Genomic DNA, 72089 nt, shown 5'->3' with positions numbered 1-72089 from the left:
ACGATTTTAAGTTTGTTTATATATGTAACAAGTTGTAACCTGCAAGCAATTCTACTTATACAAGTGATGATTTGAAAATAGATACGTTTAAGCAAGTCATCTTTTGAGAGTGGTTTGCATTGGTTTAAACAATTATTTTTCGGGTTCAAACGGTTTCTGATTAGAAAATATTTAATTTGGGTCAATAACAGTTTTAAACGTATTGGCTTCAGGTCAAGCTCGAACGCTATGGTTTGTTAGCGGGTTCAAACAGTTTGATTTGTTATTTCTTTGCGTTGGCTAAGATGGTTTAGGTCGATTTTCAATTTCAAGTACAAGTAATTGGTGCTTGGTTGGTCGGGTCGATAATGGGCAGTTGCATAGCTTAGTTTAAATATTGACAGTGTTATGAAAACTATGTCATAGACTTATAATCATACTCCTTAGTTTTATAATAATCGCAACCTTTGATTGACACACAAGTCAATGCACAACTTTGACTATTAATATTTATAATTACATACTATTAATAAGTATAAGACTTTAATTAATGAAAATATACATAAAGTCAAATCCAAAAATATTTTACATTGCAACATATGTTTTTTATGTATCAGTAAAAGTATAGTTGAAAGGTTTTTATATACACCCAAGTATACGGTGCACCCATGCATGAGTATTTTGTTCTCATTTATTTTATTTAATCATCAAATGAAGAACAAACACTTAACTTGGAGTTAGTTGGGTGCACGGTGCACCAGATGTATAAAAATTCTAAGTATAGTCAAGTAATCATAGGGATAGTACAGAAGTAAAATTATCGCAATTATTACGAAACAGATAAAGTATACGACTAATACAAGTATATAATTATGAGATATTTAGACGCTGAGATTAATTGTTTAATTTTGTGATATACTGTACATATGGAGAGAGAGAAAGTACGCTATGAGTACATCCGTGCATATATGTGGAACATTGTGTACGAGTAAGCAACAATTGTCGGCAAACCAATAAACAAGGATTATGTACAGCATCAATTCAACACCATTTGGCTCAATTTGATCTAGTAAAAGCAGCAATACACTATTTTCAACTTGTTTTTTTTTTTTTAAAAAGGAAACTTTAAACTTGATTTAGTAAACGCAACAGAACACTATTTTCAATTTTATCGAACACGCGGTCTGCTATGATGACTGACGAAAGCTCACTGATTAAAAAGCAACAGCAGTCAAATTTACAGCATTTCAGACTCATAAATTATAAAACTTGCTTTTAATTTCTACTTATATACAATGAACAATTTGTGGTGTTACACACTTGCACTGGACTTGAAGTTATGGCGTTGAGCATTTGGGTTGTAGTTACCTGGAACGTCATGATTCATTGATTTGTAGTGCATAGAATTATAGGAAATTTCTTACGATCCGTAGTATTAATCATAACAAACAAGATTATAGGATTTGTTGGATTCGTTACTAATTAATATTGGAAGTTTGTCTATAGAAATGTGGAGAAATCTAGTTCACTAATATAATTAGGGTAATGCTATATGTAGCCCTAAGGACTATATATAAGCATTAAATACACTTTTAAAAATTGTATAAAGTTAAAAATTCATGACAAAAATACGCGTAAATCAGTGTAATTAGTATATATTTTTATGATTTTTTAAATTTATACGATTTTCTAGTGTGTATTTAATGCTTATATGTAGCCCTAAGAGCTATGTATAATATTTTTCATATAACTAATATGCATTGGAGATTGAGGGTAAATGTGGGGGATTTGGTTAGATATGTTTCAAATTTTAATATTTTATCTGCTTTTTTTATTAATGTATCATTAGGTTACATCCCGTGTCATGCAAGGTGATCTATAGTTATAAATTATTAATTGATAAGTATTATAATCATAAATTATTAGTCAAGGAATAATAAAAGTATGCAATAGGTTGATCTGGTATTTGCATTTTTAAATTGTAACTTCTAATACACAACTAAAACAAAAGTAGACATAAAAAATCTAAGCAATCTACTGTCTTATTGCAAAACAGGTCACAAATTATTTTAAGAGTATAAATCTTGGTTTATAGTTGCCCATTTTTTTTTAGAAAAATTTGTGAAATCTCTTTATTTTAAATATAATAATTACTACATTAATATAGAATATGTATAAAAATATATATATTATTTTTGTAAATGATTTGTTTTCTTAATAAATAGATTTTTTTAATAAAAAAATAATAACTAAGGACACACTAGAAGATGACACGTGTCATTGCTGGTGTGTCTTTTAGTATATATTAGACTAGATAGATAGATTAGGTTCGTGCGATGCATAGATTAAAAAAATTATTGGAATGAAATAACTTATTTCTGTTATTTTTTTCTCCAGACATACTTATAAATTAGATCATAAAAACATATCTATCAGCATAAATTACATAAGTAACGAAATGTAAAAATGACAGCCGACCAATCCGATCTAATCAAACCATATGCATACGAATTTATATGTCATCCAAGAGTTCGAAATACAAATAAAAAATACTTATAATTTAAATAAATACAAACACCTTGAAATACAAAACAATGAAAACATTTACCGACAACATTAATTCATTTTTGTATAACAAACATCCATATTATTAGTACATGACTTCATAGTTAGGTTGCTTGCACAATTCTTAGTAAAAAGAAAAAAAACATACACATATACACAAAATAACACTAAAACCTTAAAAAGATAAAATAATTAAAAAAATAAAAATAAAATTCATAGTTACCTTAAAGGTTTTAGCTCAATATCAATTTATTTATTCCAACCAAAAAATAATTATTATTTATTTATTGACACAGTCAAAAGATTGAAATGAAAATGATTAAAAAAAAAAACCAAAAACATATATGACATTGTAAGTGCATTAGGCAAGAAATTTTTTTATGAGAAAGCGACACGTATACAGTTTGAGGAGATGATGATGGCAGCAATTTCCTATTTTAGTAATAGTTAATAGAATAGATTATTGATGATTATTGATTTGGAGTGTTGCGCTTGTAAATGAAACACCATAATTTTAAATATTTTTAATTTTTTGTGATGATTTTATATTTTTATTTGTATTTGATTTCTTCTTCTTCTTCTTTTTTTTTTTTTTTTTTTTTTTGAACAATATTTGTATTTGTTCTTGAGTACTCATATAAAATGAAAAGAAAACTAAAAATAAAACGTAAAAGCGATTGTGTGAATATTAAGAAGTTTAAATCGGGCAATTTTCTTATAAAAAAAGTAAAATAAAATTGAGTAGTATTTTATATGGGCGGGTCTAGGAGCCTACCTAGGGTGAAGGCCCACCCCATAAATCCTTAAGATTTTGTGTTTCAAAATGGCATTCTATCCTATCTTTTTTCATCCAAACATGAAATTTACATGGTACACAAAGGTGTACAAATTGTCATTCAAAAAAAAAAAAAAAGTCAGCTTCCTAAATTTATGCTCTTTAATTGAAGGATTTTTGTTATTTTCTTTCCAAAATTTTAGCTTCCCATATCCATAATTGTTCATAATTAGTTTTGGAAAAAATAGAGAATTTTTAAAGAGAAAATAAAATTTCAAGAGAAAGAAATAAATTTTTTAGAGAGATGATGGCTCATGGTGAATTTCGTCACGATCTATGATTGTCGATTTGCACTTGATGATCATCAGATTGATGTTTTTGACAAATGATATTTAATGTTAGTTTTTGTCACCAAATGAGAAGGTAGCTTTTAATTATTTTTTTCAATTTATATTTCATAATTTTGTTGTTGATGATGATGTTTTTAGATTATTATATTTGTTCATGGATCATTGTGAACGAATTCATCACTGCAAGAAAATGTAATTTTTTTTTTTTAATTTATTATTTGAGTTTTTATTTTATTTATTTTTTTATTTGTGTTATTTTTGGAGGTTGAAGATGAAGCTCTTTTGGATTGGCATGATTGTTCATTTATCAGAATTTTTTTTTTCCGGTTTTTTATATATCCAAATTCATTCCAATTAAAAAAATGAATGAACTTGGGTCTAAAGTATATGTCCTTTGCCCAACCAAAATAGTTGGGTAGCCATTATATTTCAAAATCATGATTATCCGTTACAAACTATGTTCTTTGGATTTTAACTATATGTTCTTTACGTTACAAACTATGTTAATCTAATTGCGTATTTTTTTCAAAAAAAAAATCATCTCATTATAGTGTATATATATTTATTTTTTGAAACCAGGATCATAAAGGTTGATGAAGACGATATACTTTTGGGATCTCTTCTATTGATGATTGATTTTCCGATAGATCTAAAGAACATTCGCTATATTAATAAAGAACATGATAATACTATTTAAAGAACATTATTTATATTTACCCAATATGTTAAAACAAAATTCAGAGAACATTTCACAATAAGTAATGAACATTGTGTGACAATAAAGGTACATTAAAATTACAATCAAAGAACATTGACATTAAAAATTCATATAATGAACATCATAATAAATACACATGACCAAGATGAATATTATAACAAAATATGTAATTGATTATTTAGAGATTTTTTTTAAAAAAGAAAGAGAACAAAATAAAATAAAAAAAATTGGAATTTGAAATTTGAAATTTTGAAAATAAATTTGAAATTTTTAAAATTTAAAATTCGAAAATGAAATATTGATAAAAATAATTTTAGAGAGAGAAATTATAGAAAACTGAATATTTTGAAATGATTTGACATTAAATACGTGGTAAAAATCAATTGGTAATTATCATTTACCTTTTTTAACAACTGTTTCACCAAAATTAGCACGTTCTTTATATTTCAATGTTGTGTTCTTTTATAAAGTGGTGATGTTCATTACAAATATAAGTTATGTTCCACCGCATTTTTTTAAAACTAGTTTTGATACGGGCGTACCAACCAACGATTGATACGGGAGATAGTATAAAGGATGGCCGAAAAAAGAGAGAGAGAGAGAGAGGGAGAATCGATTTTGAGAAAATATAACACTTTTGAAATGTTATAATCATTAATGACTTTGGGTGTGATTTGCTCACTTTTGAAAATATAGTTTTGAAAATTAGGTCATATTTTAAACATATACTTCCCTCGTTTCGTCGCAATATTAGAATGTACACAAAATTTTATGAAAATTATAAAGTGGAAACTCAGAGAGAACTTTTTTTTATTTTTATTTTTTATTTTATTACAAAGTTTAGTTAGCATGAGAGAAATATAATAAAAAGTAGTGTAAATGAGGTTGGTAAAAGAGGAATAATAATGTAATTGTAAAAATACGGTCTAGTGGGAGAGAAAAATATTACTTGTAAAATAATAGTGAGTCCATATTAAATAATAAGAAAGTGTTGCAGTTACTATAAAATAGACATAAAAGAAATTGTTGTGATTATCACGAAACAGATAGAGTAATATTCATGAAACAGATAGTGTAATATTTAATACGGAGTAAAATAAATTTCAATCCAGCAATTAAACAAAGGTTAATTATCAAAATTAAATTAAGATCGGTAAAAATAAGTTTTGGCAGTAAAATTTAATAATTTTGAAGAACATACATAAAGATGAATCAGTTGAGTATATTTTTAGGCCTTGTTCACTTCATCTTTTTCTTTTTCTTTTCTTTTTTTTCTTTTTTTTTTCTTTTCTGAACTCAACTTATTTCTATAGAACTAAAACTATTTTTACTGAATTGAAATCAATTTTACTAAAATGAAATTATTTTTATTGATTCTCTATTATATCTCTTCTTTGAAATTACTGATTTTTACTAAACTGAAATTATTTTTACTAAATATTTTTTTTAAGGTGAAGTGAATAGGGCCTTAGCTTCAATATGAAATTTACATACTACACCAGGGTGTACCATGCTCATGGTACACCCTGTTGGAAATAATAGTATTTTTTGACTTTTAATAAAATAAAAAAAATCAAAATAATTCTCTACATAATTTAAGGGATTTGTTAGTTATTTTCCACATTAATAGTTTTCAGAATTAGATTTTACATTTTTGGTGAGATATAATTACAATTTTGAAATACAGAGAGAATTATAGAGAGAAATTACAATGGCTTGGTAGCATAGTTTGAATTTCTACATGATTCCAATTGTAGATCTGTTGATAATACATATGACAATGAAGATTTTGATAATGTTGATGGTGAATTTGAGGATTTTGTAATCAAATGACGAGAAGATTCTTTTTACTTTTATTTTTTTCTTATTTAAATTTTATCATTATAGTTATGATTAAAGCTGGGCACGGGCCGGATTAGCCCACGGGCGGCACGGGAACGACCCGCTGGAGGCACGGTGGCCCAGCCATGGGCCGTGGGCGTGCCGCGGTCGCAATTTTTTTGGCACGAGCCCGCCTCAGGCCTGGTGTGCCGGCCCGTGGCACGACACGAAGGCACGGCCCGTGTGCCGGCCCGGCACGGCCCGTCGTGCAAACGGTCAAAAACAACCATAAACGGCTATTTTTGCAATATGGTTGTTGGAGCAACGGCCATAAACGACCATTTTTCCCCCAATTTCTTTCCCAAATTCCCTATAACTACCCAATTCCATTCACTTCCCAAATCACAAATTCTCAATCTTCCTCTCTTAATCTCTTATATTCTCTAATAATCCTTAATCTCTTATATTCTCTAATAATTCTCTTAAATTCTCTAAATATTATTTCTTAATATCGGAAAAAATTAAAAGTTCGTAATCGTAATTAGTGGAAAGCGTTGAAGCACGGTTGTAAGATCTAAACAAATCTTCAATTTATTATTGTTGTTATTGTTATTATTACAATTATTGTTAGTAATTATTATTGTTGTTATTGTTATTGTTATATTTGTTGTTATTAATTATTATTGTTGTTATTGTTATTGTTATAATTGTTGTTATTAATTATTTTTATTGTTATTATTATTGTTAAAATTGTTGTTATTAATTATTATTATTATTATTGTTAATTATGGCATCGAACAACCAATCATCTAGGGGGAAGGGCCGACTTACCCGTGCTAGTAGTTTTAGGGAATCACCTAATCCAATGAGCCCCCAAATTCCGAACCTGGCCATTCCAACCAATGACCCCAGTAACATCCCCCAAGGCTTTGAACAATTTAGGTACGATGGTACTTCCAGTTTTCAACCCTACAATATGCCCGGATATCCACAATTTCCACCACCACCACCAAACCAATTTGGGCAATTTCCACAATTCAGTCAATTCCCACCAAATTACTTTGATCAACAAAATTATTATTCTAGCCAAGGAAGCCAACAAACCGTAAATGTCTCCGGTTCTACTACTAACCAAGAAACCCCCAATTATACAAACACCCAATTCCCACACACACATGAGGAATGGTTAACTGAGAGTGAGCAAGTACTTGTCAAAAGCCGCAAAAGTGAGGTATGGCGTTATTTCCTCCTAAGTAGAGACCACACAAGAGCAAAATGTAAAACATGTGGTCATCAATTCTCAGCAAAATCCTCATCGGGGACGGGATACTTAGGTAGACACATGAAAAGTTGTGCAAAACCAGCTAGTGATCCAACCCAGCCAAAAATTTCCCAATTCCATCCACACGGCTTTACCTACAACTATGAGAGGGATAGGGATGAACTAGGAAAAATAATAGTACACGCCGAACAACCTTTTCTCTTCGCCGAAAGTGACCCATTTAACACTTACATTAACAAAGCATTACAACCCCAACATAAAAGAATCTCTAGGAAAACCGTTCGTTCCGCAGCCATGAAAAACTTCCTAGAGTACAAAATGCGGTTACAAGCCGAATTAAGTAACCTTAACTGTAGAGTGTCTTTGACTGCTGATTCTTGGGATAGTGGTTATAAATATCAGTATTTATGTGTGACTTTCCATTGGGTAGATGATCAATGGTTGTTACAAAAACGAATAATCCATTTCAAAATGCTGGAATACCCCCACACCGGTATTAACATTTCTCACCATTTAATGCAAGCAATAGATGAATACAACCTTCGAGATAAAATGATATCTTTGACAATGCAACTCAATGATATATACTGCTAATTATGTCAAACAAAACTTGACTGATGTAATATTAGATGGTGATGCACTTCATACTAGATGTGTTTGCCATGTTCTTAACTTGTGTGTACAAGATGGACTTAGAGCAATGGGTCCATACTATAACAAAATTAGAGAAGCTATTTTGTCTATTAATATCTCAAACATGAGATACCAAGAATGGAAGAGTTTTCTAAGACAACAAAAGATAAGGGCAATAAAAATCAAAACCGATTGCCCAACTAGGTGGAATTCCACCTATGACATGTTAACCAACGCAATTGAGTACAAGAATCCGTTGACAATGTTTTACAACCAAAAATTTCCAAACAATGCTATATATGAGGATGATTGGGCTAAATGTGAACGATATATGCAATTTTTACAGTTATTATATAATATGACGTATTGTTTTTCTTCTGTTTATAATCCTTGTGCTCAAAACTTTCCTTCAAATGCATGTTTACTCGCACAACTTTTCGCTGATCATCGCAACCAAAGTGATTATGATCAGTATGTTCCAGCAATGGAAATAAAGTGGCGTAAATATTATAGTGAAATTCCTTTGATTTATATTTTTGCTTCCATATTAGATCCTAGGAAAAAGTATAAGACTAATGCATGCTTCTTGACGATGATGTAGAAAACTATAAGACTAATGTGAAGGATCAGTTTTTTGGTTTATATAGAGTCTATGAAGCCAAATATGGCACCGTTCCTCGCTCAGGGCCTTCCCAACCATCCAAAAACGTAAGTAAGAAGGCCAAACATTTATTTTCACAAGCTACTAACTTGATTTCAAGGTTTTGAGGTGATTCATCAATAAGGAGAACGCAAAGCGATGTCTCGGAGTTGCAAATGTACCTGAGCTACGACTTCACCAAGGGCATGGACGACGATGAGATAAACAGCCTCGACCTCCTTGCATGGTGGAAACAACAAAGCACGAAGCATCCAACTTTGGCGGCAATGGCACGAGACATTCTTGCTATCCAAGTCTCCTCCGTTGCCTCCGAACGAGCTTTCAGCGTATCCGGGAGGGTTTTAGACGATAGAAGAACAAGTCTAAAACCCGAAACACTTGAAATGTGCGTGTGTTTCAAAGATTGGTTGGATGCGGAAAATCGGTCCCAAGACCGTTCTTACGACGACAACGGCAACGATGAAGGAACCTCCGCTTCTGACCGTTCGGGTTCGGCTAGTTCCCAATCTATGCAACTAGCCGATGACCTTGAAAACGAAGACGAAGACGAAGACGCACAAGATGAAGAAGAAGAACAGATAATTTTTGTATATTGTATGATTTTTATCATTATCAATATTATCATTTTACGATTTTTATCATTATCCAATTTTGGTTTAATACCCTTGTACGATTTTTATCATTATTATCATTGTACAATTTTTTCAAGTAATAATAATATGAAGTATGCATTATTCACATCCAAAGTCCAATTTGCCCTTTTTTTCGTTAAGTTATAATTCGTAATTTAATATAACAAAAATAAAATTATTATAATTAATAATTAATAATACAAAAATAAATGTAATAAATTATAAACATTAAACTATAAAGTAATAGTATAAACAAAATATATAAATTTAAATATTATATATAAAAAATAATAAAACATAAATATTACACTTAATTTATTTTAGAAAAATAATAATATAAGATTATAAGTTATAAACTATTAATAAATAAATAATAAATACATTATAATATATATATATATATATATATATATATATATATATATATATATAAAGGAGGAAGGCAACAGGCCAGCCCGGCACGAGCCCGAATGGCACGTGGGCCGTGCCGTGCCGTGGGCTGGTCTGTGACTTTGGGCGGCACGACTTCTCAGGCACGGTGGCCCGCCAGGCACGACCCGCCAAGCACAGCCCGGCACGATGCCCACCTTTAGTTATGATGTTGATGATAATGATAATGCACTTTTAAATTATTTAATTTCATAAGTTGTGGTTTTTATAATCAAAAGAGATTATATTTTTTGTTATTTAATTTCATAATTTATGGATATTTTAATAAAAGGAGTTTTTTTTTCTTAAAAAAATATTTTTGTATTATTTTCTGAGGTTGAAGATGATGTTCTTCTAATTATGATGAATGTTCTTTTTATCATTTATTTGATCTATATTCGTTTTGTTAATTATTATGGAATATGCTCTTTAAATCTGATTAATATGTTCTTTGAATCTAAATTATATGTTCTTTACAATGCGAACTATGTTCTTTCAGGTATAATGTTTTTTTTTTTTATTTGAATAATATGTTGTTCTATGTTCATTTTCTTTGTTTTAACTCTTATGTTCTTTTGGGTTTTAATTTCTAAGATGTTTTACTCCTTATATATATGTTCTGTTGTTACATCACTTATGTTCTTTATTTTATTCCTAATGTTCTTTGAGGTATTGAGTGATGCACATTTTTTTGGTATAGCATATGTCATTTTAAAATTAGTTTGTAAAGTCATTTTTACTTATTAGTATATTCATCTTAAATATTATTTATTAATTCTATGTTTTTCTTTATTAATTAACATTTAATAATTGTGTATTTTTTTAATTCATGATCATGAAGATTGACGACGATATTCTTTTTTGACATCATCTATTGATGATTGATTTGTAGATCCAAAGAACATTCATAATATTAATAAAGAACATGAAGAAACTATAATAACATTGTTTGAATTATCCCGTTTAAATTTAACTAGTATGGCGTAAGGACTAAATTTAAAGAAAATTTTCATTATAAGCAATGAACATTTTATGACAATGAAATTACATTACAATTACAATAAAAAAGACATGGACATTTAAAATATTTCACTAAAAGATCTAATAAAGATTATTATATGATATAAAGGTAGACATAAAGAATAAAAATAGTATTAATAATTTATTGTATGTTACAAACAAATATAAAGTATATCATGAATTCTAATAAAGAACATTATAAAATATGTAAAGAACACAATAATTACACATGACCATAATTACACAAAAATATAAGTATATAATGTATTCATGGCTACTCAAGTGGTTACACATGTTCTTTCAAACACAAATATTTTTAAAATTTGGTGAAAAAAATATGAATGATGCTTTTAGAAAAAAAATTTAAAGAGAGGGAATGAAATATGCTGTAGTATTTTGGATAATAAAATTTTGGAAATCATATTTGAACTTTGAAATTATCAAAAATAATTTTAGAGAAAGAAAATTATACTTAGAAACTGAATTTTTGTAAAAAGATAAGACAATAAAAGCGGGATAAATATCATTTAATAACTAATTTTCCTAGTTTAAAGGAAATTACTAATACATTCTCGTGTTCTTTCAGTTATAAGGCGATGTTCTTTGTCTTATAAACTAATGTTCTTTCCGCCTTTTTTTTACTTGTTTTGAAGCTTGCGTTTCATGTTCTTTTAGTTGCATTTTAAAACAGGTGTACCATGCGCATGGTACACCTGGGTGTAGGAACCACGCATTAGCTTCAATAAGGCTTTAGTGCCAATAAATTTTTAGTGAACAAATATATATAGTTCAATCAATATATATGTTTTTATTTTATCATTCAAATGTATACTTGTTTAAGTTGAATTTATTTATATTAAACCTTTGATATCATTTTAGAGTAATGATATATGTAGCCCTTAGAGTTATATATAAGCATTAAATATACTTCCTAAAATGGAATTAAGTTGGAATTTCATGACAAAATCACACGCAAATCGGTGTATTTATCTTCAATATTTCCTCTTTTAGCTTCTTATATATAGCCCTTACATTTTCCTATTATTAACAGTGTGTTTGCCAAAATTTAAAATGAACTTACTTGTATTAAATCTAATTAAACTTAGATCAGTATAAATTTTATCTTATGTTTACACATGATCAACTTTGATTAACCCTAAAACATATTTTGTAGTCTGTAGTTTGTATTTTTGTTTTTTGAAATGAAGATAACACTCCCTAAGTTGAAATGAATAGCTTTACATCTGATTAAATGAATGGGAAAAAAAAAACCAAAAAAAAAAGGTTGTACAACTAATACTAAGCATTCACACCATGCGTTGAACACGCGCAAAAGAATTAAATTTCAGCAGTATACAATTTTACTGAAGATGAAGGTTCAATGGGCACTCAAGAGGGGGGGGGGGTGAATTGAGTGTTAAGTAATCGTTGGCTAATTTTGCTTCTTTTCGGATTATGTGTGAGGAACCAGTTGTGCTGGTTCCCGTACGCAGCGGAATATAAATAAGCAATAAAGAAGACAACAAATTTAACGAAATAAAACAAAGCAATAAAGAACACAACAAATTTAACGAGGTTCAGCCAATTCAGGCCTACGTCCTCCTATCCTAAGTTCTTTATTAATCTACTCCGAAAAACAAAGACAAAGAACACTCTGCTGTTCCCTACTCCGGGAACCAGCAAACCCCACACTCTACTCCGAGTGTGCTCTCGACTTACACTCGTAAGCCCAATGTGTTTGAACTCACAAACACTCACCCAGCCTTTAACCCCTTTGTTAAAGACTCAATACAAGAATCAAGAACTCCCCTTTGATCTCACTTCTACGAAGCTAATTAAGAGAAAAAGTTTAAGTACTAGAATGCTCTTGTATATGACTTGATGAATGGGATTAGTGCTTAAGTATATGCTCTCAAATAATTGCTCTTTTAATTTCTGGAGAGGCACACGAAATATGTGAAATAAGATGAGTTTATATAAGCTTAGATTCCTAAAACCTAGTTTCCTTAAATCACACAATCTTAGAGAATAAGATATAATGTAATTTTAGGAAAGTTTTTATCTTATTTGATTTAATCACAAAGATAGAATCAATTAAGATAAATACTCCTAGTTTTTAGGTAACCAAGAATATTTCATCTTATTTCCAGCTGCACAAAATATTTTCAAGATAATCTTTTTGAAAAAATCTTTTTGTAAAATCTTTTTCCAAAACGGCAGCTCGAATACAGTGAACCTGGTTCCCCAACCTGGTTCCCTGAATTGAAACATGTTATGAAACCTGTTCCAACTTTGTACCAGATTTCATATCATACTTCAATATACTTTTAAGCACTTATATACCCAAACATGCAAGCATACTACGGAGCATATTACATGAAAACCTAGATAACATATTAAAGCATAAATCGTCTTTTCTTCATGTAATCTTCAAGACTTGAATCTTCCTTGAATACTTCTATTATGAGCAAATAATCTTTCTTCGAAATATCTTCGAAAGGCTTCTATGCTCCAAGTCTTGGAATCAACTCAACTACTGCACATGTAACATGGTTAATGCACAATAAAGAGTATGTGACTGCTTTACCACGTAGCAACCATGGAAACAGTACATACTGGTTTCCTACCAGTACATAACACTTTTATCATATAACTGTTCCCTGTATAAAGACAAGTTAGTTCAATAAGAAAACTCATGTAAGTAATAACTTGTCTGGGGAAACAGTGTTCTATGTTAGCTGGTTCCCCCAACTGTATCGAACACTTTCAAGGACCTGTTTCCCTTAGCTGTTTGTCATCATTCAAAACTATCAATCAAAACCTAAGGGACTCAACAAATTCCCCCTTTTTGATGATGACAAACTTTTGAAGTTCCTGAACCTGTGAACATGCTCAAAAAGAAAACCATCAAAAACTTCAAGGACTCAAGACTCTTTGGAACAAGTCAGTTAGGCCAACTGGTTCCCTAAACAGAAAATAGAAAATACGAAATAAAAAGACTCAAACTGACTCAATCTAAACTAGCTAAACCTTAGGCTTCAACTTCAGACTACTTCCCCCTTTTGGCATCATTAAAAAGTATCCACAAGTAAAAGCAATGTGCACAAGTTAATGTGCTTATCCATACAATGGCATCAACCACCATTCAAGCATTATGCTGCAAAAAGAGATTAGTCAAACAGTTCATACCATAGCAGAGTTAGTAGTTCATACAAGCCAACAAAGTTCAACCAAAGAAGCCCAAATCCATCCAAAAAGAAAGTTCATGGAATGGAGAGAAGTAGACAGACCAACAAAATCAGTTATTTTAGAATAAACATGAGGGTGAGGAAACAAGAACAGAAACAGCATCACTCCTCATCATCATTCTCGTTCCCTTCCTCCTCCTCAAACTTTGCAACATCTTCTGTATTATCATCTGATTCCTCTTCATCTTTGTCACCATGCTCTGCCAAAATCATTATATTACTAAGCATATTCTTGTGATTCCCCAATCTGTTTCAAAACCACTTCCTGACCTGCTGGTTCCTCTTTTTTTTTTTTTTTTTTTTTTTTTTTTTTTTTTTTTTTTATAAAGCATGAGAGATATGTACTGATTCAGAATGTTCTCCTTGTTGCATAACGAGTGCAAAACTAGCATCACATCAATCAAGCAAGGAGGTTCTTGCTGGTACCCTTTTTCTCTTGGTTCCTGGAACAGCGTCAATGGACTGTTCCTCCTGCACCTTCTCAGTGAACTTCTTTAATTGAGTTACTCTACTTCGTACCATGGTCTTAGCAATGGGTGTTTCCTCATAATAACCAACAATCTCTATTTCATCCTCTTCACTCTGAATTTTCTGAATTTCCTCCAACTTCGGGCTTAAGGACACTTATGCTTCCATCTGATGTTCCCCCTGAGACTGAGCTGGTTCCTTGAGTGAACAGTAACCAAATGAACAATGATGAATTTAAAGCATACGAGAGAGAGAAAGAGAATTTCGAGTGATGATGATTGATGATCTGCACAAAGGGTTAGTGTATATTTTTAACAATGAAGCACAAAGAGAGAAGAAGGAAAGAAAAGAGTTAGTTGAGCCAATAAAAAGCAACTGTAAAGGATATTTTTAAATTGAAATCAAAAATTTGGTAATTATCTTTTACCATAATTATCTCAACCAACTATAAATAAGGCATATGATATGTTTGCCTTTTATATGGAATTAAATAACTGAAATAAGATAAATTCCTTCCAAAAGGAAATATCTTATAGTAATCTTCCGAAAATAAAAGATATTATCGGATGACATATCAGAGCTGGTCTGCTGTTTCCCTTTGCTGGTACCTGTATAGAACCATGTCACGCTGTTTCTGGCAATTCAGCCTGATTTCACCTGTTTCTTACAACAATGATTCTCAATCCTTTTGAGATTTTGAACCATCTACACAACACTTGAAAGATATCAACATAAGTATGTACACACACTATACAAGAGAATACCATTCTAACCAATCATTGAAGGAAGTAATTGAAGCCAATACCTAAAATCTAACTAGACCTAAAAGGACTCTTAACCTACAAAAAGACTCTCTACACAAAGGCTTTGTGAAGATATCAGCAATTTGATCTTCACTTTTACAAAACAACATCTCCACCAATCCTTTTTCCACATTGTCTCTTAAAAAATGGTGTCTTATTTCAATGTGTTTTGTCTTGGAGTGTTGCACAGGATTCTTTGAAATATTGATTGCACTAGTGTTATCACAGAAAATAGGAACACTTTTATAAATAACACCAAAATCTTTCAGCTGGTTCCTTATCCACAGTAGCTGGGAACAGCATGAAGCTGCAGCTATATATTCAGACTCTGCCGTGGATAGGGCCACTGAATTTTGCTTTTTAGAACCCCATGAAATTAGACAAGAGCCAAGAAAGTGTGCCATACCTGATGTGCTCTTTCTATCAACTAAGAAACCAGCATAATCTGCATCTGTGTATCCAATAAGATCAATGGTACTGCCTTTGGGGTACCACAATCCCAGATTTGCTGTTCCTACAAGATACCTAAGTATCCTTCTAACAGCCTTCAAGTGAGATTCCTTTGGATTGCTTTGAAACCTAGCACACAAACCAACAGAAAACACAATGTCAGGTCTACTAGCTGTTAGGTAAAGAAGAGAACCTATCATTCCTCTATAAAGAGAAGCTTCAACATCTTTTCCCTTAAGATCAGCATCTAATTTTGTAGATGGGGGAACAGGTGTATCATAAGCTTTGCTGTTCTCCATGCCGAATTTTTTCAGCAACTCTTTTAAGTACTTTTGTTGATGGATCATTATTCCATCATCCATTTGCTTAATCTGCAGCCCTAGGAAGAATCCTAGTTCTCCCATCATGCTCATTTCAAATTCACTCTGCATAAGATTAGCAAATTCATCACATAAAACCTGATTAGTAGCACCAAATAAAATATCATCAACATAAATTTGTACTACAATCAAGTGTTTCCCCCTGGTTCTTATGAACAAGGTCTTGTCTACTGTTCCCCTCTTGTAATCATTTGCCATCAAGAAATTGGACAATCTTTCATACCAAGCCCTCGGAGCTTGTTTCAACCCATATAATGCTTTGTCCAACTTGTACACATGTTGGGGGAACAGTGCATCTTCAAAACCAGGTGGCTGCTCCACATATACTTCTTCCTTTAAATATCCATTGAGGAAGGCAGTCTTTACATCCATCTGAAACAGCTTAAAATTCATGTGAGCAGCATAAGCAATTAAAATCCTAATAGCCTCTAGCCTAGCTACTGGTGCAAACGTCTCATCATAGTCAATTCCTTCTTGTTGATTGTACCCTTGCACCACTAGCCTTGCTTTGTTTCTGACTATAGTACCAAGGTCATCTAACTTGTTTCTAAAGACCCATCTAGTGCCAATGACTGATCTTTCCTTGGGACGGGGAACCAGGTGCCAAACCTGGTTCCTCTGAAACTGATTTAACTCATCTTGCATAGCTAGTACCCAATCAGGATCAGTCAATGCCATTTTATAGTCAGTAGGCTCTACATTAGACAGGAAAGAATAGAAAGCACAAAAGTTTTGAAAAACATTTGTTCTCGTTTGAATCCCCTTATTTATATCACTGATTATTTGATCAGTGGGATGAGAAGATTGATATCTATAACTTTTAAAATTAAGACTGTTTTGTGCTTTCTCATTAAGTTGGGAACCAGCATGTTCATGGATCTCTCCTTCTTCTGAGGAGCCAGGAGGATTCACATTCATGCTGTTTCCTCTATCATTACTTACCTCAGGTTCAGGGGTGGTACCTTCTTCTGTTCCCCCTGAACTCATTACCTGTCTATTATTTGAGGAACCATCAGGACTTGGTTCCCCTTCAGAGTCCTCATTATCTTCATTTTCTTCTCTAGGCACTTCATCATTATCATCTGGTGGAGTATTTGGTAGGCCTAGATCTGCTTGCACTTCATCCGTGGGACCAGTATACTGGTTCCCCGTGAAATCCATCAATCCAATCACTTCATCAGGTTGTACCTGCGCAATCTCAGAAGACATGTTAAATTCATCAAAAATGACATGGACACTCTCCTCAACACGAAGAGTCCTTTTATTAAAGACTCTATATGCATTGCTGTGAGAAGAGTATCCAAGGAAGATTCCCTCATCACTTCTAGGATCAAATTTATCAAGCTGGTCCTTCCCATTATTATGCACATAACATTTACATCCAAAAATGCGAAAATATGTAATGTTGGGCTTTCGACCTTTAAGCAGTTCATAGGGAGTCTTATTTAACTTTGGTCTAATGAGACCTCTATTCAATATATAGCAAGCAGTGTCAACAGCTTCTCCCCAAAAACTCTTTGGGAGACCACTCTCAATGAGCATCGTCCTCGCCATCTCCTCAAGAGTTCTATTCTTCCTTTCTACAACACCATTATGTTGAGGTGTTCTAGGGGCTGAGAAGTTGTGATTAACTCCATGTTCCCTACAATAATCAATAAAGTTAGCATTTTCAAATTCAGTACCATGGTCTGATCTTACCGAGACCAGCTTGTGGGTGAGCTGGTTCTCCACTTGTTTCACCAATGTTACCCATTCTTCAAACGTTTCATCCTTTGTGTGTAACATCATTACCCAAGTGTACCTGGAATAATCATCAACCATAACGCAGACATATCTATGACCTCTTCGACTTTGTACTCTCATGGGACCACACAAATCAATGTGTACAAGTTCGAAGGGTCTGCTGGTACTCAAAACAGTTTTAGACTTAAAAGAATTTTTGACCTGTTTCCCCCTTACACATTCAGAACAAACTTTATCAGCTTCATACTTAATGTTAGGAAGGCCTACAACTAAGTCACGTGTTTTAAGTTTGTTTAGAAGTGTTAGGCTAGCATGTCCAAACCTCTTATGCCAAATCCATTGATTATTGTCAGAAACAGCTCTCAAACAGATGGACTTGTCTTGAGGGATTTTATCTAAGAAGGTAATGTAAACATCATGCTTCCTGGTTCCCTCACATACAAGTTCTCCTGTTTGTGAGTTAACTATGTGACATAGGTTGGCTTGAAACTCAACTATATTACCTTTGTCACATAATTGAGAAATACTCAAGAGATTATGTTGCAAGCCTTCAACATAATAAACATCATCTATTGCGTTAGAAAGTGTCTTACCAACCTTACCTAAACCAGTGATGGTTCCCTTGTTGTTATCCCCAAAGGTGACACTTCCTCCATCAAAGGCCACTAGTGAAAGGAATTGATCTTTATCCCCGGACATGTGTCTTGAGCAACCACTGTCCAAATACCAATAGGTGTCTCCCTTCACTCTAGCCTGCAAGAGCAAATCAAACATTAGTTTTAGGAACCCAAACATACTTGGGTCCCTTTTCAACAACATTAACATCTTGTTGATCCTTTCTTCTCCACACATATTTTACACCCTTGCTGTTCTTATTAGCACTAATTTTCTTAGCTGGACATTCATGTATCTTATGTCCATTTTTACCACAATGAAAACACACATGCATTTCTTTAGTCATGACATACTTGCCTCGTTGATATTCTTTGATCCAGGTGGTTTCTCTGGGAGACCAGTTAGTCCTGGTTCTCTGTCTAGTATAACCAAGACCAACTTTTCCTCTGTTTCCTCTTGATGAAGTCAGGTAATTTAAGGATTCTTGAGCATTCAATAATTTGTCCACATGTCTATGACTATCATTAAGTTCTTTTTCTCTGGTTTCAAGTGTTTTAGTTAACAATTCGTTTTTCTCTTTAAGAAAATCAAAGTTACTTTTTAAAGCTTCGAATTGTAGATTAAGCTTTGAAACCATAGAGTCAATAGACATGTCAACAACCACTGGTTGCTTGTCCTTTTTCAGTTGATTGATTTCCGCATGCAAATCACAAATATTACTTTCATACTTATCAATCGTATTACTGACATCTACACTGGTACCTGTAGGGGAAACAGTGAACTGTGCAGCTTTAAGTGAAGCAATTTCCTTGTGAGAGTTTTCCAGGTTGTAAGCCAATGTTTCAAAGGCCTTCAACAAGGAAGTTCTAGTACACGAATTTGCTTTACTTATAGCTACTGAAAAATCAAGAGTATCACTAGTGGTTGATAAGTCTCTAGGGAACCAGGAGGTCAGATCCTCTTCACCATCAATTGGTTCAAACGATCTTTCCTTTTCTAGTTCCACTTTACACTTGTCCAATTCAACCTCTAGTTCTGCTACTTGATTTTTTAGTTCATAACAGACTCCTTCTAGATGATCACAACTAGCAATAGCAATATTACATTCACCACGTTTTTCTTTTAATTCTCTTTTGCAAGTTATGTAAGTTTCACTTAGTTTATAGCATTCATCTAGTAAGGAATCAATACAAGCAAGCATATTTTCTCTATCATATTCATGCATATCTTCTCTAATTTGCTCTAAGCTTACCTTGCGTTCATGTAGTACATCCTTCTTTGCCATAAAGCATTTGTTGAATGTACTGGTTCCCCCTCTGGTTCCTGGACCAGTGCTGTTTTCCTTGATGTTTGTAAAGGCAGTTAGGCAAACATCTGAGTTGGATGATCCTTCTTCTTCATCTGACCCTGAGTCAGAGTCTCCCCACATGGAAGCTATCATGGCATTCTTGTATGCTTGTTTATCTCCGGATTTAGACTGTTTGTCATTCCACTTAGGACAATCTCGAATAAGATGTCCTTTTTCTCCACACTTGAAACATCCTGTAGAAGAAGAATTAGAGTTAGATTTTTTTATAGTTTTTAAAATGCTTACCTTTGAAATTCTTTCTTTGATCTCGAAGAGATCTCTCAAATCTTTTTGCAATCATGCTAATTTCATCTTCATCATCTTCTACTGTTCCCTTAAGCGCCATGCCTCTTGCTGGTTCCTTCTCAGACTTAGAGTCAATCAGCATCTCATGAGTCATAAGGGAACCAATCAGCTGTTCCAGAGACAAGGTAGACAGATCCTTTGCTTCATATACTGCTGTTACCTTGGCTGTCCATGCATCTGTTAAACTACGCAATAATTTTCTCACAAGATCCTCGTCAGATAAATTTTTACCAAGAGATCTAAGATCATTTACAATAGTCATAAACCTACGAAAGCAATCATTGATTTTTTCATTTTTATTCATGGCAAACAATTCATATTTAGACATGATTAAATCAATCTTAGACCGTTTTACCTCACTGGTTCCCTCAAACGCAAGTTCAAGGGTGTCCCATATCTCCTTAGCACTACTGCAGCCAGATATACGATTTGTTTCGGTCTCACCTATTGCTTGTTGTAGTATTGACATTGCCTTAGCATTCTTCTCCAGCAACTTGTAATCAGCAGTGACCAATTCGCTATCTTTCTTGGGAACCTGGTTCCCCTCAACATCTGTCTTGAGAATGATATTAGGACCATTTTTAACTACGAGCCAGCATTCATAATCAATACCCATGATAACATTCTGGATCCTGTTCTTCCACCAAGCATAATTATTTCCATTAAACTTGGGTGACTTGTTGTCATAACCGATTGCACTTAATTCTTGAGTACTCATTCTTAACTTCTCTAGATGTTACTCTTTCGAGAAGCTTAGGCTCTGATACCAATTGAAGGTTCAATGGGCACTCAAGAGGGGGGGGGGGTGAATTGAGTGTTAAGTAATCGTTGGCTAATTTTGCTTCTTTTCGGATTATGTGTGAGGAACCAGTTGTGCTGGTTCCCGTACGCAGCGGAATATAAATAAGCAATAAAGAAGACAACAAATTTAACGAAATAAAACAAAGCAATAAAGAACACAACAAATTTAACGAGGTTCAGCCAACTCAGGCCTACGTCCTCCTATCCTAAGTTCTTTATTAATCTACTCCGAAAAACAAAGACAAAGAACACTCTGCTGTTCCCTACTCCGGGAACCAGCAAACCCCACACTCTACTCCGAGTGTGCTCTCGACTTACACTCGTAAGCCCAATGTGTTTGAACTCACAAACACTCACCCAGCCTTTAACCCCTTTGTTAAAGACTCAATACAAGAATCAAGAACTCCCCTTTGATCTCACTTCTACGAAGCTAATTAAGAGAAAAAGTTTAAGTACTAGAATGCTCTTGTATATGACTTGATGAATGGGATTAGTGCTTAAGTATATGCTCTCAAATAATTGCTCTTTTAATTTCTGGAGAGGCACACGAAATATGTGAAATAAGATGAGTTTATATAAGCTTAGATTCCTAAAACCTAGTTTCCTTAAATCACACAATCTTAGAGAATAAGATATAATGTAATTTTAGGAAAGTTTTTATCTTATTTGATTTAATCACAAAGATAGAATCAATTAAGATAAATACTCCTAGTTTTTAGGTAACCAAGAATATTTCATCTTATTTCCAGCTGCACAAAATATTTTCAAGATAATCTTTTTGAAAAAATCTTTTTGTAAAATCTTTTTCCAAAACGGCAGCTCGAATACAGTGAACCTGGTTCCCCAACCTGGTTCCCTGAATTGAAACATGTTATGAAACCTGTTCCAACTTTGTACCAGATTTCATATCATACTTCAATATACTTTTAAGCACTTATATACCCAAACATGCAAGCATACTACGGAGCATATTACATGAAAACCTAGATAACATATTAAAGCATAAATCGTCTTTTCTTCATGTAATCTTCAAGACTTGAATCTTCCTTGAATACTTCTATTATGAGCAAATAATCTTTCTTCGAAATATCTTCGAAAGGCTTCTATGCTCCAAGTCTTGGAATCAACTCAACTACTGCACATGTAACATGGTTAATGCACAATAAAGAGTATGTGACTGCTTTACCACGTAGCAACCATGGAAACAGTACATACTGGTTTCCTACCAGTACATAACACTTTTATCATATAACTGTTCCCTGTATAAAGACAAGTTAGTTCAATAAGAAAACTCATGTAAGTAATAACTTGTCTGGGGAAACAGTGTTCTATGTTAGCTGGTTCCCCCAACTGTATCGAACACTTTCAAGGACCTGTTTCCCTTAGCTGTTTGTCATCATTCAAAACTATCAATCAAAACCTAAGGGACTCAACAGAAGACATTCGTTAAATTGCTTCATGATTCAAATAAAAAATGGTCAAAAATTTCGAAATTCCTTTAAAAAAAGCAGAGAATTGACTTCAATTCAAACGAAGCAAGCTACATTAAACCACAGCTAGCAGAAAATCAACTCTTTTAGATCTATTGAGAGCAATTTCAATAGCTACAAACCATGCTAAGTAAGACTGCTACCTCGAAAATGCTCGATTTTCTACGTAAAAATTGCAACAGTACAATTATGGTTAGACTTGAACCTTCAAATACTACAGACTTTAACCAGTACAGGGTCAAAAGCTAGAAAGTCTTTTGTATCTTCTAGTAAAAGGTCAGTGGCAAACTGATTTGAACCTTGACTACTATAATCCACACGAAGCAAACCAGTCCTAACATTCCATCCTTGACTCGATGAAATTCTAAGTTCCTAACGCGTAAAAGTAATATACAAACACAACAATGCACATACAACAAAACATTTGTCAAATAAATGTTTTAAGGCTGTTGAGTCCCTTAGGTTTTGATTGATAGTTTTGAATGATGACAAACAGCTAAGGGAAACAGGTCCTTGAAAGTGTTCGATACAGTTGGGGGAACCAGCTAACATAGAACACTGTTTCCCCAGACAAGTTATTACTTACATGAGTTTTCTTATTGAACTAACTTGTCTTTATACAGGGAACAGTTATATGATAAAAGTGTTATGTACTGGTAGGGAACCAGTATGTACTGTTTCCATGGTTGCTACGTGGTAAAGCAGTCACATACTCTTTATTGTGCATTAACCATGTTACATGTGCAGTAGTTGAGTTGATTCCAAGACTTGGAGCATAGAAGCCTTTCGAAGATATTTCGAAGAAAGATTGTTTGCTCATAATAGAAGTATTCAAGGAAGATTCAAGTCTTGAAGATTACATGAAGAAAAGACGATTTATGCTTTAATATGTTATCTAGGTTTTCATGTAATATGCTCCGTAGTATGCTTGCATGTTTGGGTTATATAAGTGCTTAAAAGTATATTGAAGTATGATATGAAATCTGGTACAAAGTTGGAACAGGTTTCATAACATGTTTCAATTCAGGGAACCAGGTCGGGGAACCAGGTTCACTGTATTCGAGCTGCCGTTTTGGAAAAAGATTTTACAAAAAGATTTTTTTCGAAAAGATTATTTTGAAAATATTTTGTGCAGCTGGAAATAAGATGAAATATTCTTGGTTACCTAAAAACTAGGAGTATTTATCTTAATTGATTCTATCTTTGTGATTAAATCAAATAAGATAAATACTTTCCTAAAATTACAATATATCTTATTCTCTAAGATTGTGTGATTTAAGGAAACTAGGTTTTAGGAATCTAAGCTTATATAAACTCATCTTATTTCACATATTTCGTGTGCCTCTCCAGAAATTAAAAGAGCAATTATTTGAGAGCATATACTTAAGCACTAATCCCATTCATCAAGTCATATACAAGAGCATTCTAGTACTTAAATATTTTCTCTTAATTAGCTTCGTAGAAGTGAGATCAAAGGGGAGTTCTTGATTCTTGTATTGAGTCTTTAACAAAGGGGTTAAAGGCTGGGTGAGTGTTTGTGAGTTCAAACACATTGGGCTTACGAGTGTAAGTCGAGAGCACACTCGGAGTAGAGTGTGGGGTTTGCTGGTTCCCGGAGTAGGGAACAGCAGAGTGTTCTTTGTCTTTGTTTTCCGGAGTAGATTAATAAAGAACTTAGGATAGGAGGACGTAGGCCTGAGTTGGCTGAACCTCGTTAAATTTGTTGTGTTCTTTATTGCTTTGTTTTATTTCGTTAAATTTGTTGTCTTCTTTATTGCTTATTTATATTCCGCTGCGTACGGGAACCAGCACAACTGGTTCCTCACACATAATCCGAAAAGAAGCAAAATTAGCCAACGATTACTTAACACTCAATTCACCCCCCCCCCTCTTGAGTGCCCATTGAACCTTCAATTGGTATCAGAGCCTAAGCTTCTCGAAAGAGTAACATCTAGAGGAGTTAAGAATGAGTACTCAAGAATTAAGTGCAATCGGTTATGACAACAAGTCACCCAAGTTTAATGGAAATAATTATGCTTGGTGGAAGAACAGGATCCAGAATGTTATCATGGGTATTGATTATGAATGCTGGCTCGTAGTTAAAAATGGTCCTAATATCATTCTCAAGACAGATGTTGAGGGGAACCAGGTTCCCAAGAAAGATAGCGAATTGGTCACTGCTGATTACAAGTTGCTGGAGAAGAATGCTAAGGCAATGTCAATACTACAACAAGCAATAGGTGAGACCGAAACAAATCGTATCTCTGGCTGTAGTAGTGCTAAGGAGATATGGGACACCCTTGAACTTGCGTTTGAGGGAACCAGCGAGGTAAAACGGTCTAAAATTGATTTAATCATGTCTAAATATGAATTGTTTGCCATGAATAAAAATGAAAAAATCAATGATTGCTTTCGTAGGTTTATGACTATTGTAAATGATCTTAGATCTCTTGGTAAAAATTTATCTGACGAGGATCTTGTGAGAAAATTATTGCGTAGTTTAACAGATGCATGGACAGCCAAGGTAACAGCAGTATATGAAGCAAAGGATCTGTCTACCTTGTCTCTGGAACAGCTGATTGGTTCCCTTATGACTCATGAGATGCTGATTGACTCTAAGTCTGAGAAGGAACCAGCAAGAGGCATGGCGCTTAAGGGAACAGTAGAAGATGATGAAGATGAAATTAGCATGATTGCAAAAAGATTTGAGAGATCTCTTCGAGATCAAAGAAAGAATTTCAAAGGTAAGCATTTTAAAAACTATAAAAAATCTAACTCTAATTCTTCTTCTACAGGATGTTTCAAGTGTGGAGAAAAAGGACATCTTATTCGAGATTGTCCTAAGTGGAATGACAAACAGTCTAAATCCGGAGATAAACAAGCATACAAGAATGCCATGATAGCTTCCATGTGGGGAGACTCTGACTCAGGGTCAGATGAAGAAGAAGGATCATCCAACTCAGATGTTTGCCTAACTGCCTTTACAAACATCAAGGAAAACAGCACTGGTCCAGGAACCAGAGGGGGAACCAGTACATTCAACAAATGCTTTATGGCAAAGAAGGATGTACTACATGAACGCAAGGTAAGCTTAGAGCAAATTAGAGAAGATATGCATGAATATGATAGAGAAAATATGCTTGCTTGTATTGATTCCTTACTAGATGAATGCTATAAACTAAGTGAAACATACATAACTTGCAAAAGAGAATTAAAAGAAAAACGTGGTGAATGTAATATTGCTATTGCTAGTTGTGATCATCTAGAAGGAGTCTGTTATGAACTAAAAAATCAAGTAGCAGAACTAGAGGTTGAATTGGACAAGTGTAAAGTGGAACTAGAAAAGGAAAGATCGTTTGAACCAATTGATGGTGAAGAGGATCTGACCTCCTGGTTCCCTAGAGACTTATCAACCACTAGTGATACTCTTGATTTTTCAGTAGCTATAAGTAAAGCAAATTCGTGTACTAGAACTTCCTTGTTGAAGGCCTTTGAAACATTGGCTTACAACCTGGAAAACTCTCACAAGGAAATTGCTTCACTTAAAGCTGCACAGTTCACTGTTTCCTCTACAGGTACCAGTGTAGATGTCAGTAATACGATTGATAAGTATGAAAGTAATATTTGTGATCTGCATGCGGAAATCAATCAACTGAAAAAGGACAAGCAACCAGTGGTTGTTGACATGTCTATTGACTCTATGGTTTCAAAGCTTAATCTACAATTCGAAGCTTTAAAAAGTAACTTTGATTTTCTTAAAGAGAAAAATGAATTGTTAACTAAAACACTTGAAACCAGAGAAAAAGAACTTAATGATAGTCATAGACATGTAGACAAATTATTGAATGCTCAAGAATCCTTAAATTACCTGACTTCATCAAGAGGAAACAGAGGAAAAGTTGGTCTTGGTTATACTAGACAGAGAACCAGGACTAACTGGTCTCCCAGAGAAACCACCTGGATCAAAGAATATCAACGAGGCAAGTATGTCATGACTAAAGAAATGCATGTGTGTTTTCATTGTGGTAAAAATGGACATAAGATACATGAATGTCCAGCTAAGAAAATTAGTGCTAATAAGAACAGCAAGGGTGTAAAATATGTGTGGAGAAGAAAGGATCAACAAGATGTTAATGTTGTTGAAAAGGGACCCAAGTATGTTTGGGTTCCTAAAACTAATGTTTGATTTGCTCTTGCAGGCTAGAGTGAAGGGAGACACCTATTGGTATTTGGACAGTGGTTGCTCAAGACACATGTCCGGGGATAAAGATCAATTCCTTTCACTAGTGGCCTTTGATGGAGGAAGTGTCACCTTTGGGGATAACAGCAAGGGAACCATCACTGGTTTAGGTAAGGTTGGTAAGACACTTTCTAACGCAATAGATGATGTTTATTATGTTGAAGGCTTGCAACATAATCTCTTGAGTATTTCTCAATTATGTGACAAAGGTAATATAGTTGAGTTTCAAGCCAACCTATGTCACATAGTTAACTCACAAACAGGAGAACTTGTATGTGAGGGAACCAGGAAGCATGATGTTTACATTACCTTCTTAGATAAAATCCCTCAAGACAAGTCCATCTGTTTGAGAGCTGTTTCTGACAATAATCAATGGATTTGGCATAAGAGGTTTGGACATGCTAGCCTAACACTTCTAAACAAACTTAAAACACGTGACTTAGTTGTAGGCCTTCCTAACATTAAGTATGAAGCTGATAAAGTTTGTTCTGAATGTGTAAGGGGGAAACAGGTCAAAAATTCTTTTAAGTCTAAAACTGTTTTGAGTACCAGCAGACCCTTCGAACTTGTACACATTGATTTGTGTGGTCCCATGAGAGTACAAAGTCGAAGAGGTCATAGATATGTCTGTGTTATGGTTGATGATTATTCCAGGTACACTTGGGTAATGATGTTACACACAAAGGATGAAACGTTTGAAGAATGGGTAACATTGGTGAAACAAGTGGAGAACCAGCTCACCCACAAGCTGGTCTCGGTAAGATCAGACCATGGTACTGAATTTGAAAATGCTAACTTTATTGATTATTGTAGGGAACATGGAGTTAATCACAACTTCTCAGCCCCTAGAACACCTCAACAAAATGGTGTTGTAGAAAGGAAGAATAGAACTCTTGAGGAGATGGCGAGGACGATGCTCATTGAGAGTGGTCTCCCAAAGAGTTTTTGGGGAGAAGCTGTTGACACTGCTTGCTATATATTGAATAGAGGTCTCATTAGACCAAAGTTAAATAAGACTCCCTATGAACTTCTTAAAGGTCGAAAGCCCAACATCACATACTTTCGTGTCTTTGGATGTAAATGCTATGTGCATAATAATGGGAAGGACCAGCTTGATAAATTTGATCCTAGAAGTGATGAGGGAATCTTCCTTGGATACTCTTCTCACAGCAAAGCATATAGAGTCTTTAATAAAAGGACTCTTCGTGTTGAGGAGAGTGTCCATGTCATTTTTGATGAATTTAACATGTCTTCTGAGATTGCGCAGGTACAACCTGATGAAGTGATTGGATTGATGGATTTCACGGGGAACCAGTATACTGGTCCCACGGATGAAGTGCAAGCAGATCTAGGCCTACCAAATACTCCACCAGATGATAATGATGAAGTGCCTAGAGAAGAAAATGAAGATAATGAGGACTCTGAAGGGGAACCAAGTCCTGATGGTTCCTCAAATAATAGACAGGTAATGAGTTCAGGGGGAACAGAAGAAGGTACCACCCCTGAACCTGAGGTAAGTAATGATAGAGGAAACAGCATGAATGTGAATCCTCCTGGCTCCTCAGAAGAAGGAGAGATCCATGAACATGCTGGTTCCCAACTTAATGAGAAAGCACAAAACAGTCTTAATTTTAAAAGTTATAGATATCAATCTTCTCATCCCACTGATCAAATAATTAGTGATATAAATAAGGGGATTCAAACGAGAACAAATGTTTTTCAAAACTTTTGTGCTTTCTATTCTTTCCTGTCTAATGTAGAGCCTACTGACTATAAAATGGCATTGACTGATCCTGATTGGGTACTAGCTATGCAAGATGAGTTAAATCAGTTTCAGAGGAACCAGGTTTGGCACCTGGTTCCCCGTCCCAAGGAAAGATCAGTCATTGGCACTAGATGGGTCTTTAGAAACAAGTTAGATGACCTTGGTACTATAGTCAGAAACAAAGCAAGGCTAGTGGTGCAAGGGTACAATCAACAAGAAGGAATTGACTATGATGAGACGTTTGCACCAGTAGCTAGGCTAGAGGCTATTAGGATTTTAATTGCTTATGCTGCTCACATGAATTTTAAGCTGTTTCAGATGGATGTAAAGACTGCCTTCCTCAATGGATATTTAAAGGAAGAAGTATATGTGGAGCAGCCACCTGGTTTTGAAGATGCACTGTTCCCCCAACATGTGTACAAGTTGGACAAAGCATTATATGGGTTGAAACAAGCTCCGAGGGCTTGGTATGAAAGATTGTCCAATTTCTTGATGGCAAATGATTACAAGAGGGGAACAGTAGACAAGACCTTGTTCATAAGAACCAGGGGGAAACACTTGATTGTAGTACAAATTTATGTTGATGATATTTTATTTGGTGCTACTAATCAGGTTTTATGTGATGAATTTGCTAATCTTATGCAGAGTGAATTTGAAATGAGCATGATGGGAGAACTAGGATTCTTCCTAGGGCTGCAGATTAAGCAAATGGATGATGGAATAATGATCCATCAACAAAAGTACTTAAAAGAGTTGCTGAAAAAATTCGGCATGGAGAACAGCAAAGCTTATGATACACCTGTTCCCCCATCTACAAAATTAGATGCTGATCTTAAGGGAAAAGATGTTGAAGCTTCTCTTTATAGAGGAATGATAGGTTCTCTACTTTACCTAACAGCTAGTAGACCTGACATTGTGTTTTCTGTTGGTTTGTGTGCTAGGTTTCAAAGCAATCCAAAGGAATCTCACTTGAAGGCTGTTAGAAGGATACTTAGGTATCTTGTAGGAACAACAAATCTGGGATTGTGGTACCCCAAAGGCAGTACCATTGATCTTATTGGATACACAGATGCAGATTATGCTGGTTTCTTAGTTGATAGAAAGAGCACATCAGGTATGGCACACTTTCTTGGCTCTTGTCTAATTTCATGGGGTTCTAAAAAGCAAAATTCAGTGGCCCTATCCACAGCAGAGTCTGAATATATAGCTGCAGCTTCATGCTGTTCCCAGCTACTGTGGATAAGGAACCAGCTGAAAGATTTTGGTGTTATTTATAAAAGTGTTCCTATTTTCTGTGATAACACTAGTGCAATCAATATTTCAAAGAATCCTGTGCAACACTCCAAGACAAAACACATTGAAATAAGACACCATTTTTTAAGAGACAATGTGGAAAAAGGATTGGTGGAGATGTTGTTTTGTAAAAGTGAAGATCAAATTGCGGATATCTTCACAAAGCCTTTGTGTAGAGAGTCTTTTTGTAGGTTAAGAGTCCTTTTAGGTCTAGTTAGATTTTAGGTATTGGCTTCAATTACTTCCTTCAATGATTGGTTAGAATGGTATTCTCTTGTATAGTGTGTGTACATACTTATGTTGATATCTTTCAAGTGTTGTGTAGATGGTTCAAAATCTCAAAAGGATTGAGAATCATTGTTGTAAGAAACAGGTGAAATCAGGCTGAATTGCCAGAAACAGCGTGACATGGTTCTATACAGGTACCAGCAAAGGGAAACAGCAGACCAGCTCTGATATGTCATCCGATAATATCTTTTATTTTCGGAAGATTACTATAAGATATTTCCTTTTGGAAGGAATTTATCTTATTTCAGTTATTTAATCCCATATAAAAGGCAAACATATCATATGCCTTATTTATAGTTGGTTGAGATAATTATGGTAAAAGATAATTACCAAATTGTTGATTTCAATTTTAAAAAATATCCTTTACAGTTGCTTTTTATTGGCTCAACTAACTCTTTTCTTTCCTTCTTCTCTCTTTGTGCTTCATTGTTAAAATATACACTAACCCTTTGTGCAGATCATCAATCATCATCACTCGAAATTCTCTTTCTCTCTCTCGTATGCTTTAAATTCATCATTGTTCATTCGGTTACTGTTCACTCAAGGAACCAGCTCAGTCTCAAGGGGAACATCAGAAGGAAGCATAAATGTCCTTAAGCCCGAAGTTGGAGGAAATTCAGAAAAGTCAGAGTGAAAAGGATGAAATAGAGGTTGTTGGTTATTATGAGGAGACACCCACTGCTAAGACCATGGTACGAAGTAGAGTAACTCAATTAAAGAAGTTCACTGAGAAGGTGCAGGAGGAACAGTCCATTGACGCTGTTCCAGGAACCAAGAGTAAAAGGGTACCAGCAAGAACCTCTTTGCTTGATTGATGTGATGCTAGTTTTGCACTCGTTATGCAACAAGGAGAACAGTTTTGCACTCGTTATGCAACAAGGAGAACATTCTGAATCAGTACATATCTCTCATGTTTTATAAAAAAAAAAAAAAAAAATAAAAAAAAAAAAAAAAAATAAAAAAAAATAAAAAAAAATAGAGGAACCAGCAGGTCAGGAAGTGGTTTTGAAACAGATTGGGGAATCACAAGAATATGCTTAGTAATACAATGATTTTGGTTTAAGCAGAGCATGGTGACAAAGATGAAGAGGAATCAGATGATAATACAGAAGATGTTGCAAAGTTTGAGGAGGAGGAAGGGAACGAGAATGATGATGAGGAGTGATGCTGTTTCTGTTCTTGTTTCCTCACCCTCATGTTTATTCTAAAATAACTGATTTTGTTGGTTTGTCTACTTCTCTCCATTCCATGAACTTTCTTTTTGGATGGATTTGGGCTTCTTTGGTTGAACTTTGTTGGCTTGTATGAACTACTAACTCTGCTATGGTATGAACTGTTTGACTAAATCTCTTTTTGCAGCATAATGCTTGAATGGTGGTTGATGCCATTGTATGGATAAGCACATTAACTTGTGCACATTGCTTTTACTTGTGGATACTTTTTAATGATGCCAAAAGGGGGAAGTAGTCTGAAGTTGAAGCCTAAGGTTTAGCTAGTTTAGATTGAGTCAGTTTGAGTCTTTTTATTTCGTATTTTCTATTTTATGTTTAGGGAACCAGTTGGCCTAACTGACTTGTTCCAAAGAGTCTTGAGTCCTTGTCTTGAGTCCTTGAAGTTTTTGACGGTTTTCCTTTTGAGCATGTTCACAGGTTCAGGAACTTCAAAAGTTTGTCATCATCAAAAAGGGGGAATTTGTTGAGTCCCTTAGGTTTTGATTGATAGTTTTGAATGATGACAAACAGCTAAGGGAAACAGGTCCTTGAAAGTGTTCGATACAGTTGGGGGAACCAGCTAACATAGAACACTGTTTCCCCAGACAAGTTATTACTTACATGAGTTTTCTTATTGAACTAACTTGTCTTTATACAGGGAACAGTTATATGATAAAAGTGTTATGTACTGGTAGGGAACCAGTATGTACTGTTTCCATGGTTGCTACGTGGTAAAGCAGTCACATACTCTTTATTGTGCATTAACCATGTTACATGTGCAGTAGTTGAGTTGATTCCAAGACTTGGAGCATAGAAGCCTTTCGAAGATATTTCGAAGAAAGATTGTTTGCTCATAATAGAAGTATTCAAGGAAGATTCAAGTCTTGAAGATTACATGAAGAAAAGACGATTTATGCTTTAATATGTTATCTAGGTTTTCATGTAATATGCTCCGTAGTATGCTTGCATGTTTGGGTTATATAAGTGCTTAAAAGTATATTGAAGTATGATATGAAATCTGGTACAAAGTTGGAACAGGTTTCATAACATGTTTCAATTCAGGGAACCAGGTCGGGGAACCAGGTTCACTGTATTCGAGCTGCCGTTTTGGAAAAAGATTTTACAAAAAGATTTTTTTCGAAAAGATTATTTTGAAAATATTTTGTGCAGCTGGAAATAAGATGAAATATTCTTGGTTACCTAAAAACTAGGAGTATTTATCTTAATTGATTCTATCTTTGTGATTAAATCAAATAAGATAAATACTTTCCTAAAATTACAATATATCTTATTCTCTAAGATTGTGTGATTTAAGGAAACTAGGTTTTAGGAATCTAAGCTTATATAAACTCATCTTATTTCACATATTTCGTGTGCCTCTCCAGAAATTAAAAGAGCAATTATTTGAGAGCATATACTTAAGCACTAATCCCATTCATCAAGTCATATACAAGAGCATTCTAGTACTTAAATATTTTCTCTTAATTAGCTTCGTAGAAGTGAGATCAAAGGGGAGTTCTTGATTCTTGTATTGAGTCTTTAACAAAGGGGTTAAAGGCTGGGTGAGTGTTTGTGAGTTCAAACACATTGGGCTTACGAGTGTAAGTCGAGAGCACACTCGGAGTAGAGTGTGGGGTTTGCTGGTTCCCGGAGTAGGGAACAGCAGAGTGTTCTTTGTCTTTGTTTTCCGGAGTAGATTAATAAAGAACTTAGGATAGGAGGACGTAGGCCTGAGTTGGCTGAACCTCGTTAAATTTGTTGTGTTCTTTATTGCTTTGTTTTATTTCGTTAAATTTGTTGTCTTCTTTATTGCTTATTTATATTCCGCTGCGTACGGGAACCAGCACAACTGGTTCCTCACACATAATCCGAAAAGAAGCAAAATTAGCCAACGATTACTTAACACTCAATTCACCCCCCCCTCTTGAGTGCCCATTGAACCTTCAAAGGCTACCATAAGAAGATAAAGAGTGTCTACACTCATGTCAACTGGTCATAAGCAAGGGCATCGAAGAGGCTGTCTCGACTAGTTGGTCCATCTCAACGTCTTTTACATTCTCATATCTTTCTGGTAAGCTTCTTGACTCAAACAGATTCCCATCACTACTGGATCTGTATATCCAGGTTTTACTTTCAGAATTTAGAATTTCTGTCTCATCAGTCCGATTACTTGTTATCTTGTTTCGGTCCAATTGCCTTAAGAAACATTCCTCTATTTCTCTCGAGGAACCACCACCTATTTCACTCAAGGAACCACGGCCTACTTCACTTAAGGAACCGCCTTCATCATCATGTTCATACTCTTTATCGTGATTATAATCAGCAGATTCATCACAATCAGAACCAGGCCCTCTTGATTCACAGCTCGTATCCATTTCCTGCTGGCTGTCATATTCCTCATCACTTTCCTGGCCCGAGGAACGGGATGACATAGGTGAATAGTTCTCATCAGTGACAGCCTCTTCTCGTTCCCTAAGTGTTTTTGTTATAAGAGTTTTGAGCAAGTTCATGATTTGAACAGCATGCATTAGAGCAGTGAGCGGATCCGACATCTGCATATCAAGCAGAGATGATTAGCTTGATAATAGATTGATAGACTGTTCATCATTAACCAATGTGCTTGACAACAAACTTCATGAGTAGTTTTAATGATTAACTAGTGAAGTTTCTTCATACTACTATGTCTTTTTGTTATATTTTGGGCGTCAGTCTAATATGCCAAGCTAATCGTGTTGCGCAAAATAAATTTACAAGTGATATAGCAGTCAGCAAAAAACTTCTTATACCCTTGGGCCTTGGCCGAAAAACTTAAACAGAACCTTCATATACCTGAGTCATGTTTGGGGCAAAAACCATGGCAATATTTCTGGCATTCATCTTATTTAACTCCTCCTCCTCTACCACGTCAGCCATAAGATCAATAGCCCAGTTGAGAAGTGCAGCTTCCATTGGTTTAAGCTGTTTCACCAGCTCAAAGTAGTCTTCTTCACTGTTGCATTGAAGAACTTGCTCGGGCGAAAGGCCATCCAATACTCCAGAAGGGAGCTCCCGAAACCAGGTCTTTATAAGGCCAGCTAGACAGTGCACATCTATGTCGTCTGGCACAATGCCCCGGTTAAGCTGGTCCCTAACTTGTTCTTCTTGACCATTTTCTGGGTTTATACGAAATATTCCTTCTGCCTGCAAACATAACAAAAATCCTCTAATTAGATGACAAAAATAATCAAAATGAACAGAAATTTAATTTCCTTCTTCTATTTTTTTGCACTTGTAAGAGTTGTAGCTAATAAGCACAGTGCAAATTCATACCTTAAGACCACCTTGTGAGTACAGCCTCTCTTGCATTAGCAAAAGTATGAAAGGGACACTATTTCCTTTGGTATCATACGCACATTTCATTGATTCTGCTGAAACACCAAACACGCTCACACTGCAAAGATATAGATTCATTATCAAGTCAACATTACATTAAAGAAACATCAAACCAGATCAAATGTCAGGCACATCAGAATGTAAAAATATTTCGTTTACTGAATGCAAAATTCGACAAAATCATAAGAAACTTAAGGCTTGAATGGACTACAACATATGAAAACTTAGTTAAAGCATTGTGCCATATGACACTCATGATCATAGTAGTATTTCTTATATTGCTCCAAGTAACAATCGTGAAACCTCATCGTATCACTCAATCCCAGTACTACTCCAATCAATCAATACGTGATTTTGTCATAAATTTTCAAAACTAAAAATTGAAATGAAGGAACATACAGTACATGATTTTTAATTAAAGTTCAGATAACTGTAAACTGTTAAAACTAGTCCCAAATTCCGCATAGAAGAATCTTAATATATAATTGTTGAACATTTTATAACACCAATTGACGCGTGATTTTGTCATAAGTTCTCCCTTGATACCAAATTGGTAAATGTAACACATGATTATAACATAACGTAGCAGCCCAATAACAAAACCCTTTATTGGAAAGATGAATATAGATATACCTTCCTATAATAATAATTATAAGTATGCCAAGATAGAGCAATTGAACAATTGAAGCAAACTACATTCTAAGTTATCAATATATATTTTATGATAAGCCTAACTTGAAGAAAGCTGAATATTTTACCCTTTCTCCTCCAATCCAAACCACCAATTTCGGATTAAAGCTAAACACGAAAATTACGTTTCTTGGCGAAATTAAAGGTAGTCAAACCTAGTACACTTACACTATAAGGGGTAATTCTTCCTAACAAGTGAACTAAAAGTGTCCGAATCTACATACAAGTATTATGTGTATCGCACGGGTTTAAATCTATTTAATCGTCTTTTACCAGCGAAAACAACCCTTACGAAAAGAAACAAAAAGAACTTTACTACAGAGTAACAAATTGCATTCCAATTAAAGAGAGTAGTTAAAATTTTGAAATTTGACAAAAATAAGAGGGGCCAGTGATTTAATTAAAAGTCATAAATGAAGAGAGCGCAACAACAACTCATTCAGACTTAAAAATTAGAGCCTCATTTTTTACATTCAATTAATGAAATCACATGAAAATCCTGCACTTATTCAACCAAATTAAACTCAAATTCAAACCCATTGAACAAAAAATGAAAAACCCAGATCCATAAACACAAATTCAAGACCATGAAAAGAAAAAAATTAATCAAAAAATTTACCTAGCACTTGGAACTTTACGAGGGATTTCAACTTCAAATTCAACAGGAAGACCAAGAAAACCATGAAAACGATCAAAAGTAACATGAGTAATATGCTGAACATTAGTAGGCCAACCAATATCCATTGTATGAACTGCTGAAATAACTTCTTCAGTTCGATCTACGCGACACGAAACCATGGACTTTCGAAGCGCGGATATGAGAAATGCAAGTAATGATAGCTGACTCTGCTCATCAGTAGACGAACATGAACCTGATTTTGTTGGGGCAGGACTCTTTGTACCGCCACCGCCACCGCCTCCGCCGCAACCTCCGCCTTTTGTGACCATTATAAGGCCAGTCATGCTATTGTGTTTTTGACAACTTTGTTTGTGTTGTTGTTGTTGTGGGAGAGAGAGAGTGGGATTTGAAATGGGGAGTTTGGTTTTGTTGGTTTTATTTTTTTTAAATTTTGGGATGCTTTTTTGGGGAGGTGGGATTCAAACGGCCACCTGCTTTCAAATTTTGTTGGGTGGGACCCTCTTTTTTTTTTTTAATTATTTTTTGTAAAAAATATAGTCCATATTTATTTACTTTTGTGATTTCCTAAGTTACCCTTGTAGTACTGTTCTACATAACTTTCACGATATTGAACTTGTTGTTTTGCTTGCTTGGAGGCTTTCTTTTATTCTTTTTGTTTGAAGTAATCTAAACTAAATTGAATTTAATTGAATTAAATTTAAATTAATTATTATTATTATTGTTGATGATTGGGTGACTCGAACGACGTCGCTTCTTGCGGTTTTGCGGGAAGTTAGAGTTATCTTATTTTCTTGGAGCCCAAGTTTCTTTTATTTAGGGATTACTATATAAACTTCCTTCTATTAGTGCTAGGGTTTGAAGCGAGAAATACAGAGAGTACAAAACAAAGTGAGCCGTTCTTGAGGAGAACACTTGATTCATCTTTGTAATTCTTTGCGGTTTATAGTGAAATTTTGATCTCGGTGCCGGTGGATGTAGCTATCACATTGATAGTGAACCACGTTAATTCTTGGTGTGTGGTTCTTATTGTTTGCATTGAATTTTCTTTATTGTTTCTTTATTGTTTACGATCTTTGCTTTCGTTGTCGCACAACAATTGGTATCAGAGCTCAGGTTCAATCCTTGGAGAATTCTTGGGAAACAATGGCAGGAAATTCAACAATAAGAATTGAGAAGTTTACCGGGAAAAAATAGTTTTGGGCTATAGCAAATTAAGATGAAGGCTCTGTTAAAATAACAGCCAAAAGACGTCCGTTTGCTCCAAAGAGTACTTCGAGGTCAGGAGACGGACTGACTGACTTGGAATTAGAAGTTATGGAAGAGAAGGCTCACTCTACCATATTACTTAGTCTTGATGATCATATCATCACGGAGGTTGCTAATCAAGGAACAGCGGTTGAATTGTGGATGAAGCTGGAGTCATTGTATATGACTAAGTCGTTGACCAACAGATTATTACTGAAGCAGCGGTTGTTTAGCCTCCGAATGCAGTCAGGTACTTCCTTACGGGAACATCTAGAAAAACTTAACTCTATTTTACTTGATTTGCGTAACTTAGATGTTAAAATTGATGATGAGGATGCTGCGTTGATATTACTTGTGTCTCTACCGTCGAGCTTTGAGAATTTTGTAGAGTCCTTTGTTGTTGGTAAAGACTCACTGACCTTAGAAGAAGTGAAGGCAACACTTCATACTAGAAAACTTTGTCAGAAAGCTATAGGTGATAATGGGGATAATGGTAGTGGGTTGTTTGTTAAGTCCGGGAAGTCTAAAAAGAAAAAGGGGTTTAACAAGGGGAACAATGCTGGGTCGGGTGCTGGTAACGGCATGCATGGATCTAGTAAAACTGCTACTAAAACCTGTTATTACTGTAAAGAACCGAGTCACTATAGGGCTAATTGTCTAGTGAGGAAAAACAAGTCCCAAGCTGCTGTAGTCGAGGAAAAACCGAAAGAGAGCTATAATTCAGAGGAAGACTTAGCATTAGTCAGTTCCGCTAGGTATGACGATCTACTTGATAACTGGATTCTAGATTCGGGGTGTTCGTACTATATGAGTCCACGTCGAGATTGGTTTGATACATATGAGTCTTGGAATAGGGGTACGGTTATAGTTGGTAACAATGCCCCTTGTAAGGTTACCGGTATTGGGTCATGAGATTGAGGACCGTCAATGGGCGGAGGTTGACTTTGACTAGGGTGCGACATGTTCCTGCTTTAAGAAAGAATCTGATTTCATTGGGTACCCTGGATGATTTGGGGTACAATGGTGTGTTTTCGGATGGGGAGTTGGGCATTTACAGAGGTTCTGAGTTGGTACTTAAGGGTATCAAAAGGAACACTCTCTATGTCTTTGAGGGTGTTACACTGTCTAGTTCTGCGGTTTGTGCATCGATGTCTCACCAGGAGATGACTAAGATTTGGCACATGAGGCTTGGTCATATGGGGGAGAAGGGGATACAACTATTGTCTAAGAGGGGTTTTTTATTCGGAGTCAAGGTTGCCAATCTTGAATTTTGTGAGCATTGTGTGTTTGGTAAGAAACACATGTCAAAGTTCAGTAGGGGTGCTCACATTACTGATGTTGTGCTCGATTACATCCATTCAGATTGCTGGGGTCCATCTAGAGTTGAAGGTATGGGAGGTTACCGCTATTTTGTGTCATTTGTTGATGACAAGTCCTGATACACATGGCTTAGGTTGCTTAAGTCAAAGGATGAGGCCTTAAAAGCTTTCGAGCAATGGAAAGCTTTGGTGGAGAATCGACAGGATAAGAAGATAAAGAAGCTACGAACGGACAATAGGCTAGAGTTTTGCAAAGAGGAGTTTAATCAGTTCTGTGCAGATGAGGGTATAGGTCAGCATCATACCGTTAGGAAGACACCACAGCAGAACGGTGTTGCAGAGCGGGTAAATCAAACACTGCTAGAGAGAGTTCGATGCATGCTCTCTAATGCAGGTCTTGGGAGGAGGTACTGGAGTGAAGCTGTGCTGACAGCTTGTTATGTCATTAATAGGGGTCCTCATTCGGGAATTGACTTCAAGATTCCTTTTGAGATCTGGAGTGGTAAGTTGCTTAATTTTTCAAATTTGAAGATTTTTGGTTGTGTTGCTTATTATCATGTTAGTGAGGGTAAGCTGGATCCACGAGCCAAAAGGGGGTGTTTTGTTAGGTACGGGGATGGTGTGAAGGGGTTTAGGATCTATTCACCTTCGGAGGGTCGGGTCATTCTTAGTAGGGATGTTACTTTCGATGAGAGTACCATGTATTCAATTAAGAACAAGGAGACTTATGATTTGGGAAGGGAAGGGGAGAACTTATTATAGATAGATGGGGTTCTTGAGGTGCATCAATCTACCATTGTTGATTTACCTTGGGTACAATATATTGATGATGATGCTGATGTTCCGCTGCCAGGTACTCCTGAACCTGAGGTTACTCCTACTCATCCTAACTTTGGGGAGGAGGTGGAGCAATCTAATCAGGGGTCATCTAGTCAACCTAACACCATTCTTGAGATGCCTAAACAAATTATCAAGAAGCCTGTTAGTTGATTGAAGTGATGGAGGGAAGGAATTGCTATGTTGATGAGTTGACAGGTTATATGCATTGAGTGTAGCTGATGATGTAGAGTCATTTGAACCTGCCACATATAAACAATCAATTAGTTGTAGTGAGTCGGCGCAATGGCTTGCTGCAATGGGTGAAGAGATGCAGTCACTTTACAAGAACAGAGTGTGAGAACTGGTAAAGGTACCGGAAGGGAGGAAGCTTGTGGGGTGTAAGTGGATTTACAAGAAGAAAGAAGGGTTATCAGAAAATGAGAAAGTGCGTTTTAAGGCTAGGCTAGTTGCTAAGGGTTCAGTCAGGTAGAAGGGGTTGATTTTGTGGAGATATTCTCACCTGTGGTTCGACACACCTATATCCGTGTGTTATTGTCTATTGTAGCACACTTTGATCTTGAGCTGGAGCAGCTGGATGTTAAAACGACTTTCCTTCATGGTGATTTGGAGGAGGAGATTCTGATGAAGCAGCCCGAGGGATTCGAGGTTCCTGGAAAGGAACACTATGCCTGCAGATTGCTAAAGTCATTGTATAGACTTAAGCAATCCCCCCGACAGTGGTACAAGAGGTTTGATTCTTTTATGGTTTCGCATGGTTTTGATAGGAATTCATATGATTGTTGTGTGTATCATAGTAAGCTGGATGATGGTTCCATGATTTATCTATTGTTATATGTTGATGACATGCTGGTTGCCACAAGGAATAAATCTGATATTGCTAATTAAAGGAGATGCTTAACTCGGAGTTTGACATGAAAGACTTGGGTGCAGCTAGGAAAATATTGGGTATGGAGATCTACCGGGATCGGGCTAGAGGTAAGCTTTTCTTCACTCAGAAAAGCTACATTGAAAGGATTTTGTCTCGGTTTGGGATGGAAAAATCAAAGCCTATAAGTACGCCAACTACTGTGAGCTGTAAGTTGTCTTTGTCTATGTCACCTTAAACTGAGGAGGAGTTGTCTTATATGTCTAGAGTTCCATATGCCAACGCAGTTGGCTGTTTGATGTATGCTATGGTCTGTAGTAGGCCAGATATTGCGCACGCTATTAGTGTTGTAAGCAAGTTTATGGCTCGAATTGGGAGGGAACACTGGCAGGGGGTGAAAAGGATTTTTCGCTATTTGAGAGGGAAAACTGATATTAGTCTTGTGTATGGAAATGGTAAGGAGTGCTTGGTGACTAGGTATAGTGATTCTGATTATGCAGCTGATGTGGATACTAGGAGGTATGTGACTGGGTATGTGTTCATTTTGGGTGGTTCTGTGGTTAGTTGGAAGTCTACATTGCAGTCTTCGGTTACGTTGTCTACTACATACTAAGCTGAGTACATGGCTTTAACTTCTGCAGCTCAGGAGTTTATTTGGCTCAAAGGCCTTGTAGGTGAATTGGGTATTGCACAGGATTTTGCTACGGTGTATTGTGATAGTCTAAGTGCCATTTGCTTAGCTAGAGATCAAGTGCACCATGATCGGACCAAGCACATTGATGTCAGGTATCATTTCTTACGTACTGACAAGAGGGTTAAGGTGATGAAGATTGGGACTGCTGACAACCCGGCTAATTTCTTCACTAAGCCTGTTCCATTTAGTATGTTTAAACATTGCTTGGACTTGCTAAATATTGATTACTATGTGATGTAGTATGCCCTTAGGGGCGGTGTTGGGGAGCTCCTGGTGTAGGCATGTTGGTCTTAAGGTGGAGCTTACCCGGGGCTTGTGATGCAGGTGGAGCATTATGAGTTGTTATACTTGGAGACGAGTATGTGATGGGTCTTGGTTGGAGACTTATCGGGATGTATGGCTTATGCATGAGCTTTGCATCAGGGTCGGCTTGAGATGTTTTTTCACTGTGTGTTAATAGAATCGTCGTGCTTACTACGAGTTCTCGTCAAGGTGGAGATTGTTGATGATTGGGTGACTCAAACGACGTCGCTTCTTGCGGTTTTGCGGGAAGTTAGAGTTATCTTATTTTCTTGGAGCCCAAGTATCTTTTATTTTTGTTGTTTCTTTATTGTTTACGATCTTTGCTTCCGTTGTCGCACAACAATTATTATTATATAATAAACAGACAAAGTCAAACAACGCACAAAATTAGTGGGAAACCGAGATATAATCTGGACCCTTATTCCTCTAGCTATAGCAAAACTTATCCTAGTGAAAATATGAGCAGCAGCAGGCGCCCAATGTCCTGAGTCGTCGAAAACTTCTGAATTCGCTTCAGCAACGCAACAACATCTTTCTCTAATTCCCTAATTGAAAAAAAAGAGAAGGAAAGGAAACCATATCCAAGTGCCTGACAACTAGATTCATACTTGATTCGCTTTCGATGTGTCGCATCAGCCACAACCTTTCCAAGAACAAAGTCAGATAGCCCATATTGTGTCAAAGGTGAAGACCTTGTCAAGTCAACACAGACATTGCGACCACGATCCTAGGAATAAAGTAACACATCTATAGGTCTGAGGATCCCGTCGTTCCCTCCACACAACCCAATGTTAACCTCCTTCCTTGCTGAAATCCCTGACCGATAGCAAACATCAACAAGGGTATCCTGAACAATATTATGTTGATGTTTAATGCCCACAATACTAGCACACACTACAAGAAAATAACCCAATTCCGACGGATAGGTTCCGACGGACACGTTTTTCCGTCGAAAAAGTAGAAATTTCCGACGGATTTTGATTCCGTCGGGAATTTCCGACGAAATAAATTAATCCGTTGAAATTTATGTACTTTCCGACGGAATATTCCATTCCATCGGAAATTTACATTCCGACGGAATATTCCATTCGGTTGGAAATTTACATTCCGACGGAATATATTCCGTTCCGTTGGAAATTTAAATTTCCGACAGAAATAGAATTTCCGTCAGAATATAAATTTAAAAAAGTCCTTTTAAACTATTAAACCCTAAAAAAAACCAGACCCCTTATTTCTCTCCTCTTCTCTTTCCCTCTTCACCTCTTCTCATTTCCCCTTCTCTTTTTCATTCCTCTTTCCCCTTTCTCTTTCTCTCTCCTCTTCTTTTTCCCCTTTCTCTTCTCTTTCTGGATCTTTCTCACCTCCTTTTTCTCTCCTTTTCTTTGCCCTCTTTCTATCTCACACTACCAACAACCACCAACATCATCAACAACAACACCACTACCGCAACAACAACCACCGACATCAACAACACACCAACGGCCGTGCAACAACAACCACAACAACATCAACAATACCGTCACCTCCAGCCTTCGCGTCACCTCTAGCCACCGCATCACCGTCAGCCGCACCTTCAACTTGTCATTCTAGATCTACTTTTAATTTTGGTTAGAATTTAGATCTAGTTTTATTTTGTTCAAATTTTCTGTGTATAGCTTCTTTTTTTTTGACATAATTGTATATTTAAATTATAATATTTGAGATAATTGTATAGTATAATTTTTTTTGTTAAATTTCGAATTTGGTGTTGATTTTAGATCTATTTATTTAATTTTTAATAATTGCTTCTGTTTATATTTTATGTTTTGACTTTTTTTTTTTGTTTTGTTTTGTTTTGTTTTTTTTTTTTTTTTATTTGAGGTGAGGTGACAAGTTTTTTTGTTTTTAGAGGTGGGTTAGAGGTGGCTGGTGGTGGTGATACGGGTTAGGGGGCTAGTGGTGGTGGTGATACGGGTTAAGGGCTAGTGGTGGTGGTGATACAGGTTCGGGTCTGGTGGGTTAAGGTGGTGGGTTAGGTGTGTTAAGGTGGTAGGTTAGGGTTTGGTGGGTTACGGCGAGTTAGTTGGTTACACATAGTGGCGGTGGGGGCTGGTAGGGTGGTGTTGTGGTTTTTTTTTTCCAGTATTTTCCGACGGGATTTCCGTTGGAAATTTCTGGCGGAATTTTGTCTGTCGAAAATTTCCGACGGACTTTTCCGGGCCGAAAAATCACTTCCAACGACAGAATTCCGTCGGAAAAATTCGTTTTTCCTACAAAAACTTTTCCGACAACCAGTATCGACGGAAATTCCGTCGAAAACGGGTTTTCCGACAGAAAACAGGGTGTTTCCGTCGGAATTATTCCGTCGGAAATAGCTTGTTTTCTTGTTGTGACATGACATCGCGTGATCACTGAAAATATTCTCAGTAAAAACTCTTGAACAAGCAGAGCACGTCGCCATGATATAGAACAATGGAACACCCAACCGATAGCACAACACACATCAGTAAGTCTTAGCGTTCATCGTCTGACCCAAATCCAAAATAGGGACCGCCCGAAGCCAAGACAAAGTGTGATCGCCCTGCTGTGACTTCCACAAAGCTGACTGTCGAGGAGATAAAGAAAAATTGGACTTATTATTATTATTATTATTATAAATAAAAGTAGATAGAAAGTTATGATATACGGAGTGTATGATGAAGAAGAATGAACATACATGTTTAATTCTTTTGTTGATTTTTAAAGTAGACATAGGTGAAAGGGATTGATTAAGGGTGTCCATTCACTTTTCTGTCTGAATTTAGGCAAAATCTAATTCCATTGGATATAAAATATGGTTTTTAGTTTTTTCAATCCAATTCGATTTAAATTCGGTTATTTGAATCTAATCCAAAAATCCGAATTAAAATAGATTTTCAAAGCCGTATGCGATTAAAAAAATAAAAATGCAATTATAAAAATATAATTTTTACAAGTCCATAACATTAATAAAAGTCTTGAAACACATAGTTTTATATAAGTCTTGAAAACATAGCTTTATTTTTCAGCTCCCAACAAGGTCAATCTGATCTAAATTTAAAATTCGAATTTAAAAACAAATATCCGATCCAATTCGATTTAAATTTCAAATCCAATGCTAATTAATAAATCGATTTGGATTGGATTGGATGGGCTTTCGGTTTTCATCCGAATATTGGACACCCTTAGGATTGAGAGCTTACGAAGAAAGAATAGTAGGTATCCCTAGACCCAACTAGGTTTAAAGTTACATTACTTATTGAGGGTTAAATTTTTAGATAAAGTAAGAAGATTATGGATTTGGTGAAGGAGATTGTGTGCTTAAGAAAAAAGAATATAATGCTTGTTTAGAGGAGGTGAAGGTGTGGTTTGGGGATCAAGTGAAGGGATTGAGGGCTAGTGAAGGAGGAATGCCCACAATTGACAATATATAACACGAAACCGAATTAAGAGAGACTGATCAGGCCTATATGCTTACAATGGAAGAATGCTTGTTTAGGTATTCATAGATCCAATAGGGTCTAAAATTGCATTGTGGATTTGAGAAAAAATTCTTAAAATTTTTAGTTGTCTATATAATTAATAGATTGTATAGTTTAATTTGAGAAATAAAAAAGCACAAAATTCTTAGTTGCCTATATAAACTTTTGGGTCTATAATTCCAGAGATTTTTAAGTAGGCATAAGTGAAAGAGATGTAGGGCTAATAAAGTAGGAACGTTTGGTATTAAAAAACCTCACTAGGTCTAAAGTTACATTTGTTTAGACAAGGGTTAAATTTTTAATTTCTTAAAAAGTGAGAAGATCGAGGAGTAGGTAAAGGAGATTGAAGGCTTTTGAACTGCTTGCTTAACAAATCCTAGCATGCCACTAATTATAATCATAATTAAGGCATTATCCTAAACATGATACGATCAATACGATATTAGAAATCAAAATCAACATCCTAACATGATACTAGGAATCAAAATCAACATCCTAACATGATACTAGGAATTAAAATAACATTCTAAGCATGATTTCTATATCAAAAGAATAATTAAGTAATCGGATTATTTACTTTGATGCCTCGTATTTCTTTCTATCAAAACAATACACACGTTAGTAAACTTCAAGAAAGATTAAATCAAACAAATAAATTAAATATGATTTGAAATATAGATTTTGGACCAAACCCTCAAAACTATCAACCTTTCACGTCGAGGTCGAAGGCAACTACGAGATTGTCTAGGAGTATTTGAGGCTTGTGAAGGAGGTATGGTGTTTATTTGGGAAAAGTATTAAGGATATGTGTTAGGATGTGTTTAGGCTAGGCTAAGAAATCAAGAAAGAAGAGAGAGAGAAAGAATATTAGAGGGGGGATTTGATGACGATTGTTGGTGATAAAGCTTGTTGATGACTGAAAACAGAGGAAAACGACCTCTATTTGTAAGAAAAAAAGAGGTTCAAAAGATAGAAAAGAGTCGGAATCCGAATCAGAATAAAACTGGTCTTGTCGTGGCGCGACAGACAACTGTTTTTGCGGGTTTTTTTTATCATAACTTTTGATCTATAAATTAGAATAAGATAATTAATATATCGTTGGAAATCTCTTGAAGTCTACTTTCCAACCCAATTAGAATCAGATTCATATCTTTTATAGAATAAAAGATATGATCGAAATAGTGAGACAGTGTCAGTTTTGGATAGAGTTTGGTATTTCATTCATATCTTTTTGTTATAACTCGGAATTGGGATTATGATATATCATTGGAAATAAAATTTCAAGGGCTATCAAATAATTTAATTTTTGGATAAAAATTATGACGCACAAAAATCATGTCTGAACATCTTTGAATTCAAACGGGATTAGGATTTTCAAAAAGAGGAGTTTTATTCAATTTCAAACTCTTTGATCTTATTCTTTCGCAAAGGATAGGTTAGAACCTTCTAGAGACTTCTAAAAGTTCCTAATGAATCCTAATTCGTTAAGGATTGGGATTAAGGCATTTGGACCCTCACATGATCTTTGGGTCGTAAGTAAGGTGGACCTAGGTTCCGTTTGGGCTTGGTTTTGTATTTTTGCTATAACTTATTCGTTTTAAGTCGAATTTGGGCTTATAATGTATCGTTGGAAAACTCTTTTCAAGACCCATGCAACTAATCAATAATTGAACCAGGATTATGGACCAAAATAATCTGGTTTGGACGTTTTATAAACAGGATACAAAATGAATGATTTTCAAAGGCACGAAATGAATGATTTTGGGTTTAAGGGTACTTTAGGAAAGGTTAGAAATGGTTAAGGCTAAAGGGAACTTCACGAGAATCTTCAAATCTTCACCTAACTCGATAATTAAAGACGTGAAAGCTCATCACTGGGTTTGGTTTTTTTGGGGAGATACAATCAGGTGTCTACACATGGTCGTACTCCGTATATGTTCAAGAACACAAGGAGTTAGCAAGGTACGAGTAGTAACTAATCAATGAAGCACAAACTGATTGATAGTTCAACTGACTACCCATGGTCTATCTAATTATGATCCAATCCACCTGATTCTGTATTAGCCTAGACACAACTACACAATTAGTAAGATACATCAATTTTACTATTTCGACAACACACAAATTTGACCAGTAGCAATCTTATATTCAGGGTATCTTCCCCTATAGTTTTTCCAAGATAAATTGAATTATGTTTCACCTATACAACAGTTCCAAGATCTAACTAAGAATCATGTTTTAATTGATTGATAATTTAGAGATGCAGAAGGCTATAAAAAGCATGAACATCAACAACAACAACATACAACAATAAAAAGCAGCAGCAAACAATAAAAGCAGCAACCATGTACATAAATAAAAGCAGTAAAGCAACAGTGGGCATCAGAAAAATACATCAACGACATCAACATTTCAACAGTAGCTACGGTAGAATCAGGTCAGCATCATACACCAAAAGCTACACAGAAGCAACAACAAATAATTTATGATACTTGATTGATCGTGGCACTAGATTTAGAAGATTGCCCATTTTGGTCAATGAGAAGATGTGGCGCACTAGATGCATCCTTTGGAGTCGATGGAAAGGTATGTCCTTCCAACCGTTCTCTTTCTTGACTCCTTATAGACCCTTGCTTGAGAAGGTTCTTGCTTACTAGGATCTTGTTGTTGCTGTGAAACATAATACATAGAATTGAAGTGATTACAAATAATTAAAGGATAGGCCGGGGTGAAAGCATCATGTAGTACACGTATTGATTGCAAAATAAAGATTATAAAGATGATAAAATTTCCTAGAAACGCGATGAAGTATTTACCAACGCATGGCGTAAAATTGTATGACTTACGACCCATAGTGTGCATATCATCTAACATTAGGCGATTGTCTTTATTGATCTTGAAAAGAATTTTGAATTGAGTACCTATGTAATAAAACATGTTAAGAAAAGAGTTTTGAATTAAGTACATATGTGATAACACAATCAAGATTTATAATTTTGAACCCTGTAAATAAATCATAAAAACAATAAACTGAAAGAGGTTATTTATGTTATGAAATAATGTTAATATTGCACAATAATAGTTCAAAATCATATATTTAATACCTCAGCCTCTTTCGAATGCCATTATTGCAAAATCTCTCTGAATTGAGGATCTGAAATTGTGTTCGACTTATGAAACCATCTTAAAGCATTAGTGGGATATGCATAAAAGTGGTTCTTCTTAGTAAAGCATTTATGACCTTTCCAGCTTCCATTGATAGCCTGCATCACCCATGCTCTTCCAGCTTCAGGAACCATATACTTTTCCTAAACAAATCATGAAAATAAAACATCAGTATGTAACATGTAGCATATGGAGGTCTAAGTTTTAATGGAGAATTAATTATGGTATACTAGTAAAATATGAAGCATTTTTTTTAAAGAAATCCAACAAACTGAAGCTAAAGAATTATATTACTACATACTAGGACATAATCCCATATTTTGTCAAGTGTGGGTAGACTTGGAAATTTAATATAATTTAGTGGTGCAAGTTCAGAATCCCTTGCCACAGTTCTCAAGAATTGCTTGAACTCCCGGACAATTTCCTGTGTAGGTCCAACTGGTCGGCCCAATGAGTTTAAAACAATAACTTCATGCTCGTCTCTTGTTCATGCATGAACCTTGGGCAGCATTGTTGGACCTCGATGCCTTTTGCTTGTAGAAGCTTTTTCAGTTTCCGTTTCTATTTATACATTAGTAAGAAACATGTTACAAGATATAGGAACTAAATACTATAATAACGAGAATGCAAATTGAATCAGCAAGTGTTACATACAATAAACTCGTATATGACACAATAAAACCAGAAATAATAAGTGAATAAAACAATTTTTTGTTAAGTGAATTTCTTGAATTTGCGCTTCGAATAGAGTTTATATATTTGTTTGGGCTGATTATTAGCCATGTGTAATAGGTGAGCTAAATCTATTTTAGGATGTATAAATATACTGTCAAATATGTAATACACAGAGAAGAAAATCATATCACTAGACTTTGACATGTTAACAAGCTGAAATAAATACTACTACGTATAATGATTGCAAATACCTTACATACCTTCCCTTCCAAACTGAGCTAGAACTTCATCTTCTAAATTTTGATCGCTCTCATATTCATTACCAACATCATCATCATTCTCATTACCAACATCATTATCATTCTCATTTAGTGCATCCGCATCATCATTCTCATATATTGCATCGGCATCCCCATCATCATTGTCATTTTCATTCAATGCGGCGCCAATATTCCTTGCTTTTCTTGTAAGAGAATTATTCAAATACTGATTACTTGCTACAAACGCTTCATTATTTTCTTTTTGCTTTTTCCGTAACTCAAGGTACGCTGGCATGGAACCAGGAGAACATAACGCTCGTTTTGTTCCTTTATTTTATGAGATAACTTGCTGCTTCTTTTGGATGCATTGATCTTGAACTCTAGCAACCTTAATTGAGTTATTATTTTGAACTTCATCAACTAGACGCTTCTTACGGCTATTCACTTCCACAACATTAGCCATAGTTCTGGGGCGAAGTGATGATTTCTTTTCTTGCATTGAAACCTATAAAACAAAAAGGCAATTGGCTATTAAAGCATTACTAATTATATTTAAACCGTGAAAAATAATAATAATAAAAATAGTCTGTTTAAATAAAAGCAGAATGGAAGCATCACAAAGTGTTCTAAAAAAGGCCTTATTCAGAGTACCTTTGATAAAAAAAAAATAAAATAGCAGCAACTCAGGACGATGAAATCAAAGACTAATCTTTATAAATAAACTCAAGAATAAAAGGAGAATGTTATTCTAATACTAACCAATAACGAACTGAGAACAGAAAATCATACTACTGTCACAAATATAGCACAAGGTATTTTAATAAAAATCTATAGAAGTGAACACCTGTTTATTGGCTTTTCTTTATCTAAAAGCGAGATTGTCAGCTTCCATAATGTTATCAGTTTCACCCTCATTTTCACCATCATATTCTAACGTAGAGTCATCATCTTCTTTTTCTGGTATACTATTCTGCCTTGCACTTGGACAAAGTAAGGCTTTTGTTTTTTCTTCAAGTATCTTATTAGCTACTGATACCGATCCTCGGGCTTCCATTCTATCTACATTGACTTCTAGTTTTTGAAGCCTTTGTAGCTCATATTTTGTAAGCTGACTTTGGGAAGCAGAAACTTTAGGTCTATTCCCTTTCATCTGTACAAAGAAAAAATGGAAGTATGTTAATTTTGTTGTTTGTAAATATAATAAACTGAAATGTATTGCAATGTAAAATAAGCTCATTTATAACATCAAGTGAAGAATTAAAAAAATGCATGTCAATACTAAGTACTCCTATCTTCCTATTATCAATTATGCACGAAATGGTAATGCAATCTACTAACTTGGAACAAGTATAGAGCAAAGGTTATTTAACAAGATGATTATATAAAAAAAAAAGTTTGATAGTAATTAAGCTGTCTAATATTTGGACTTGTTTTTATGCTCATAAATTGTTATGTCTAGGCTAGTTTTGATTCATTAAGAAACGTTTGTAGAGATAGGACACTTTTCCTGGTATTCTGAAAGTCAAACAATACAATACCAAGTTTACAACAATGTAACATCAAGAGAAGGATTTTTTTAAAGCTTCTATAAATATGAAGTTAAGTGGCCTGGATGGGTCATGCAATGGCATAAGGAAACCAGATGGGCAGGGATAGAGTGGGCTACCTCTATTGCACAAGTACTAGATAAGGAAACATGATGGGCTGGTATAGAGGCCAATACGGGCAGATGTGACTTCATGACTCACTTCGTACCATCATCCCCGATCGTCCTTTTGTGCTTTCGAACTATATGAAGTTAATAATCTCATGGATTATGAATGGGGTGTAACCTTCACAGGTCAATTGTTGTTGCCTTTCGTTGTACCTTGATCGTGGTTTCTTAAATGATTCGTGAACGGTTTACAAGTTCCTTAAAAAGTTGTTGGCGGCTCCCTACTTTGCTTTATCCCTAATCGTGTCCCTAATCGTATATGTTAATTCCCACTTTCTATGAGTTCCAAGCATATTCACAACATGCTAAAGTAGGCGCGCTTCGAATGACGCCTACAGTACCAAAGCGACATACCAAATATTCAGTCCTACTATGACTTAGCTTAAACCCTCAAGATTCCAACCTTTGCCTCTATTGCTCTAATTTGGCATTAAACCCATCTTTATTTTCATCCACATAATGTTATCATCCGCAAATAGCATACACCATAGGACCTCATCTTGAATTGGTCTGGTTACATTATCTAGAACTGTTGTAGAAAGAAAAGGGCTTAAGACCCTTGATGCAAACCAATTGTAATAGGAAAATCTTTTGTCACCCTTCACATGTCCTTACATTTGTTGACACATCCCGATACATATCCTTAACCAAGTTCACGTACCTTCGTGGGATACCTTTGTTTAGCATTACCCACCAAAGTACCTCTCTTGGCACCTTGTCATATGTCTTCTCTAAATTAATAAAGACCATATGAAGATCCTTCTTCTTTACCCTATAAAAATCCATCATTTGTCTTATAAAATGGATTGCTTCCATAATAGATATCCTAGGCATAAAACCAAATTGGTTATCCGAAATGCTTGTGCATGCCATCAACCTATGTTCAATCACTCTTTCCAACAACTTCATAGTATGGCTCATAAGCTTGATCCATCGGTAGTTAAACAATCTTGAGCGTCTCCTTTGTTTTAATAGATCGAGACTGAGCTTCTCTTCCTCCAATCTTGCGGTATCCTTGTAGCCCTCCATATCTTGTTAAAGAGGTCTATTAACAAATCAAAACCAATCTTACCCAAACACCTCCACACCTCTATTAATATACCATCAGGGCCAACTGCCTTCTTAGGCTTCATCTTCTTCAGTGCAATCTCTACCTCTACCTTGCTAATCCTCCGCACATACTCCATGTCGATTTCTTCATCACTCACAAAGGCATCTCCTGTCATAACTCCACGGCTTCCATTGAACAATTCATCGTAGTACCCCTTCCACCTATCCTTGATGTCCTCATCTTGTACTAGAACAATTTGGTTCTTATCTTTGACACACTTTACCATGCCATTATCTTTCCTTGCCTCTTGTCTTCTCTTCTCCATTTTACAAATCATCTTTTCTCCTTCCTTGGAGTCAAGATTTTCATAAGCTCCTGATAAGCCTTTTCTTTCGCTTGGCAAATAGTTGCCTTTGCCTTACTCTTAGCCTCCTTATATGCTGCAAAGGTTTCGTCGCTCCTACATTTTTGCAAGGCTTTAGAATTCCCTTTTTTTCTTAATTACTACTTTCACCTCTTCATTCCACCACAAAGTATCTCTCTACATCGAATTTCTCCCCCTTGATTCCCTAAGACCTCTTTATCCGCTCTTAAGAAATAGTTCTTCATTCGTAACCAAGTCATATCTGGATCCGCCTCTCCACCGCAATCCGCCTCCTAAATTACCTTTTTAGTAAAAACCTTAGCATAATGTAACACTTAAAAAAGGGAGGGAGTACTCTTTTTTTGGGGTAAGCGATAGATACAATAGCAAACCTTTTTTCTATCTCAAAATGTAACTCGTTTGTCACAACTATCCAAACAATTTAATGTTTTAAAAAGGTAATCCACTAAGTGTAGGCGTCGATTGAAGCGCGCTACTTAAGCATGTGTGAATATGCTTGGCAATCTTAGGAAGCGGGATTTGACATTATACGATTAGGGACAATAAAAGTTGGGAGCCGCCAACAAGTTTTTTAGGAACTTGTAAACCGTTCACAGATCATTTAAGGCAACACAATAAGGGATAACGAAAGGCAACAACGATTGACCCGTGAAGGTAAAACCCCATTTATAATCCATGTGATTACTAACTCCATATGGTTCGGAACCACGAAAAGAGGATCGAGGATGATGGTAAGAAGTGAGATTCAATTTGCTCCAAACTAAATTAGGCTAAATTGGTTGAATATTAATGCACACATAATTCTAAATAATTAGTGATCACTTCAGTTAAAAACAAGATTAAAAAGGAACCTAAATCAGTTGTCCAAATTATCTTATTTGTCGTGATTTTCAATTACATATTCCCTTTAAACATGCAATATGGTGATCAATTAAATAATATAACATAACAATAATATTGGAAGCAATTTAACCATAAAATAACAATTAAATTATGAAAATCATAATAAAAATTGTTAGAAATATATAATAAACACGATTGCATTTGCTTTGATTGCGTTTGCTTGCAACTATAAAACAATAAACACGTTAGTAACTTCAAGGAAAATAATAAATATAATGGAAATTAAATTAAATTAAAGTAGAGTTGATTTGGTCCAAACTGTCAAACAGTTCTACCTTTCACGTATGCCTTAGTTTAAGTACGGAACTTCGGGTAAAGTATGGACTCCTTAGAGTGCTTAAGGGATGAATGGTAGAATTTGGAGGACAGTGTTTAATGCATAAGCATGAGAGAGAGAAATAGTATGTGTGTTGGTGCCCCGAATTTCACGAGCTTCGTATTTATAGATAAAAAATGAGGAATGAATTCGGAACCCTAGAAATGAGATGCCGTGGGAAAATTAGTGTACCGCAACACGACATGTGTACCGTGTTACACGTATCGTGGCGTGCATAATTTTATCATTTAGAAATAAGAAAACGCGTGAAAAATAAAAATTGGGTAATGTATATATCGTGTCACTGTACTGGAACTGTGGCGCGATACGCTGTATCGTGTCACCGTACTGGTTTCGTGGCGCGGTACGCTGTACCGTGTCACGGTGCATGTGCTGTGACGCGACACTTTCCATTTCTGGCAAATTCTATTTTATTTAATTCTTATCTGATTTTCATAAAACACGTGATAATTAGGCGTCGTTTCTTTCATTCCGGAATCATTTTAGGTTTAGGGTTTTGTGATTTTACAATTTGGGCTCAATTAATAATTAAAGAAATAGAATATAAGGGTTCGAGCTAGAAATGAGGTTTACACAAGGGTTTTAATAAATGTTTGGGCTAAATGTGGACTAGTTTATGAAAATGTATTGGACTAAGCATGGATTTTAAGCACTCCAAAGATTAAATACTCAACCCGACCAAAAGCGGCGGTGAAAGGTTGTTCATCGTCGGGTTTGGTTTTAGGGAGACGTATTTAGGTGTCTACACTAAGGGATTGAAATTAGAGTTGTCAGACATGTCATGTGTTAAATTGTGACTCAAAATGTAGTAGAGCTGACTTTGAATGTGATTTTGTGGTGATTCAAGTTGATGGTGATAGCTTGGTTCAAGAGCTTTCCAATTATAGGTCATATGCCCAATTCCAATAAGAAACGAGAAAGTTATGGCTGTTTTACAAAAACCCGACGAAGCTAGAAAATTGCGACGAGCAGGCGAGCTATAGCTCTTGGCGAGTGAGCTATAGCTCGGCCCTATGAAGACTTGCCGCAGACTTGACCTGGTTGCAGAGCTACATCTCGACAATTTAGTTCTTGTGGGATAACTTGTGGAATATTTCCTAAAATTACATCTTTTCTATGACGTCTATTTGAGTATACTTGGGGAACAATTTAGGGTTTTATTAGAGTTAGTTTCCATGTCTTATAAAAGGACCCTTTAGTTGATCAATTAGATCATACCTTTTGAGGCATTAGATTTAGGACTCCTTGTATTATCCTCTCGTTCTTTTTCCATTATAGTGAATAAGCTCTCGAATCCCCCACCTGTGGATGTAGGTCTAATTTGACTGAACCACGTAAATCCTTGTGTTCTTTGTTTATCTTCTTTATTGTTTTTTCTCGTTCTTAATTTTTATTGACTTGTTCCACATTAATCAAACACAGTTACACCTTTATTTCCTAACATCATGTATGTCGTGTTGTGATCATGTTTGTGTTCGAAGTTAAACATGTTGGAAAATTTCAGCACTACCTCAACCCATTTAATAAATGTGTCGTGTTGTGTAGACTTGTTTAATAAAATGTGTGAGAGATCATAGATACTAATTTGCTTTTTTCGTGCACCGGTTCATATCTTGTTATATGAAAAAGTATTAGCCACATTATTTAAGATTTTAAACATTTATATAGGTTATTCGTCTATTTTCTTAAATGGGTTAAGCCGTGTTACCTTCATGTAGGGATCGATTCTAAACACTAACCCATCCAGTTGATAAATTGAACAAATCATGTCATGTTGACCAGTTAAATAAAACATGTCGTGAACCCTTAACTCTAACTCAATTTTTAATGTCTTGTTCATCTTTTGCCAGGTCTAATTAGAATTCTAGGGCACTTGCCTAGTTGCCCACTTCCTACTAAAGTGTCTTTTATGATCACTAGAGAAAACCAAGCTTGATAGTTGATACCTAAAGTACAATAATTAATTCTTACTCAAAAAAGGTATTAAAACATCTGAAATAATAGATATAAGATTTTAAGATCTTAACTATCTAAGGAATGAATTAATTTAAGTTTGATAAGCACAAAATTTTAATCAATTAATATGAAAGTCAAACCAACATTCGGCATCGATGTTGCTTAATATTACATAGAAGTGTAAATTGTAAAGTGATAAAGCTATCGGAGGATGCGTGTATTAAAATAAAATTATATTTCACATTGAAGAAATCTAGCTAATCATCTTTTTTATATTATAGTAACTTTCAATTGAGAAAGATTCCATGCATCTGAGTACTATATAAGTTGGCAAATGGTAGTATGGAACCATGCAACTTAAATTAATTCAACGTAGTTTATTATTAAGACCATAATAATAAATCTACAATTTAACTACTTGAATATACAAAAATGGCTAACAAGGTTTTGTTGTTGTTGCTTATTATAGCAATTTGTAGCAATTTTGTGATTTCTAATGCAGGTAAGGATAAAGATGACAAGAAAAAGGGTGACCTAATGGAAAACTTTTATGAAGATGATTGTCCTGGTGTTGAAGAGATTGTGCAAAGTGTCACGAAGAGTCATGTCTCTACTAACCCGAACTTACCTGCAAAGCTCTTGCGATTGCATTTTCACGACTGTTTCGTTAGGGTATGTATCTTTTACCATCAATATTGTCCCAGTATCTAATTGCATTGTGTTAATAAGAATGATAACCAAGTTTTTTTTTTTTTTTTTTTTTTTTTTTTTTTTTTTTTTTAAATGAAAACCAAGATATATTTCATTATTTAATTTGTTCATTAGCATTGTAATAGTTTGAATTTGGCACTATTAACTAACTTGGATTTTTTTAAACCAATATAGTAAAATTTTAGTAATTGTAATGATCTAATTGTCTATTTCAGAATATCAACCTTTAATGATGTAAATAATAATACTGTAGTATTGTTTTTATATAAATAGCCAAACTTGCTTATTATTGACAAGTTTGATGATTGAACTATTGTCCTTTTAAGGAAATGAAGGACTATATACAAAACATGTTAGTAACGACAAGGTTTGCATTATATAACCCATTACATACAAGTTTCGTATGCGTGTGTTAACTCAATTCATGATCAATTAAATTGTAAAAAGCAATTCACAATTTTTATCTCTCGATGCACATAAAACATTGAAGACTAACGGTTGTAAAGGTGATTAGACATGATTAACCCTAATTTCATGTTATAATAAGTATTACATACACGGTACACCTGGTTGATCCTGATAAATTTAAACCGGATTAGCCCAGTTACATTATTTGTATTTTTTTTTAAGGTAAATTGAATACACCAAAGTTCAACTTTATCAAGCATAATATGATGTATGTGAAATCACAAAGTTTAACCTTGCCACTTTTTTTGTACCTCAACAAAAGCACACACAAACAACAATGGTAACGTTATTAGGAATTTCATATGAGACGAATATTTTTTTGGCTGAAAAAACAAATGTGCATGCAGGGGTGTGAAGGTTCAGTACTATTAAACTCCGCCGCAAATTCTAAATCAGAGAAAGAGGCATCAGGCAATAAAAACTTAGCAGGGTTCGAAGTTATTGATGATATTAAAGCAGCGGTCGAGAAAGAGTGCCCGGGAATTGTTTCTTGTGCTGATATCTTGGCTCTCGCTACTAGGGACGCTGTTTCTCTCCAAGTAAGTTTCAACCAATCATGAATATTATACTTTGTTCTAAATATTTTTGTCACAAATCACAATACGTGATTAGAAAAATTGATCGTGACTTGTGTACAAAGAAAAATGATATATGCAACTCTAAATAGTGATTATATATAAGAAGTTAATTGAGGAAACATCAAGCCGTACGCGTAATACTACCAGTCTACGCCCATTTCTTTCTTCCTCAAATAGGTCATTGTTGCATTCACTTGAATGGTCCACATAAACAAACATAATAATATTATGCAACTTTGCCATAGATTTGGTAAGTTCTATGAAGTATATCAAATCGTAATATTATACTGTTTTTGTTTTAATCTATTAATCCTACAATTCCTATATATTTTTTATATCCCAATTTTTTGTGTAAGCATTGTAACTAATTGGTCATTGTACTTTTGTTGTAATTTATACGTATTATACTAGTATGGTAGGCCCTTGTGGGATGTACTTACCGGCAGAAGAGATGGAATTATATCGTTGGCTTCCGAGGCTGAAGCAAATCTTCCTTCTTCCTTCTCTAACCTCCCTGTCCTCAAAAAGAATTTTGCCAAAAAAGGCCTTTCTGTTCGTGATCTAGTGGTTTTATCAGGTATTTATGTAAAAACTCACACAATTTTGATTCTTTCTCTATACCTTTCATAATACTTCATATATTTGGTTAATTATAATAAATGCTAAATATGTTATAATACTCTCTTTGTCGTTCAAAGTTGTTCTTTCTATTTAGACATGAAAAACTTTTACTCTTTTAGAGATAGATGGAAGAAGTATTGTGCATAAGCATTATATTTCTTCCATTTTTACTATTTTATCATAAAACAAAAATGATTGATTTTTAATTTTCCATTTTTATAAAATTGTCAAAAACTAATATTTTTCCGTGTTTAAATATTTAATTTGTTTCTTTTCTTGGGATAAAAGGTGCACATACAATTGGAGTGGGTCACTGCAACTTTTTCAACCATAGGCTATTCAACTTCACTGGAAAAGGAGACCAAGATCCTTCATTAGACCCAACTTATGCTAGTTTCTTAAAAACTCAATGCAAAGGTCCAAGTGATTCCACAACCACAGTTGAACTCGACCCTAAAAGCTCGCTATCCTTCGACAACCACTTCTTCCAAATCCTGAAAGAACATAAGGGTCTATTCGTGTCCGATGCTGCCCTCCTCACCGACAAAAGAGCTGAAAAAATTGTGGATGAACTTCTTAGCCCTGAAAGCTTCCTTGATGAGTTTGCTAGGTCTATGGAAAAGATGGGTTCCATTGACGTGCTTACCGGACGGAAAGGGCAGATTAGGAAACAATGCAGTGTGGCTAACTAAGTAATTATGACCTCATTGTGAAATAATAATGCTTAGTGTTTTCTATGCATGCTCAATAAGAAAATGGACCAAAGAATGTGTCATTCCTAGTTTATTATTTTTATGACAAGCAATAAGGGTCTCCAAATGTGTTGTATACCCAAAAACTCTAATGGTTGTCAATAATATGGCAATATATATATTTTTTTTTTATTCTTTGACAATTTTATGAATTATTTCATGCACACCTTCAAGTAAGAACATTTTCAATTGCATATTATAAAATGTATTTCTTCTATTTTTTCATACTGCTTGTAACACTTTTCTAAAATGAAAATGTCATTATACTTGCAACACACATACTATTTTTGGAAAGTTTCTTGGGGGAAAGTTATACAATTTCCCTTATTTAATGCTCCTGACCTAAATAAATTAGAGTAACTCTAATGGCAAGCTAATCTTCAAATTAGCTTGCCGTGCCACATAAGCTTTTAAGCTAATATCATCTTAGTTACTTTGAGCTCCAATGGCTACCTATTAGCTTACTACTCAAATGAATCCCATCTCATTAATTAACTTTTTTTTTTAAAATTTTATTTTATGTATTTTAATTATATTTATTTTGGCAAGTTTTTTCCCAAGCTAATTTGCTTGGCCAAGGTAATTACATTTTTTAACTCCAATGGTCAAGCTAGTAGCTAGGGATTATTTAATATTGCAAGCAAGTCCCTAGTTACAACCATTGGAGTTGCTCCGCTAGCGCTATAGGGTAGGTTTTGGGGGGGACAAGCCGCGGACGCCCCTTCAGGGGAACCTGGCCCTGCAGCAGTACCGGGTATAACCTCTCACCTCATTTAAAGTGTATTAAATCACGTGAGCCACACTTTTCTTAAATATCGTGAAAAAGTGTGTATTCCAAGTATTGAAAAACAGAGGAATTAGATATTTAAAAAGCTGCTCGGTAATAGATTTAAAAATTAAGATCGAGCATCTCCAATGATTGTAACTAGAGACTTGTTTGCAATTTAGAAAATTTTCTAACTACTAGCTTGACCTTTTGAACTAAATACTGAAATTAGCTTCGGCCAACCTAATTTGATTGAGAAAAAACTTGCCAAAAATAGGGTTGATATTACTTTAATAAAATTAAATTTAAAAAGTTAATTATATTAAGAAATTAAGGCTCATTTAAATCACAAGCTGGTAGCTAACCATATAGTACAAGCTAGGTACAAAAGAGCTTAAATTAATCTTATTTAGCATAACAAGCTAATATTGTACGAGATTCTTAGGATGATATCTTATATTTTTTTTGGATGTTATTTTCTTATTAACATATATGGATCTTGCTAACAAGCGTCCGGGGGCTAGGGCTTGCAATTCTTGACCCGATCCGAAATTTGAACCTAACCCGAATTTACTGAGAGAAACCTGAACTCGACCTGACCCGAACCCGGACAATCCGAATTCGACCCGATTTGACCTGAATCTCATATTTCGTAATAATATTCAGTTTTACACTATTTTTGATAGTTTCTAATTACAACCCGAAATCGACCCGAAATCTGACCCGAACCCGAGCTGCTGACCCGAATTGCCAGCGCTACCCGGGGCGTTTGATAAGAGATTAATATATTACTTAAAATAGTATTAAGTTCGGAATGTATGACAAAATCACGTGTCGATCAGTGTAATTAATGTTTATTTTACTATAAGATTTCCATATTTAATTCTCTTATCTAGCGTCCCAAGGCGCTCGTTAGCTTTTGCCAACATAAATTTAACACCTAAAATTAACAAAATTTCAGTGTCTGCACTTACATTGGGCCTACATATATATAGCATATGCTACATTCTATATTGCAGCAAGATAATCGGCAATGAGCTAATAGCATATTAATGTTGCTTCGCTTCACCAAAAATATATTAATGTTGTTTCGAATAAACAATACTCCCTCCATATCATAATACAATGTCTTTTTGGGTTTTTACGCAGGAATTAAGAAAGTTGCAAATTTCTTAAAACTAATAATTAGAAGTACATATAAGCATGTGGGGTTCCAGAGAGATAAAGAGAAAGAAAAAGTAATTGGAAATGATTGAAGATAAAGAGAGAAAAAGTGTTGGAAATTGATGTTAAAAAAAAAAAATAAATAAATAAATGACAACTTATGAAGAAAAGAGTAATAATGTCAAAAAGTACAACCTTTAAATAAAAAAAGGCATTGCATTATGAGATGGAGAGAGTGTCAAATATATGAAAACACTATAGAGTACTCCATACTATACAATCATACTATAGCGTCCCACATCAGCTATCTAAGAAATTAACGTTCTTTACGTATATCATTATAGTATATAAGAGACAACAGTGGCTACCGAATATCCTATCTTTGCGCTTGGGGCAATGACGCAGCTAGTGAGGTATTAACCGAGGCGCGTCAATTGCTGGTTGAAAACTATTTCCAAACACCCTCTTCGGCCTTGGCTTGACCTTGGCCGTCGAGAATTTCTGGAAGGGCTCCCTCTTTTGAGGGTAATGCCCTACATTTTTAGTATAAATTTTACCTGTCGTTTATTGATGCATTTTGCTGAAACAAGAATATGAGGTTCTTGTCTCTTTGAATTAATTGATGAGCCTTAAAATTGATGGTTTTCCCTTCAACCAACAAAATTCAGAGTACAAGTTAATCCATCATCTATTAGATGATCCATTTTGAATAAGATGATCCATATATATATATATTTTGGATTAGATTAATTTCGAAATAAAACAATTACGAGTAGTATTTTTGTGATCTGATATGAAATTAATGACGAGCTCTTTTCATTCTCATCTGTTATTGATTCAGAGCTAATAACTATTACAGCTATAGTGGTATCAGTTGTAGGCATTAAAAATTTAAAGCAAAATTTAAGCAGAGTACGTAGTCCCACATTGAACAAAAATGAGAAGGTTGAGCTATAACAGTGAAATAAAAAAAGTGCATCTAATGATATTAAACTTTGCGCAGCCACGTAGTGAGCACAAAGCAAACTATTCTTTCGCCTTTTACTAAAGAATACCGTGTGCTCGCTGCATTCAGTGGCATACGTTAATTTTGGAGGCAGTTCCTAAAAGGAACTTCCAGCAAATGACAGACCCAAAATTTGCTGTTAATCTTAGCCATCCCAAGGGAACTACTTGTAGGTCGAGCTTGTATATGTAAGTGTGAGTTTTGCAGGGTTGGATTAGAATGTGATTTGGTTGAGAAATTAGAGATTTGAGATTGAGGATGTATTAAATAAGAAAATTGATTGGAAATTCTATAAGAAAAGAAAGATTTTGATAGCACTATCAATTGGAAATTCGATAAGAGGATTCGTGTCTTTGTTCCTACAATTTCTTATCAATTGAGTTAATTAAATTGCTAAGTTGACTCGTTGAACCTCCTCTTTCTTACTCTTACCTGCCTCTTTTCTTACCCCTTTTTTTTTTTTTTTTTTTTTTTTTTTTTTTTTTTTTTTTGGAAGAATTTCTTACCCTGTAGATGATTCTAGTTAGTCGTTGACGATATTTGGACGGTCGACGATTCTAGTCAGCCATCCAAGAAGAAGAAAAAAGAAGTTAAGCCGTACGTCCCTAAGTACGAGTTTAACAAAGACTGTTACTCCATCCTCATGGAGATCAAAGACCGGGTGAGCTATGGAAAGCCCTCGGCGATGAAAGGTCCGACCAAGTACTGAGACAAGATCAAGTACTGCCATTTCCATGAGAATATAGGCCATGAAACCAATGACTGATATAGCCTCAAGCGGTTATTGGATAAGTTAGCCGAAAAGGGACTGTTGAAATCCTATGTCCTAAAGTCCAAGGTAACTCTGTAGACGGATCCCAAGCAACTGTCGAAAAGGAATCCAAAGCTGACAGTGGTTCGGACACGGATCCGGACATGATCTGCACTATTGCAAGCGGCTTTGCCTTAGGTGGCCCGACTATCAGAGGCACCAAGAACCATGTCAGAGAAATGGTCAACTCAGTTTACGAGGGTCAGACGTCTGCCGACACATTTTGACACATTTCCTGAGGTCGTTATCTCTGAAAAGGACCGGGGCAAGGTCCACCGGCCGCATGACGACCCCATTGTTATTGAATGCAAGGTGGCTAACCAAAAGGTTGTCGGATCCTTACTGATACCGGAAGTTTGTCTGATATAATTAGTTGGCTATGTTTGCCAAAGCTGAGGTACAACCCAAACAGTATGCACAAGGTCTCTCACCCCTTGGTTGGTTTTGGGGGTGTAGTCATGCACCCAGTTGGTCGCATATTGATCTACCCATCTGGCTTGGAGAGAAGGGAAGGGGCGGCATATGGTCGTCCGGTTCTTGGTTGTAGAAGAGCTGACCGCCTATAATCTCATCTTAGGTCGTCCGACTCTAAATGAATCCAAGGCCGTCATTATCCTCTCCCTCATGCCCGCTGCTGAAATTTGAGAAGCATAATGGCTTTATCGGCTCCTTGAACGAAGATCGGAAGACGACTCGAGAGCGTTACCTCTCAGATGTCAAGCCTACAGCAATTGGCCAGGGCATGGAGCCGATAGACTTTGACGATGTTAAGGACCCTGAGTCAGCCCCACCAGCAGGCGACAATAAGAGAAAGGCCGACCAGCTGGTAACAGTCAAGAAGGAGAAGCAATAACAATCACTGACCGGGAAACGGTCAGATGAACTCCATCCCCAGCCGGATGGTGAGTACATTGACATCTTTCTAGATGACACATGTCCGGAAAGAACTGTTCACACTACTACATTTTTACCTATCGTAACCCCTAACTCCGTTGCATTTGGCGTTAAAATCCGTGGCATTAGGCCTAATGCAACGGCCATGTACCGTGGAATATGTTGGCATTACAGTAGGTCTAATGCAACGACATATGACACCTAATGCCACGACATCAATGATTCGTTGCGTTAGATTGATACTTGATGCAACGGCAACATTATTGCCGTGGCATTAGCTATAATACCTAATGTCACGGTTTCCTATACCTAATGCCATGGTGCATATACCCTAATGCCACGGTTCCTTAAACCTAATGCCACGCATTATAATACAATTCAAATCAAATTTTTTTTTTTTTAAAAAAAAGAATTTTATTAATATAAATTAAAAGTTTGTACATTGTCATCTATAAGGAAAAATACAAAATTAAATTATCACTAGTTAAACTAAGCAAAAAACAAATAAAAGTTAAAACTAAATCATTTTGTCCCCCAAACAATATTTTCAGCAATTCTTTGGACCGCATTATCATTTCTTTCTCATGCTTCTCCAATTTATCAAGTAAAGCAATTCGGGAACACTTTGTGAAGCATCTTCTTCAGCTTCAGTATCCATCTCTAGCACTGTTTACACATATCCAATTGATCTAAATCCCCTGATAAACAAAACACACAAACAAATCAAAATAGGATTATAGAAGAATAGAGCACTACATATATATATATATATATATATATATATATATATATAAAATATAAAAAAAGAAGAAGAAGAAGAAAGGAACTTGATGTTTGTTCCCCCCCCCCCCCCCACCCCCCCTGAAACGTAATAGTTTGAATATTAACATGAATGGTAACTATGTCATACTTCATACAAAGTAAAACAAAGACTTTTATATATAACCAACCAATTAAATCAAAACAAGAACAGAGCAAATTTGTATCATAAACCTGCTCCAACTCTTTTTTAGTATACTTTTTTTTCCATAGACTTAAATAAATCCTCAGTAACACTACTTGAGAAACCTCAAATCTAAGTGATATAATTAGTTTACCATATAAATAAATTAATCTAATTATATATAAGAATCTGTAATAAGTCACCAAACTTAAAATCATTAGAAGGAGAAGAGACACATAAAATCATTAGAAGGAGAAGACAAACCTGTTAGCATAGATTCATGGCAGCCTGGTGATATTGTATAAATTACTGCAGAAAAGAGTGTCGAGATTCAGAGAGTGAAATAAACAAAACAAACAGAGCGACTATTATGATGGTAACCACAGATTGATCCTAACTTATATAGTACTACATAACAAAAATAATATTCTAAAATATTTACCAAGACAATATTCGTAGAAATTTCACACCAAAGACCAATGAAATTTGCAATGTTCTAAAATACAAGATCTATCAAAATGTGAACACGCTGCATACCTGTTAATACCACCATCTTATGGCCATAAAACAGAACTTGAAAACCTTTGAAAGCCCTTGTTTCTATGGCAAAAGCAAACAACATATTCATAAAAGCGACACTAATTTCAGTCAAACACAAATTCCAACAAAGATGAACGTTGTATAATTTCAGTCAAAACAATGTCTAGGGAGATAGTAATAACTGCTTCACTTCTGGAACTCTCAAGTTGTAGTAAAACATCTCTAACAGAGCAAATTAATGAGACTAATGAACTACTTATTGAGAATTGTGTGTTTCATAAAAATGGTATGCCGAAACTACTCCACCCTTAACTATTTCATTTTATCCTCATTATATGGAAGATATTGTGATTGATAAACAGCAGGGATACAGTCCAAGTCGGGTTAAGATAATGGTGATGCTAAGGTTTTATGTCCAAGATAAAATTCTTAGATGTAAGGTTCTTTAATTTGCAGATATAAATTTGTAGGGTAATTAAGCAATAAAGCAACACTAGCCATAAAAAAATACATCAATAGAAGCAACAGTTCAACAACAACTACAACAGAATTAAGGCAACATCATACAAAAAAGCTAGACATTGCAAGTTTCTTAAACTCTACAAAAGTAAAATAATAACAAGTGTCTAAGTTAATTAAAGAATGCATATTCTTATTCTGTCACATTATAGTTTAAATTTTAACATATACTTCATGAGCAATAGCTTGAGATGCCGTCGTCTCACATTATCACCCAAAAACATAAACAAAATCATGAAGTTTGGTATGCTGCCCTTATTTTCCACTATAGTATCACGATTATACACATTCAATCGTTCAATCTCTTTTAGTTAGCTTGCTTTATTACTGATTGATAAAGTGCAATGGTGGCATTAACTAATTATAGGACACTACTCATAAGTTTTACTCAAGTTTTAATCAAGTTTTTTCTCTTAGTCTGATTATTTCTCATAATACATGCTAAGGACAATTAGTGGTACCAATTCATGAGAATCTTTATAAGTGAAATGGATTTCAACTTTTGATCATATTCTTAAAGCTTAACATTCAACCTGAGTACAATATTGTACCTGGGATATTAGCTAACCATTACATAACAGGACACTACTTATAAGCTCCACCCAAGTTTTAATTATAGTGTGCAAATTATATAAGGGCGTTTTGCATATATATTAATCATAGATACCAAGAAGCATGAAAGGCTTTTAACAAATAAACTTTCACTATTCTAATGATGGCAATGCATCCAAGACTCCTAAGAGGGTATTATTATTTGCTGAACCAAAAAAATAGGATATTAGTCTAAAAGTAATGCATATCATACTAGGCAATAGGTCGAGCAACAACAATAATCATATACTAAGCAGCAGCAAGCTAAGCAGGAAACACACATCATTTAACAACAACAGTGGTTCAACGCAACAATACAACACGACACAACAACTACTATAATCAATATTTATGCCTTGGAAAACGATCTAAAATCCAACCAAAACATGTGTCATCTTCTTTTCATAGATCGATAAGAACCAAACCACTAAAAAAAAATATTCCTTAAGCATAATTATCAACACCAAAATTAAAATATTTCACTCATTCATGTACCAATCCGAGTACATGCAATGAAATAAAAGATAATTTTTTTTAGGAAAAAATGAAATAGAAGATAAATGACGCTACAAATGAGTATAAACTATAGAGTAATCTGTCACTACTTATATGATATCTCACCAAGACACCAACAAATATTCTGCCCATGAAATCATATTAACAAAAATAACAATTAGATCAATCTCTAACCAATCAGAAGTTCATCATCCAACTTCAAATGATAAGTATGTAAATCAAATATATGCTATTATAAATAAGTTAGATCAAATAAAATGACAAATGTCAGTTGAGGAACATGATCTTGATTATGTTGAAAAACAAATTTATCATTCAATTAAAAATTTGGTAAACCCTCTTTGATACACCTAATAATGAGATTAAGGGAAACACTAAGTTTCTCAACAAAACTAATAAATCATAAAAATTGGGTGAATGCAACAAACCAACAAAACTAATGTACAAAATCCAATCAAATAGAAACCCTAGTATTTAATCGAACACATAGAAGGCACTATACTTCAACATAAAAATTCAACAAATGAACTGCTAGAAAACATACATATTTTGCATCAAAAAACCTAATTAAAACCAAATAAATAAACAATTATCAAGAATTAAACAACCAAATTACAACCTTTTTCAGAAAAATTAAAATTGTCCCCAAATCAATTAAAAGGGTTTCGAATTATCTTCGTGAAAACAAATGAGCAATTTCAGAGAATAAATAAATACGAAGTATAAATTCAGGAGGAGAGAAAAAGAGAAGAGAGTGTTACTGATGAGGCGAAGAGCGACGGAGAATAGGTACGAACTACGGCGAAAATCAGTAGGAGCATGAGAAATCTAAGGTTTTAGAACCCCCAACAAAGCTGACACCTTCATAAGCAACTACAGGAAGAGGATGATGATCTTGCAGCAGTTGACGGCGATTTCATGGCGATGGACAATGGTGGTTCACTCTGCTCTCTCAAGCCACTATAATGAGGGGTACTTTTTTTTTTGGTTAAAAATATAAGAGCACATCATATGTTGGAGATAGGTTTTTATTAATTTCCTTTTTTTTTTCTTTTTTTCCGGTCAAATAAATTTTAGAGGGGTTTTTAAATTTTTGTGAAATATTAGGGGGGAAAGATGGCGATTCATTCAGGAAAACCTTAGCCCTCTATGTCGTGCATTAGCTCTATGTGCCGTTGTATTAGCTCCTCTATTGCAACAACATATAGGGCTAATGCAACGACACAGTTTATTTGTTGCATTAGCACCCTCTTTTGAAGCATATTAATATTAACCGTTTCATTAGATTGATCTATTGCAACGGTAATACCATTAACGTCGCGTTAGTCCTTTTTTAACCATTGCATTTGATAAAAAATGTCGTAGTGCAAGGTGGGGACGGTTGCCTTTGCAAGATTGGGGGCAGACTTACACAATCTGTTGAAGGAATTCAAGGATGTTTTTGCTTTGGAATTGGAGGAGATGCCAGGCATCAGCCTGGATCTTGCTATCCACAAACTTGTCGTTGACCCAAAGAAAAAGTCTGTCAGGCAAAAGAAAAGGAATCACGGCGAGGAGAGAAGTCAAGCGGCAGCTGCCGAAGTTAAAAAACTGTTAGACGTCGGGTTCATTCGGCAATGTCACTTCCCTGATTGTGTAGCGAATGTTTTTCTTGTCAAGAGGCCGAATGGGACCTGGCGCATGTGTGTTGATTACACTGATTTGAACAAGGCATGTCCGAAGGATATTTATCCACTTCCAAAGATCGATAGTCTAGTCGATTCGATAGCCGAACATTCCATGATGAGCTTTATGGATGCCTACTCAGGATTTCATCAGAAACCCTTATGGAAGAAAGATCAAGAGAAGACAACATTCGTCACAGATCAGGGGTTATTCTGTTATACTGTGATGCCGTTTGGCTTGAAAAATATGCCTGCTACATTCCAACGTATGATTAATACAGTTTTCATCATCCAGATTGGTAGGAATGTAGAGGTGTACATTGATGACATGATAATTAAATCCAATTAAGCTACAGACGGATCATATTGCTGATCTCCGAGTAACCTTCTCCACACTTAATCCCAAGAAGTGTGTCTTTGGTGTTAAAACTGGGACGTTTCTCGGATTTTTGATTGATCAAAGGGGGATAGAGGTAAACCTAGAGAAAATACAGGCGGTCATTGACATGAAGTCACCCCGCATTGTAAGAGAAGTACAAAACTTAATCGGTTGCCTGGCGGCATTGGGGAGATTCCTCAGCCGGTCAGGCTACAAGTGCCTCTATTTTTTCCAAGCAATAAAAAAGAAAACCATGTTTGAATGGGGAGATGATGCTGAGGCGACATTTCAGAAGTTGAAAGAACACTTGCACTCCTTGCCAAGGTGTAAGCCCTCTGCCCAAGGAGACGCTTTACATGTACCTAACCGTCTCAAATCATGCTCCTAGTGCTGTTCTCTTTGCTGAGAGAGACCACAATCAGCTCCCGGTCTATTTCGTTAGCCACGTTCTTCGAAATGCAGAACTCCGGTTCTCGGTTGAGAAATTTGGCCTTGCTCTGTTTTTGGCAGTTAAGAAGTTGAAGCCATACTTCTTGGCACATCCGGTGGTAGTCTACACAGACCAACCACTCAAACGGCCAATGACAACCTTAAAGTCATCCGACAGAATGCTCATATGGGCTATCAAAATGCATAATCTTGAAATCACTTTCGAACCAAAGAAGGCAGTGAAGGGTCAGGCGTTTGCCGACTTCATTGTTGAAATGACACGCCCGGTAGAGCCGGAAAGTTTGGATCAGGTTTAGAAAGTGTATGTAGACGGGAGCTCTACTATGAACGACTGTGGTGCAGGGATTATATGCCAGTTTCCGAAAGGAGATATGTATGAATATGAACTACGGTTCATGTTTCAAGCTTCAAATAATGTAGCTGAATATGAGGCTCTGCTAGCCGGTATATGCATGTGTAATGCGGTAGGAAAAATTAACGCCTGCTCGGATTCACAGTTGGTCGTTAGCCAATACCACGGTTACTATGAGGCCACCCATTCGGCTATGATCAAATATTTGCAGGCGGTCACCCGATCAGAGAACAATCAAGTGGATGCACTGTCAAAACTGGCGTCATCAGCCTCCTGTGATACACCTCGGTCAGTCTTTGGGAAGTAATGGAAAAATGAAGTATCGAAGAAGATCCCATTAGCGTTCTAGACCGAAGTTCAACCTGGATGGACGGCATCCGAGCCAACATGCTAGACGACACTCTGCCAGATACACACCTAGAAATGGTTGAAATGTAAAACCGTGCAGCCAACTTTGAAATTCGCAATGGAGAGCTATTCAAAAAGGGCTTCCTATTGCCTCTTTTGAAGTGCATCACCCCAAAAAGGGGGCATAAAATTTTGGAAGATCTACACTCGAGCTACTGCGCCTCACATATAGGCGGCAGAGCTCTAGCAGGCAGAGCCAGATGGTAGGTTTATTTTTGGCCAACTTTGGGGGCAGACGCCATGGAAATGGTGAAGAAGTGTGATAAATGCCAAAGGTTTTGCAAGCTCACACACCGTCCGAAAATTGATCTAACGACAATTCATAGCCTAGTGCCATTCGCCAAATGGGGCATGGACATCTTGGGTCTGTATAGACTTGCGTCAGGCCAGAGGCGGTATATTCTAGTGGATGTTAACTACTTTACCAAGTGGGTTGAAGCTGAGGCTGTCAAGGGCATCAAGATAAAGGATGTCATCTCTTTCATCTGGAAGAGCATCATTACTCGATATGGAGTTCCAATGTCTATGGTCTTTGACAATGACCTTCAATTTGAGACACCTAGCCTCAAGAATTGGCTGGGAGACCAAGGGACCTTTTACTGTTTCGCATCGGTCGGCCGACCCTAATCAAACGACCAAGTTGAAGCCTTCAACAAACTAATCTTAGACGCCATAAAGAAGAAAATTGAAAGAGTTAATTCATGTGCTCTGGTCCAACAGAACAATAGCAAAAGGGGCAACCGGCGAAACCCCATTCTTTATGGTATACGGCACTGAGGCCGTCTTACCTAATGAGCTTTATGAACCGACTCTTCGAGTCATGCTGTATGATGAGGAGGTTAACTAGGAGGCCATGCGGCTGGCATAAGACTCCCTCCCAGAACGTCGGGACAATGACGCCTTACGCCATGAAATATACCGTCTGAGAATGACAAGAGCCTACAACAAGAGAGTACACAAACGACCCTTGAAAGTAAGGGACTTTATGTTACGAAATATGGAGGCAACCGGAAGGGCCAATGAGTAAGGAAGATTGACACTAAATTGGAAGTTCCCTACTGAATCTATGAGGAAGTCAGATAATGAGAGTTTCTTTTTATTTCAATTTGTTTTTAATGTAATTACATCATTAGATACGCCTCCCTATGGGAGCACCGCCTGTGCTATGTACAAACGATAAATCTAAACAAACCTTCCACTCTGATAGAGTGAGACATTCGAAGACATTCATCTGGGTGATTTCGCTTACTGAGAGCATCTCCCATTCGGGTGGCACATTGCTCTATAAGTTTGTATCACAAATGGCCCAACCGATTGCCTTAATACGGACTAGTTCATAACCGTTTGTTTTTGCAAAATCTAATGTGTGACCTAAACTGCTTAATCAACCACCTGCCCCATGGGATAACAGGCGGAGGCCGACCATTAGGCCACCTTAGATTAGAAATCGAATAATTAGTTAAATAAAACAACATTATAAAATGTTTGCAATTGCTCTGGGGCAATACACACGGTACAAAAGCGCAGCTTTCCCTACGGGATAGTGTAGGGAATTTTTCAAACTCAACTTTGAGCCCCATTGTGATCATGCTTTTAAGCATGGTGGCGTCCAAAGAGAAGGAAGCTAGAGATAAAAGAGTCGCCAACAAGTTTTAGGAACTTGTAAACTGTTCACGGTATAAAGGTTACACCCCATTCACGATCACGGAGATCGCTAACTCCATAGTGGTCCGGAACCATGACTGGATATTCGGGGATGATGGTATGAATCCAACCTAAAAGAGATTGAGCTAGCCCTAAATCGGCCTCTACTTAATTCTTATGATATTCATGTGCGCTTTTTGATTAACATACATACATCAAATTAGCCCTAAACCTGTTTAATCTACGTTGGTTGATTATTAATGCGCAAATAAATCTATTATTATTGGCGATCACTTGAATTTAAATCATATTAACCTAAATCCAAATTATTAATTATCTTATTAGGCATGATTTGAAGTACAAATTCCCTTTAAACCCGCAAGAAGTGGCGTGATCAAGTAATAACAATGAATCATGAATAATTAAGCAACATAATAATTGACACAACAATCATCATCATATAAAAACATTATTAAAACATGATTAGCAAGATCCTAGGCATGATACTAAATGGATTAATAACAAACCCTAGCATGTCACTAATAATAAAGATCAAAGCTTTAGCCTAAACATGATATTAGAAATCAACATGATATTAGAAACATTAATTAACACCCTAAATATGATACTAGGAACCAAAATCAACATCCTAACATGATTTCTATATCAAAAGAATAATTAAGAAATCGTTACTCACTTTGATGCCTCGTACCTCTTTCTATCAAAACAATACACGTGTTAGTAAACTTCAAGAAAGATTAAATCAAATAAACCAAATAAGAATTGAAATATAGATTTGGGACCAAACCCTCATAACTATCAACCTTTCACGTCGTTGATGGAAGGCAACGTCAAGGATGGCTAGGAGTATTCGAAGCTCGTGAAGGAGGTATGGTGTTTGATTAGGGAAAAGTATCAAGAATGTGTATTAGGACGTATTGCGGCTAGGCTAAGAAAAAAAATCAAGAAAGAGAGAAAGTATTAGAGAGGGAATTAGATGATGATTGTTGGTGATCAAGCTTGTTGATGATTGAAAACGGGGGAAAACGACCTCTATTTATAAAGAAAAAAGAGGGTCTCAGGATTAGAAGGGAGTCAAAAATTA

The 72089-nt window shown here is 35.4% G+C and overlaps 2 protein-coding genes across 2 annotated transcripts; one reads left to right on the top strand and one right to left on the bottom strand.

Moving 5' to 3' along the window:
* Window positions 1-33260: 33260 nt before the first annotated feature.
* LOC110697808 (rho GTPase-activating protein 2-like) lies at window positions 33261-37090 on the bottom strand. The gene is made up of 4 exons (XM_021875196.1): window positions 35996-37090; window positions 34624-34744; window positions 34144-34494; window positions 33261-33866 (listed from the first exon to the last, which is right to left on the bottom strand). The coding sequence occupies exons 1-4, from the start codon at window positions 36337-36339 to the stop codon at window positions 33300-33302; spliced, it is 1383 nt and encodes a 460-aa protein (XP_021730888.1). The 5' UTR covers window positions 36340-37090; the 3' UTR covers window positions 33261-33299.
* An 18498-nt stretch (window positions 37091-55588) lies between these two features.
* On the top strand, window positions 55589-58471 carry LOC110697807 (peroxidase 24-like). Its single transcript, XM_021875195.1, has 4 exons — window positions 55589-55879; window positions 56734-56925; window positions 57376-57541; window positions 57874-58471. Exons 1-4 carry the CDS (start codon window positions 55640-55642, stop codon window positions 58275-58277), a joined length of 1002 nt encoding a protein of 333 aa, XP_021730887.1. The 5' UTR covers window positions 55589-55639; the 3' UTR covers window positions 58278-58471.
* The last annotated feature ends 13618 nt before the right edge of the window (window positions 58472-72089 follow it).

The sequence above is a fragment of the Chenopodium quinoa genome, unplaced genomic scaffold, assembly GCF_001683475.1.
Source record: "Chenopodium quinoa cultivar QQ74 unplaced genomic scaffold, ASM168347v1, whole genome shotgun sequence".
NCBI classification, from domain to species: domain Eukaryota; kingdom Viridiplantae; phylum Streptophyta; class Magnoliopsida; order Caryophyllales; family Amaranthaceae; genus Chenopodium; species Chenopodium quinoa.
This window is presented reverse-complemented; position numbering and strand designations above follow the sequence as displayed.

Coding starts and splice junctions, on each gene's coding strand:
- LOC110697807 (XM_021875195.1), top strand. CDS start 55,640: ATGGCTAACAAGGTTTTGTTGTTGTTGCTTATTATAGCAATTTGTAGC. Junction 55,880..56,733: donor TTCACGACTGTTTCGTTAGG/GTATGTATCTTT, acceptor ATGTGCATGCAG/GGGTGTGAAGGTTCAGTACT. Junction 57,542..57,873: donor TGATCTAGTGGTTTTATCAG/GTATTTATGTAA, acceptor TTGGGATAAAAG/GTGCACATACAATTGGAGTG.
- LOC110697808 (XM_021875196.1), bottom strand. CDS start 36,339: ATGACTGGCCTTATAATGGTCACAAAAGGCGGAGGTTGCGGCGGAGGC. Junction 34,745..35,995: donor CGTAAAGTTCCAAGTGCTAG/GTAAATTTTTTG, acceptor ATATCTTTGCAG/TGTGAGCGTGTTTGGTGTTT. Junction 33,867..34,143: donor TTGCCCCAAACATGACTCAG/GTATATGAAGGT, acceptor CTTGATATGCAG/ATGTCGGATCCGCTCACTGC.